Source organism: Gossypium hirsutum, chromosome A07 (assembly GCF_007990345.1).
Source record: "Gossypium hirsutum isolate 1008001.06 chromosome A07, Gossypium_hirsutum_v2.1, whole genome shotgun sequence".
NCBI lineage: Eukaryota > Viridiplantae > Streptophyta > Magnoliopsida > Malvales > Malvaceae > Gossypium > Gossypium hirsutum.
This window is the reverse complement of record NC_053430.1, coordinates 76,873,979-76,946,067: the sequence shown is the minus strand read 5'-3', so window position 1 is coordinate 76,946,067 and position 72,089 is coordinate 76,873,979.

The window sequence follows — 72,089 nt, the reverse complement described above, 5'->3', positions numbered from 1 at the left end:
CAGCCCATTACAGTATCAACATCAGTGTGGGCCTTAGCCCGCTTCAGTAACAGTAATAGAAATGCAATCAGAAATCCTACCCATCCATCCTCTACACTCCACTTCATCTAGCCCTACACTCCCTGTGGGGATAAGATCGACCCACCCATCCCTACACACCAAAGTATATAGCACCGGTTGCGGCACTAAACAGTATTTGCAACAGAGCTGCCAATACAGTACACTTCCTCCAAATATATTAAACCCACCCCCATGCAATATCTCATGTCATAAGATCATACGTGTATGCAAAAATGTCATGCTCGGTTACAATCATACATATCAAAGGGCCATATCATTCCTTTTACCTCATAGGGGTATAACAGTCATTTCATCAGTATGAGGTCTAACTATACTTGTCGACCCAATAGTAGGTCCACAGTCATCTCGGGTGACCCATGCAACCTTAACGGTCAAACAATGAAAATGGGCCCAATGTAACACCCTCTTACCCGAGACCGTCGCCGGAGTCGAGCACAAGGCGTTAACAGACTTAAATTATCACTTAAACAATTTCAAACATTTTATTTCCTTTCGTAATAAACTACCCATCTGCATCACAGTCGCTAAAAAAATCATATCTTGAGTTACGAATCTCAAAATTAAAATCAGTAAATTTTTCCTGAAACTAGACTCATATATCTATTTACTAATTTTTTTCCAGAATTTTTGGTTGGGCCAATTGGTACAATTTATTAGTTAAAGTTTCCCCTGTTTCAGTGTTCGACTGCTCTAACCTCTGTTCACTACTAATCACTTTTCTCTCTGTACAGAATTCAGATGATTATACCATTTGTTTCTCTTAAAATTAAACTTAATAAATAATCTAAACATATAAAGTATGACTCCTAATTATTTTTTGTACAATTTTTAGTGAACTTCTAAAGTTAGAACAGTGGATTCAGAAATTGCTCTAACCCTATTCCACCAAAACTCAAATTTCTCATAAAATTCAACTCATTTACCTATTTTGTTTCTTCCATATGAAAATAGACTCAATAAGATTCAATTTCATATTTTATTCATCATCTAATTCTATCTCTACAATTTTTAGTGATTTTTCAAACTCACATAATTGCTATCGTATGATACTATTTTATAGCAAATTTCACCTTTTTATGAATTTCCATGGATTAGATAGCACATTAAGTATACATAACACCAAATATGATCTTGATTAGCCATTCCAATGGCTAATCATTACCAAACATTTCCTTACCGCCAAATAGCCATATCATAAGATCATATACACAAAATGATTATAATGCTATACATGTCATACTCAAAATATACAAGCCACTATACCAAAATGGTCCACGGATAGTGTGAGCGAGCCTCTAACTGTTCCCAATTTTCGAGCTGGCTTGTCAAAACTACAAAGAATGGAAAGGAGGGAGTAAGCATAAATGCTTTGTAAGTTCACGTGTAAATATTAAGTAACATAATCATGCAATCCAACATAAAACATCATTTGTATAAATATCACCAAGACATTCATGTTACATTCGCATTTACTATCTTACCACGATTTCATCATACCAAGTTCTCAACCCGAGGGTTTAAGCGCATACCTGTCCAAATATTCTCATTCACCACACTTACCAACATGTCACCTTCGTCTTAAGTATTCTCCTTATTCACTTAAGAATCACTCGTTGAACACATCGGAATATAATTTGGATACACGAATTGTATGCACATAAGTGCCATACCCGTAGCTAGACAAACTCAATAGCCTGCGGAAATTATGTAGCCAAGCTACCATGTAACCCGCCCATAAGCGAACTCGGACTCAACTCAACGAGCTCAAGCGTTCGCATCCATAAGTGAACTCAGACTCAACTCAACGAGCTCGGAACTCAAATAACCTAGTGACATGTCACTTCTATCCTAATCTATTCCCAAGGTTCAAACGGGATTTTCCTCAATCACACATCTTTGCCGTCTTCCACGAAATGTCAGAACCGATACTTGGTAGCATTTCATATTTATCAAGTAGCTCACATAATTTGCATATTACTAAATAATAATCCAGAAAGCATAATATTTCATGATAATAATCATCATGTCATATAAATAACATTAAATTACTTAAAATGGCAATTATGTTACTACATTTACACATGAACTTACCTCGGTACAAAATGTTAGAAATCGAGCCTATTCCTCGTAAACTTTATATTTCCTTAGATCACGACTCGAATCTTGTTTCTCTTGATCTAAAATAATAAAATTAGCTTATTTAATACTCACATTTATTAAAACAGTCCTTGACTCAAACTTTGGCAAAATTACATTTTTGCCCTTAAACTTTTACATATTTACACTTTTGCCCCAAGGCTTGGAAAATAAACTTAATCCTATTTTCTTATGTTTTAAGACATGCTGATCATTTTTCCCTGTATGGCAACATCAAATTTCACTCCAACATATACTTATGAACATTAGGTATTTTTACCGATTATGTCGTTTTACTTGTTTTCACGTAAAATCGCTTAGCAAAAGTTGTTTAACACAATTTCAAGCTTCATATTCTACCATAAAAAATAAAAATAAACACATTTCACCTATGGGTACTTTTCCAAATATAAACCCTAGGTTAAATTATTGCTAGAATAAGCTTAATCAAGTTACCGGGACTCCAAAAACATAAAGAACATTAAAAACGGGGCTAAAATGGACTTACAATCGAGTTTGGAAGCTTGAAAAACCCTATCTATGTCTTCCTCATGTGAATTTCGGCCAAGGGGTTGAAGATGGACAAAAATTGGCTTTTAATTTTGTTTTTAATTCATTTTAATAACTAAATGACCAAAATGCCCTTAATTAAAAACTATGGTGTTTTATCTTCCTTTAGGTGTTTTTGTCCAAACTAGTATAATGGTCTAATTACTATCCAAGTACCTCCACTTTAAAAACCCATTACTCACAAGTACTTAGTACCTTTGTGAACTAGAACACACATTTTACAACTTTTGCAATTTAGTCCTAAATATCAAATTGGACCCTCTATCGATAAAATTTCTAAACGAAATTTTCACACAATCATGAAATCATACCATAGACCTCAAAATGATAATAAAATAATTATTTCTATCTCATAGTTTTGGTCCCGAAACCATTATTCTGATTAGGCCCTAGTTCGGGATATTACACCCAAGGCCTATAACATGGCCTATCTGGGCCCACACGCCTGTTTGGCCCACAAAGCCCAAATGTGGCCTTGGCCGTGTAAACTACACAGCCTAGCCCAATAACCTCCACACATCCGTGTAGTTTACCCATGTGGGGCCCACGAGCCCGTGGGGCCAACATGGCCCATTTCGGCCAACGTGGCCCAAAACGGCCTAAGCCCATAAAATCGCTGATGGTGGCCTCTACGGTCAAACGTCCATGTCTATGCGTTCGGGTTACCACACAAGCAATCGCACGCCCATGTGGCATTAATGATTACATTTTTCAGCTTTTTTTCGATCTATAGTTTGGGGAGTGTTTACACACCTTGTTGCGGTAAGGCGCAGAAACCCACGAGCACAAACCCTATATTCAATCAAGACACTTGGTTAGCCTTTAATCCACAAGGTTAAACACCCTCTTTAAACACTCATTTCAAAATCATATTGATACATGCCTTGATTGAACGAGTGTGGTTTAAGCCCGCTTAAAACGCTGACGAAGGTTGATACCAAACTCCCTGATGGTTATCTGCATAACAAGCAAATTTATTACTCATGTTTGCTTATACACAAGGGTTGAATCAACATACCAACCTATAGAAAATGAAACCCAAACATACGGGAAAGAAGCATTCGGCCAAAACCAAAGAATCCAAGCCAAAAAACCTCAGCTAAACATAATATCAACGAATAGTGTTACCTTCGATCGAGCGACGAGAGAAAGGTTTCGATCATTTCTGCAACACTAGCAAACTCTTTCCCTCCTCAAGAAGTACTAAAACCCAAAAGAACACCATGACCAAGAGAGAAAAAGATGAGAATCGGCATTCAGAGAAAATGGGAGAAAAGCCAAAAGAGCAGAGACAAAATAGAGACTTACCAAACAATATTTGGCCACACACCAGTGAAAAGGGAAGGGGATCTAGAGAGAGCATAGGAGACACAGAAGAGGAGAGGAGAGAAGGTATTCAGTCCAAGGACTACAATCAATTGTGGGAGGGAGAAGGTAGAATCAAAACCGAAAGTGATGAGAGGAAATGATGAAGAAATCGACCAAAGCTTAAGAGAAGGGAGAATAGAAAAGAATCGGCCCCAACCAAAAAGTGCACATCACAAAAGAGACAGTATGAAAGAATAGCAAAGGGAGTCAGCTAACAAAGCAATTGACCAAAAGGGAGTAGCACCAAAACGCAAAAACAAGAATACCCGAAAGACCTCAAGCAAAAGTCGGCCTGCCTACCCGAAAGTGCAAAGAAGCAAAAGAAAACACTTGGTAACAACCGAAATGGAGGTAAAGAAACTTACTACACTCTAAGCTAAATTCTTTTGAGTGCCTAGAGTCCCCATTCGGCACAAACACTCCCCCACTCCACATCCCATTGATTTCCTCCTAAAATCTCTCCACCACATCCTCAACCGATCACCATTAAAATCCCCCTTTTTCCTCCTAAATTTCAGCAACACAATCCCCTACACCTTTCAAACACTTCAACCGTCCAAGCATCATAGTTCTACTGGCATACAACCTCTCACACGGCAACTACCAAAATAAAACACCCCTTGTGTGCAGCAGAACTCGAACTCAAGTATCTTAGTAGCAGTAACACGCCACTATCCCCTAAACCAGCAGGCTTTTTGTGACTTGATAATCTCACAATTATTTAAGAACCCACTATCTAGAAGCAAAGGTTTTATTCAATTAAAACAAAATTTTTGCTAAAGTCAAGGTTTGAACCCAAGACTTCCCACACTTCTTAGGGAACTTAACCATTAAAGCAAGCAAGAAAATATGCAACATAACATACAAATTTAATCACCTTAAAATTTACCAGGTTAAAACAAATGAGGAAATTATTGTCGCATCGCCTCTTCAGGCTCCTACGTGGCTTCCTTTGAATTGCGATTACACCAAAGTACCTTAACCAGTAGCATAGACTTTTTCCTTAACACTTTTACATCACGCTTTAGATCTGAACTGGTTCTTCCTCGAAAGTAAGGTCCAACCTAACATCAATCTCCTCAGTCGAGACAACATGCGTAGGATTAGAGCGGTAACGCCTCAGCATGGATACATGGAACACATCGTGAATCTGGTCCAACTCTGGAGGTAACTCATGTTGATAGGCAACCAGTCCCACACGCTTCAGTATGCGGTAAGGCCCAATGAACCTAGGGCTTAGCTTGCCCTTTCGTCCAAACCTCAGTACCTTCTTCCGTGGTGAGACCTTGAGAAAGACGAAGTCCCCCACAGAATATTCAATCTCCTTATGTTTCAAAACCGCATATGACTTATGTCTATCTGAAGCCGCCTTTAGTCGATCCCGAATTAAACTAATTTATCATCGGTATCAGAAATCAATTCAGGGCCCAAAACACGCCGCTTGCCCAACTTAGTCCAACATGAAGGAGTACAACACCTATGACCATATAGTGCCTCATAAGGTGCCATCTGTATGCTAGACTGGTAGCTATTGTTATATGCAAACTCTACTAGTGGCAAATAGTCCTCCCAATTGCCTCAGAAGTCAATCACACAACTCCTTAACATGTCCTCCAGTATCTGAATCACCCTTTCTGACCGACCATCTGTCTGAGGATGGAACGCAGTACTGAAGTCTAGCCTTGTGCTCAATTCCTCATGCAGCTTCTTCCAGAACCGAGATGTGAAGCGAGGATCTCTATCAAATCTTATAGAAGCCTGTACCCCATGCAGTCTCACTATCTCCGACACATAAAGCTTAGCTAGCTTTTGCAATGAATAATCAGTGTGGACTGGTATGAAATAGGCAGATTTGGTTAATCGATCCACGATGACCCGTATAGAATCCTTCTTAGTAAGTGTTAGGGGTAGCACACTAACGAAATCCATAGTTACTCTCTTCCACTACCAAAGTGGAATTTTAACTGGCTAAAGCAACCCCAAAAGTAACTCATGTTCAGCCTTAAACTACAGGCAAGTCAAAAACTTACTCACAAATTCGGTAACTTCACACTTAAGACCTGGCCACCAATACAACTCACGAAGGTCTCGGTACATCTTATTCCCATTGGGACGCATAGCATAAGGACTACTATACGCCTCTTGTATTATCGACTGCCTCAAATCGATATCCTTCAATACACAAACTCTCCGACGAAAACAAAGTGCCCCTTCGCTATTCAATCCAAAATCTAATGTGCCACCACTCTCAATCTATTGGAAACGAGGACTAAATTACTCATCCTATAACTATTTACCCTTAATCTGTTCAATCCATGTAAGTTTAACCTGAATTTCGTCCATTAGACTACCATCATCGAATAAGCTAAGATGAGCAAACATCACCTTCAGATCAATCACAACCCTACGGCTCAGTGCGTCGGCTACCACATTATCCTTACTAGGATGGTATTCAATTGAACAGTTATAATTTTTAAGCAGGTCAATCCATCTACGCTGCCTAAGGTGTAGCTTCTTCTGAGTGAGGAGAGACTTGAGGCTCTTATGATCCGTGTAAATGATACACTTCTCACCATACAAGTAATTCCTCTAAATTTTTAGTGCAAATACCACTGCGGCTAACTCCAAGTCATGCGTTGGATAATTCACCTAATGAGTCTTAAGCTGACGAGATGCATAAGCTACCACTTTACCCTCTTGCATCAACACACATCCTAAACCAACAAGTGATGCATCGCTGTAGAGAGTGAATTCTTTCCCAGACTCTGGATGTATTAAGATAGAGGCCTCAACCAGAACTTTCTTAAGCTTCTCAAAACACTCCTGCTGCACATTAGTCCAATTAAATGGTACACCCTTACGCAACAATTTAGTCAGAGGTGCAGCAATCAACGAAAACCCCTCTACAAAATGTCTATAATACCTTGCTAGACCCAGAAAACTTCGAATCTCAGATACCGACTTAGTTTGCTTCCAATCCAGAATAGCTTCAATTTTCTGATGATCAACCCTAATCCCCTTAGCAGATACCACATGACCCAGAAAAGTTACCTCTCGTAGCCAGAATTCACACTTGCTGAATTTAGTGTACAGTTGTTTATCCCTCAGAATTCGCAGAACCACTCGCAGATATGCATCATGCTCATCTTTAGTTCTCGAATACACCAAAATGTCATCTATAAAAACCACTACGAACTGGTCCAGATAGGCTGGAACACTCAGTTCATCAGATCCATAAAAGCCACTGGTGCATTCGTCAGTCCAAATGGCATCACTAGGAACTCGTAATGACCATAACGAGTCTAAATGATGTCTTGTAAACATCAGTCTCCTTGACCCTCAATTGATGGTACCCCGATCAAAGATCAATCTTAGAGAAGACCAAGGCTCCTTGGAACTGGTCGAATAGATCGTCGATCCTCAGTAGGGGGTACTTATTCTTAATGGTCAATTTATTCAATTATCGGTAATCGATGCACATATGCATGGTTCCATCCTTCTTTTTCACAAATAAGACCGGTGCTCCCTACAGAGACACACTAGGGTGGATGAACCCTCGATCTAGCAACTATTGAATTTGAACTTTAAGCTCCACAAGCTCCATCGATGTCGTTCGATAAGGAGCGATGGACACTAGAGCTGTACCAAGAAGGAGCTCAATTCCAAACTCCACTTCATAATTTAGAGGTAACCCAAGTAGTTCATCAGGAAAAACATCTAAAAAATCCTTAACCGTTCTTATTTTTTAATAGAAGAAACCCCAGAATCAATAACACCAGCGTAGGCTAGATACGCCTCACAACCCGTACAAACTAATTTCTTGGCCCTAAGTGTTGAAATCACATTTGACATATAATTCTAAAGTTCCTCGATTACCACTACCTTATCACCCTTTACAGTTTTCAGTACCACCCGTTTAGCAGCACAATCCAACTTCACTTGGTGCTGTACTAGCCAGTCCATGCCCAATATTAAGTCGAATTCCCCAAAAGGAAGTTCCATTAAATCTACTAAAAAGATCATTCCTTGGACCTCCAAAGGTACATCCTTAAATAGTTTATTCACCCTTATAGACTACCCTAATGGACTCAACACCGCAACCTCACTCGCAGTGTTTTCAACTGTTACACCCAAAGTCTCAGACACAGTGCATGCTATATAGGAATGCATAGATCCAACATTAATCAATGCATTATAAAGTACATTATGGATAAAGAATGTACCCGTAATAACATCTAGGGCGTCTCTGTCCTCTTGATGACGTGCAGTATAAACCAGTGCCGGCTGCCTCACCTCAATATGACCAACACCTCTGTCCAGTGCTCCACGACCAAAACCTATAACATTTCTACTTCTAGCCTGATTACTGCCTTTCGGTGACTGCTGAACACCTCTCGGTAGCTGAGCAGTACCCACACCAGTAGCTTGCATCTAATCGGGCCTCCGTGGAAAATCTCTGATACGGTGCTCCATCGATCCGTACCTCAAACATGCCCCAATCCTTTTCCAGCACTTACCCCGGTGGCGTCTCCCACAATCATCACAAGGTTGCAGTCCAATATTAGTAATAGGGTGTCCAACTTTGACTAGCCCATCAACTCTAGCCTTTTTCTTAAACCTCTAAAATGAGTTTGAGGGTTTTGAATCCCTCTTGTTTCTACCCCTTTCTTTTGAACGGCTCTAGCACTCATCGCGCTTCACATCCTCGATGATCTTCGCCTTATCCACTAAAGTAGCAATTATCCACTAAAGCAGCAAAGTCTCGCTCCCTCTGCAGAGCTATCAGAATCCTTAAAATATCCCTGAGCTCGAACTGAACACAGAGCTCATATTCAGTTTCCATCATCCCACGCGCATAGCGACTTAATCGCAGAAATTTAAACTCATATTCAACTACTAATTTATCCCCTTAAGTCAAATTCAGGAACTCTCTCCTCCGAGCATCCACATAACTATCACCCACATATTTCCCTTGAAATGCAATCTTGAAAAATCCCCAAGTCAACCGGTCGGGCTAAGTACCCTCTTTAACTGTACGCCACCACTGATAGGCTTCATCTCATAAAAGTGGCACCGCACCTTTTAGTTTCTGCTCTGGGGTGCAGTCGAGGTCATCCATGATCCTCTCTGTGGCCTCAATCCAATATTTAGCCACATTAGGGGTAACTCCAGTAATACCCCTAAAAATCTCAACCCCATTAGACCTGAGTCGTTTCGTCACCGACCCATGGCCCACATTACCAATATTAGACCCAGCGACCCTTTCCAGAATTCGTAACTTAGCTTGGGACAGTGCATTATCCCCAGCTGAACGATCGTGTGACCTAGTCTCAGTCACAGGTGAAGCTGGTGCCTCCCTAGCTTCATCGTTAGACATATGGCCCGATGCCAAAGACCCAGCTCGAGCACCCACACGGCCTCCGCCGTGGCCTCTTGTACCCCTTCTACAAGTACCTCTAATACTCAATATCGATTTTTGTTTTATCTGTTTTAATAATTTTATGTATCAGATTATATTTCCAGTGTTTATTAATAAATATTTTATGAAAAATAGTATCAGTTGTTCAGAGTTTTGTTTTCGCAGATCGTAGTTTCACTACAGTTTCAGTTTACCCTAAACAGAATATTTTAGTACAGTCTACTACCTATAGTAGTCTCAGTATTCAATTTAATCAAACAGTAGTTTCAGAGAACTTACAGGATCGGGGCTGGAGACTCGGTGTACCATACATTCAGTAAAACATTTCCAAGAATTTCAAATCATTTGAATCAGTTCTTTTTCCAAAATTTTAAGTTTTAAAGAAACCCCAATCCAAAGTTGAGTTTTGCAACTTGGCTCTGATACCACTAAATGTAATACCCCAAACCCGGCCTAGATGTTATGGTCGAATCTGCGATGTCACATTGAAGTGTTTTTTTATAAACATAATTTCGTTGAAAAAATCCGTTCTATACTAAAACCTCGTTGTGATATTTTACTAAAATTTTGAATATCTTGTTCATTGTTAAAACTCAAGCTGATTTAGCAAAGTGTTAATCATATTAGATTGATATTGCACTTTAAAAACAATGTTTGTTGCGGAAGCTTTCTAAAATATGTTCCACTGCGGCCTACTACTAACAGATATGATTCAAAGTATATAAATCCCAAATCAAAATCAAAAACTTAAAGAGGCCTTATTACAAAACAAATACCCAGATTAAATTACTTATAAATTAAAAGTTTAAAACGGAACCAAAAGCAGTTGTGTGGCCACCATCGAGTCCCTCACACACCAATCTGCCTAAGGATTACCTGCGCAGAAAAGTAGAAGGGTGAGTTTATAAAAACTCAGTATGTAATCACTTAACAACAGTCAATCATACAGTAGGCAAATACAGTCTGGGCCTAAGCCCAATTTAGTAACAGTCCAGTATTAATTAGGGCCTCAGCCCATTACAGTATCAATATCAGTGTAGGCCTTAGCCCATTTTAGTAACAATAATAGAAATGCAATCAGAAATCCTACTCATCCATCCTCTACACTCCACTTCGTCCAGCCCTACACTCCATGTGGGGATAAGATCAATCCACCTATCCCTACACTCCAAAGCATATAGCACTGGTTACGGCACTAAGCAGTATTTACAGCAGAGCTGCCAGTACAGTACACTTCCTCCAAATATATTAAACCCACCCCTATGCAATATCTCATTTCATAAAATCATACGTGTATGAAAAAGTGTCATGCTCAGTTATAGTCATACATATCAAAGGGGCATATCAGTCCTTTTACCTCATAGGGGTATAAAGTCATTTCATCAGTATGGGGTTTAAGTATACTTACCGACCCAACAGTCAGTCTACAGTCATCCCGGGCGACCACTGCAACCTTAACGTCAAACAGTGAAAATAGGCCCAAGGCCTATAACACGGCCCATCTGGCCTACAAAGCCCAAATATGGCCTTGGCCGTGTAAACTACACAGCCTGGCCAAATAATCTCCACACGTCCGTGTGGTTTACCCATGTGGGGCCCACGAGCCCGTCGGGTACACACGGCCCATTTCGGCCAACGTACCCCAAAATAGCCTAAGCCCATGAAATTGCTCATGGTCGCCTCTATGATCAACCGCCCACATCTATGCATTTGGGTTACCACACAAGCGAGCGCACGCCCATGTGGCATCAAAGATTACATTTTCTGGCTTTTTGCCAATCTATAGTTTGGACAGTGTTTACACACCTTGTTGCGGTAAGGCGCAGAAACCTACGAGCACCAACCGTATATTCAATCAAGACACTCGGTTAGCCTTTAATCAACAAGGTTAAACACCCTCTTTTAGCACTCATCACAAAATCATATTGATACTTGCCTTGATTGAACGAGTGTGGCTTAAGCCCGCTTAAAACGCTGACGAAGATTGATACCAAACTCCCTGATGGTTACTTGCATAATAAGTGAATTTATTACTCATGTTTTCTTATACAAAATGGTTGAATCAATGCATACCAACCCATAGAAAATGTAACCCAAACATACGGGAAAAAAGCATTCGGCCAAAACCAAAGAATCCAAGCCAAAAAACCTCAGTTAAACACAATATCAACGAATAGTGTTACCTTCTATCGAGCGACGAGAGAGAGGTTCAGATCGTTTCTACAACACTAGCGAACTCCTTCCCTCCTCGAGAAGTACTAAAACCGAAAAGAATACCATGACCAAGAGAGAAAAAGATGAGAATCGGCATTCAGAGAAAAGGGGAGAAAAGTCAAAAGAGTAGAGACAAAATAGGGACTTACCAAAAAATATTCAGCCACACACCAGTGGAAAGGGAAGGGGATCCAGAGAGAGCAGAGAAGAGATAGAAGAGGAGAGGAGACAAGGTGTTCAGTCCAAAGACTACAATCAATTGTGGGAGGGAGAAGGTAGAATCAAAACTGAAAGTGATGAGAGGAAATGATGAAGAAATCGACCAAATCTCAAGAGAGGGGAGCATAGAAAAGTATCGGCCTCAACTAAAAAGTGCAAATTGCGAAAGAGACAGTATGAAAGAATAGCAAAGGGAGTCGGCTAACAAAGCAATTGACCAAAAGGGAGTTGCACTAAAACGCAAAAATAAGAATACCCGAAAGACCTCAAGCAAAAGTCGGCATGCCAACCAGAAAGTACAAAGAAGGAAAGGAAAACACTTGGTAACAACCGAAACAGAGGAAAAGAAACCTACTACACTCTAAGCTAAATTCTTTTGAGTGCCTAGAGTCCCTATTCGGCACAAACACTCCCCCACTCCACATCCCATTGATTTCCTCCTAAAATCTTTCCACCACATCCTCAACCGATCACCATCAAATTCCCCCCTTTTTCCTCTTAAATTTCGGCTACACAATCCCCTACACCCTTCAAACACTTCAACCGTCCAAGCATCAGTGTTCCACTGACATACAACCTCTCACACGACAACTAGCGAAATAAATCACCCCTTACATGCAGCAGGACTCAAACTCAAGTCTCTTAGTAGCAGTAACATGCCACTATCCCCTGAACTAGCAGGTTTTTTGTGACTTGATAATCCCACAATTATTTAAGAATCCACTATCTAGAAGCAAAGGTTTTATTCAATTAAAACAAGATTTTTTCTAAAGTCAATGTTTGAACCGAAGACTTCTCACACTTCTCAGGGCACTTAACCATTAAAGCAAGCAAGAAAATATGAAACATAACATACCAATTTAATCACCTAAGATTTGGGGCATTACACTTTAACAGCTTTAACTAATAGAATAGCATTTTTGTATTTTACCCGATTTGGTCCTTTTTATCAAATTGAGCAACCAAATGCTAAAATTTCTTAATGAAAATTTCACACCATCATATATTCATGCTGTAAACATTAAAATAATAATAAAATAAATATTTTGACCTCAGATTTGTGGTCCCAAAACCACAGCTCTGGTTTGACTAAAAACGGGCTGTTACATGAGGGGTGTTATACGGGCGTGTGTGGCTATTTCAAAGGGCACACGGCTTGGTTACACTGGTGTGTGGTTGGCCGTGTAACCCAAATCAGATAGTTACATGGGGTCGAACATGGGCTGGGACACGACCATGTGATCCCATTTTGAATATCCATCCAACCTGTGACACGAGCGTGTCTTTGGCCATATGAGACAAACAGCCGGGCCACACGAGCATGTGTCCCCAGTAGTTTGAAAATTTTTCTATGTATTACAAAAATTTTATGAGTTATCAGTTTAGTCCCAAACCACTCTTAATGCATGTTTTGGGCCTCGTAGGCTCGTATTAAGGACATTACAATTGATTTTGAATGATAATTACATGAAATTTAAAAATGTATGAGAATTGTATGTTTAATTGTGTTATAAGTGTGGTAATACTCTATAACCCTATTCTGGAAATGAATACGGGTGAGGGATGTTACACAACTTGTTTGTCAAAATAGCATTACAGCCTTTTATGTGTGAAATAATTTCAATATTTGTAGCGCCCCAATTTTCGGGAATTCTGTGTATGCTGGCAAAATTTAAAATTCCTGTGTTCTATCTGCTTGGCGTAGGTTTAATTATGTTAGTGGGCCTCTGAAAGGCCCAAGCTTCAGTTAAAACCTGATATTTTTAATTAATTTTAATTCCATAGGAAAGAAAGGGTTCTGGTTAACTGGGTTTTTAAGTATTAATTGGGTAAAATAAAACACAAGGAAGCAGGTGGCAAAGTGGCATGTGACGCCACTGGGAAGGATATAAAAGTGGCGTGTAGATGCTAGGGAGAACCAAGGTTCAAGTCACAATAAGAGCATATTAAGGGAATTATTTTTTATGAGTAGGAATGGTAAGTAATGGAACTCAGGTAAAAGTCTGTCAGGAGGTGTTTGAGCTGCTCAGGAGATTGAGTAAGGAGAAGATAAGGGAGAAGATTTAGGAGCTGATTAGGGAGAGCAGTATTGGCCGAATGGTGGACTCTTGAGGAGCAAGAGTTGGCCGGCCAAGAGTTTCTTTAGTGGGGCAAATTTCAGCTAGGTCAAATGCCAAGTACAAATTCGACATTTGGGGTAAGTTGTGCCGTTTTCTGACCATCCTTCCTCCTCTTCTCTTCTTTTCTTTTTCTCTCCATCTACTTTCTCCTCTTCATTTCTCCATAGCCTAATCCTTCTACCACTCTACTCTACACCACTTTCTTACTATTATTTTTAAGCCTTTCAGCCGAATATCACAAAAGCTGAAATCCCGAAAGTTCATATTATCTGTGCCGAATTCTCCTAGCAAAAACTTACTGATTTTTCTTCATCCTTTTTGATCAATTCTTTATTTTTCTTAACCCTAAACCTCTATCAACAAAGCCACTACAAAACCCCCATATTTTCTCCACTGTTACAAAAAAATCGAAAACATATAGCCATAAGGACATAGCTGAATTTTAAGATCACTAAAGGCTCAAATTTTGTTATCACTTGAGGGGTTAGATCTGCATCAGAATTGAGTAGGAGTTAATTGGAATCATTGGCCGAAGGAACCGGTGGTAAGTTTTTGAGCCTAATCTTTATTTCAGGTTTTAGAAAAAGTTGAAACCCCTAAAGGTTAGGGAGACTGTCGATTTGGGCTTGAAGCTCTAAGGGTTGTGATTACTATTTTATTTTTGATGCTAGTGTGATCTAGAGGCTGCTGATCAAAGGCTTGGACAAGTGGAACGACTGGATCTAGACATAATCGCTAATTTCGGCAAAGGTAGGATCGCTAGTGCCTAAGGTGCTATTGGCCGATTATGGTAAGGGGTTAATACGTAGTTCATTTTTGATAGCTAGATTAACGTGTTAGTGATCCAATTGTAGGCAGTTTGTGTGTGGATCTCGTCAGCATATCGTCGCAAACAGGGGTGTAACCGACACCCTCTTATAGACTAGATCGGAAAAGTCGAAAAGCTGAAATGTCAAAAAGTTGAGATTTTGAGAACTTGCGAGTGTACGAATGCTCGTGAGATTAATAGTGTGATGTATATGGTAAATTAAAGTGATAAGACTTTAGAGTGCACGATTTTGTGCATTTCGATGTTTTGGGCTTATTGGGCCAAAATCGGGATAATGGGCCAGTGGGCCCAATTCGATAAAGAAACGCGGTAAGTGTTTTTGGTCGTACGTAAATGGCTATGTTATACATGAAAACCTTAAGAATAGTTAAATTACTTGAATACCCCTATGTATGGAAAATTACTGTTATACCCCTAGGTGTAAAATTACCATTATACCCCTAGGGTTACTTTTGACTGAAAAGCATGATAATCTGATTTCGTATGATGTATGCCATGATTGTATACCTGTTGCATGGGGACATGGGTTATATTATGGAGGAAGCGTCCTGGTGGCTATGCCACAATTATCTGATCTGGTGGCTCTGCCACATATATCTGTTCTGGTGGGTCTGCCACGATTATCTGTATCTGGTGACTCTGTCACATTACTGTTCTGGCAGCCATGCTGCATATTTCTGTGGCGTGTAGCGGTTGGGTGGGTCGAGTAGTCTCCCCACATGGTGAAAGGTTGGTATGGGGGTGCATATGGTTGGATATGGGTTGGGTTTTGCATAAACATGTAATATTTGTTCTGATCTGTTATGGGCTTATGGGCTTTATTCTGAACTCTATTCTGGGCTAAGGCCAATTTATTCTATTTTCTGTGGTTTGAAACGATATAGGCTATGGTTGGGTTAGTTTCACACTGAGTTTCCCCAAACTCACCCCTTTATTTTCATCCACGCAGGTAATCCCCAACCATAGTGGGCTTAGAGCTGTGAGGGATTCGGAGTGGCCACACGTTCTGCAAATTCGATTTTTCTTCTGGTGATCTGGACATCCTTTTATTTACGCTTAAGGTTTTGGGTTTTTAAATGTAATAAGGCCGCTTAATTTTTCTTGATGGTTTTAATATATTTTGTTAAGATAGGTATTACATATATTTAACTGTTGAAATTGGATAGCTCTAGGGCATGTTTTTAAGAACAGTAATTGATTTCAAAATAACACGACAACAAGCAAAGCTTCCGCAATGAAAATATTTTCCAAAATTAATCATTTTTCCCAGAAAGGACTTAATCAAATTGGTTTCCTGAAAATATACATGACGTTGAGGTGTGGCAATGGCGGTGTGCATGTCTAGGATTGGGTCCGAAGGGAGCTTGGTACTTAAGCAGTCTGATGGACTCACCTCCTCTTTTTTCGGTTTCCTACCTGGTGCACAGCTTCCATTCACTTTAACTTATAATGAAATTATTTTTTTAAAAAACACTAAGTAAGTTTTTCTAGATCAACAATATAAAATGTTTTGAACGCTTCGATGTGGCACGTCGGATCCGTTCATAACATCTAGGTCGGGTTTGGGGTGTTACAATATTAGTGAGCTTCTTCTTCTTGGACAATAGGTCTTTCATAAATTTCCCATAGCTCAAAATTCGTACCAGAGCGTCTACTAAAGGAATGTTGATCTGCAATTGCTTCAGTGTGTCCAGGAACTACTGATACTACTTGTCATGCTCATTCTTCCTGAATCTTTATGGGAAAGGTAAAGGTAGGGATACATCTACTTGCGCCGACACTTTTGATTGCGTCAACAGTTTTGAAGGTCAGAAATTAGGCATATGGGTGACAATTTGTGGAACTTCTTTGTCTGATGCATTGACAAACTCTTTAAATTCAACCTTCTCATAAGTGATCACTCCATTTGTATCTTAAGGTGCTATAGTAGAGTCTATAAACGGTTTGCCGGTTTGTTTATGTAACAGCCTGGTTTTAGCTAAATCGAAACAGTGGTTCCAGAACCACAAATTTGAGGTTGTAAAATTATTTTAATATTATTTTATGTGTTTACAACATGTGAATAAGTATGTGAGAAAATTTCGTGAGCTAATTTTATCGTTTAATAGCTCAATTTGATAAAAAGGACATAATCGCGTTAGATGCAAAAGTAGCACGCTATAACTTAAAAGTTCCAAATGACTATGGTTTTCTAAATGAGAGGTCCTTATGTTGTTGTTATACCATTAATAGCTTGAGTTGACCATTATCGACATGTATTAGTTAATATTCATGTTTTATAATAAGGGTTAAAATTGGAAATTGATAATTAAAGTTTAAATAATTAAAAAAAAGCATTATCATCTTTATTTTCATCATCCATAATTGAATTTGAAGGAAAAGAAGAAGCTTGAATGTGTTTAGGGTTTCAGCAAGTAATTGGCTTGATTAAGGTATGATTCGAGCTCAGTTTTTGATGATTTCTACGTTTTTGTGATTGTTGCTTAGTAATCTAGCTAGCCTGTACCCTAATTTCTGAAGTTTTTGATGAAGTTGTGAGTTTCCATTAATGAGTGCTTGAGCTTTTGAATGTTTGATGATGTAAAATGAGTATTTGTTGATAGATTATCATGTTTTGTAAAGTGATTTTTAGTGAAATTGCATAAGAATGACTAATTTGTGAAAAGTGTAAATTGAGGATTGAAATGTGAAATAAATGTGAAATATGGGCTACTAGGGACCTATAGAGAATTCGTCCAAGCTTGGGTTTTGTCAAATTTTATGAATTTTGTGTATGTATGAAATAGAGACTAAATTGAATAAATGTGTAACTTTAGGGGCTAAAGTGCAAAAATACGTAAATATGTGTCTATGGATGAAATTGAATGAATTTAGGAATAAAAGAGTTAATTTTGAATGTATATAGATCAAGAACAAAAGAAATCAGATTTACATCGAGGGAAGTCAAAGTTATGGAATAGTCGATCCAGTCCGTTTATTCCAACTACGAGGCAAGTTCATATGCAAATAAATGTATTTGAATTGAATTATATATGTTTTATTATCATTGAATTGTTACGAATGTTGAACGAGCAAGGACGAGCATGAATTGACGAAGTTACGACATTTGAAAGTCTCGTACGAACCCTAGGAATAGTATAGGATATGAATGTCATGACATTAGGTTATAGTGATGTGATTACATGTAAGACCATGTCTAGGACATTAGCATTGTATTGAGATTACAAGTAAGACCATGTCTGGGACATTGGCATCGTGAATCGATTTTGTGTAAGACCCTGTCTAGGACAGTGGCATGATATGTGTTAACATGTAAGACCATATTTGGGATATGGCATTGTACGAGGTTATGTGATTTTCAAGTATCCTTAATGATTCAAACGGTTCAATGGGCAAAGTCAAGTCAAGAAAGAATATGTGAATGAGTTAAGTGATTCAAGTATGTACAAAATTCATATGAGCTTGGAGAAGAGAAGGTAATTGATGAATTGGTATGTTTGAGAAGTATAAATTGATTAATAGAAAGGTTTGTGATCTTGAATGTGTTTTTAATTTTGTTTATTCATATCTTGCTTAATTAATGATAATGATATTGATTCATAAAATGATTTATTTGTGTATGGCTTACTAAGCTTTTAAAGCTTACTTTGTGTGTTCTTTCCCATGTTTTTATAGATCATCGAAGCTAGCTCAGACTTTGGGATCATCAGGATACGTCATCGCAATATTGATCATCTCGTTGGTACTTTTGAATTTTTGTATATATGGTATATGGCATGTATAGACTAGTGTCAATTTGATATGTTTTGAGTTATGATTTTGGCCATGTGATTTGGCTTGTAAATGTTGATATGTATGGCCATTTAAGTTGGCATATTGTCGTTTCATTTAAGATGACTATATGGTTTATGTTGAAGTATAAAATAGGTGATGAGTTGATGGATAAACGCATTTAGAATTTATGTATGTTTGGTTGATTTGGGCATAGTGAAATGGTATGTTTTTGTTGTGGAATTGAGTAGTAGAAATGGTTGTGAATAGATGGCATAATATGTGCATGAATTGGTAGGTTTTTGGTTGCTCAAAGATGTATTAAAATGGTGTTATGTTGGTTGCCATGTGCTTGTGATTAGGGTGGCAAACTGGCTTTGCAAATAGCCTATTTTTGTCCACACGGGCGTGTGTCTCAACCGTGTGCGACACACAGTCATGTTACATGGCCGAGTGTCCCCTGGGGTACCCTTTGATTTAAAGTTAGTATACCCTACAGTTTTGACACGACCTAGAGACACGGGCGTGTCTACTGGCCAAGTGTGCTACACGGGCTGGCACATGGGCGTGTGATCAGCTGTGTGACCCAGGTCAGTAACCCCCTTAGATTTCACACGGCCTGGCACATAGACGTGTCCTCGGCTTTGTGGTTCAAGTTAGTATGTATGCCTTATTTTCACACGGCATGTGCCACAGGTGTGTCTGGTGGCTGTGTGAGGCACACGGCCTATTCACACGGGCGTGTGACCTATGATTTCATGAAATTTTTCTAAGTGTTTGGAAATTTTTATATGTGATCGGTTTAGTCCTGAACCACTTCTAAGCATGATTTAAGGTCTTGTAGAACCTTTTAATGGACAATGTGAATGTTTGTGAATAGTTTATAATAATGAATGCATAAATGTATGACAATGATATATTGTTCGGTAATTCCTCGTAACCCTATTTTGGTCACGGATACGAGTTAGGGGTGTTACAATTTACGACTACCAAGAGTGATAACCTTACAATGTTCTTTCCCCCTCGGACTGGGATTTTCTATGTCACTAGGTAATGAGCCTGGTGGTCGAGTATTCATATTTGAAGCAAGTTGTCCTAATTGTCCCTCCAATGCTCGAATGGAAAATGAATTCCCTTGTACTATAGCTTCCATGCAAGTAATATGCTCTTGTATTAACACATCAAGAGTTGCTAACAGGTCAGAAGTAGAAGCTTGAGTGTACAGTTGTTGTCGATGTCCTTGAACATGCTGATTCGGTATTGAAGAGTGTTGTAGCTGCATCGGATTTTGGTATAGATGTGTCTGGCCTTTTTGTGGATGCATCTAAGTGTGCTGATTAGTTCTTCCGTTGTTGATTGTAATTCCCTTATCTTGGATTATAATTGCCCTGAGTAGATGTATTCCCATATCTGAATGTCGCAGCATTTTGTCCAGCATTCTGAGTTCCCCAAAATTGATGGTTGTGTGGAGAGTTGTTGTAAGAGTTACCATAAGAATTGTTGTCGATGTTACTAATATAACAGGCATTCTCTACATGTTGTGGACAATCTTCATAGCTATGGTTGTCACTACAAATCTCACAACAAAAAGTAGGAACATCAACTTGCTGAGTAACTTGTATAGGTGCAACGCCACTAGTCCCCTGCATATTTTTAATCATGTTTGTAAGAGAGGAAACTTGAGTACTTAGTATGGTTATTGCATCCAATTCAATAACTCCTAGAGTAGTTTTTGCTTGTACAGCTCTGAAGATAGGGTATTAATAATCATTCTGAGCAATTCTCTCAAGAATTCTCATTGCATCATTATAAATACAATCCAATAGAGGTCCATTGGGTGATGCATCGACAAGATTCCTTGTATTTGAATTTAACCTATTATAAAAAATATCAATATGTGTTTCTAGTTGAATGTCGTGTATAGGACAATGTCGAAGTAAAGATTTATAACGTTCCCATGTGTTGTGAAGCTTTTCATCATCCAGCTAATGATAAGCAGTAATATCATTTCGAAGACGAGCATTCGTTGTTGGTGGGTTAAATCGCAAAACAAACTATGTTGCTAGTGAATTCCAAGAAGTAATTAATCTGACAGGTAGCCCAAAAAACCAAGTACGGGCTTTTCCCTATAAGGAATAAGGAAATAATTGCATCTTCAAGGCATCATTAGGAACGCCTTGTTGACTAAAGGAAGCACAGATCAATAAAAAGGATTTAAGATGTTCTCTCTCATCTTCATGTGACAATCCAACATATTGTCCATTAGAATTTAGCATATGAAACATTACTAGCTTGAGTTCAAAATTCCCAGCTTGGATTGCTAGCCTAACAACTCCCGGTTGTAAATCATCTAAGACAGGTACTACAAAATCTCGTATAGTACTATTTTGTATGTGAGCATCTTGCGGCAACAATGGGTTATTAACATTTTACTGTTGTATCGAGGGTATGGTTGCACTGTCCCCTGGTAGAGCCATATTTCTTTGTTCTCAAAGTCTACTCCGAATAGTCCTTTCAATTTCTAGATCAAAATAGGCAAGAAAATCCCACTTGCTTCAGGTCATAAAACACCTAAAATGAAGTTGAAGAAATAGCAACAAATAAAAACCAGTTAGTGAATACTAAATATTATATAAGGAAAATAAAGTTCAAAAACTCCTGCTCACACAAGATATCGATCGGAATGTAGCTACACGGTGTTGCTCACACAAGTTGTCAAGTAACCGTAACACATGTCGGAAACTCAACCACCGGTAGGAACCAGCAACTGAAACATGATAACCCCTAATGACATGTCATTTGTATCCTTTATATTCCTAAGGTTCAGACGGGATTTGAAAGTTGTTGAAACTTAATTGGATATTCTATAGAGTCATAATATCATAATACAACATAATAGTATTTAATTATTAAAACTTTAATTAAATGTACAAACTTACCTCAATCACAAACAAAGAATTACGATCGGCTAATCCAACACTTTTTCCTTTCCTCTATCTAAATCCATACGATGCTTTTCTTGATCTAAATAATCAAATTTAATTATTTAAACTTCATTCTATTCAATTCAATCCAAAACTCATATTTTGGAAAACTTACGCTTTTTCCCCTATAATTTTATATCCATTATAATTTAGTCCTTAATCTTATAAAATGAAATTCATGCAATTTGGTGCCAACCCACTATAGCCGAATTTTACTTAGGTCTTTAGTAGGCCCTACATTTCATTTTTTTCACAATTTCACCATGAATATTTTTCTATTTTTTAATTTAATCCCTAATTGACATATTCATCAAAAATCTCTGAACAAAAGTTGTTAAACTAACGACAAACATTCATTTTCTTCCACCAAACATCACAAAAAATACAAATGAATTCATGGTAAAACCCTAAACTTTTAACAGTTTTGCAAATTAGTCCCCAGGTTAGCTAGATTAAGCTACAACGACTCCAAAAATGTAGAAATCATTAAAAATGGGACAAAAATTCACTTACATGCACAATAAGAGAGATTGTCGAATGTTGAAGCTCAAAAATGGTGGTGTTTTCTCCTTAGAAAATTAGCAAGAAGAAGATGGGTGTTAAACGCCAAATTATACATATCTACACCCTAAATACTTAGTATATTTATGGATGTTTATTACTAGATTTGTGGATTTTGGTGCTCTTAATCCAGTTATTTCATGTTTTTTACTCAGGAGAGCACCAAGAGTCTAAAGGAGCCAAAAACAAGCTAAAAAGGGACAAAACAGACCAAATCGAGAAGACGACACGACCTAAGCCTTGCCGCACGGGCATCTCACACGGCCGTGGCCTTCGGGGGTGTCGACCAAGGTTTTCACAATTCACACGGCCTGGCCATTGAGCCCACACGGCTGTGTGTAATTCAACGGATTGAACACGGCCTGGTAATCACGTCACACGGCCATCGCACACGGGCGTGTCCCTTTTTCAAAGAGTTGTAGTTTACACGGAAAAGGGAACTTACAGAGGAAGAAAGCCAATCTAAAGCCTATATAAACACCCTAAGTGTGACTAGAAGGGGGTTTCTCTGTCCAGAACTTTTTTGGAATACAGTACCACAGCCGGGAATTACTTGAAGGAAGCCAGACGATCCATCTCAAAAGTCGGAGCTACTCCAAGACTGAAGACCTCTCTCAGAATTCCTTCAGGGGTTTTAGAGTTTTCTTTATGTTTTGTTATTTTCATACTTTTGAGATGAGCTCTTATTTTATTATGAACTAAACCCCTTAGATACCTAAGGAGGATAAAACCTATGATGGATCTTGTTATTATTATCTGAACTATATGATAAATACTTGATTTGTTCTTAATTATGTGTTCTTAATGCTTAAGTTAATATTCCGGGTATTAATTCATGATTTGAAGATGTGCTTATGTAGAGGAGGAATAGACCCTGCCTAAGAGTAGATTTTGCATAATTAAGCGGAGTTGATCGAACACCTAGAAATAGGGTTACAAGATTTTGCCAGATTAGGGTGAAACCTAATATGGGAGTCTATAGAGTGATTTACTGCTTCCCTAGGGGTTTTAATTAAGAAAGAAATTTCAATTAATTTAACTGAGGGTTAGACGTAATTAGTCTCGAAAGGGATAATAACATAGGTTAGGGAGTCTCACGGATCAAGTCAAGTGAATAAATCATCCGGTTCAGAGTCAGATAACAAGTGAAAGCTAGGTGGATTCCTCCTTGGGTGTCGTCTTTATCAATTGCTTTTCTTCAAGTCTTCTTCCAAATTTTTCTCTTTGCTTTAATTAAATCAGTTAATTAGTTTAAACAATTAGTTAATTAAAACAAACCCTTTTATTCTTAGGCTAGATAATAAAAAGATAGTTATTACTAGTACTTTTGGTTCCCTTGGGTATGATATCCCGGTCTTTCCATTACTATACTATTGTTTGATAGGTGCGCTTGCCTTTTCGTCGTGATAATAGTTAGTCTAGGTTTGATCTTCATTATAAATATTTATTACTTGTTACGAATCACATGATCAAAGGGCAAAAAGAATAATCTTTAAAACCATTAGAAAGATATCCATCTTTGTCCACTATTATTTATAATGGTCTAATTACCATTTAAGGCTACTCATACTCCAATTTCATAGCAATTTGACACCTGTTACTATAGATCTCCAATTTTGCACTTTATGTATTTTAGTCCTTTTTATCAAATTAAGCATGTATACGACACTACTAATATGCTATAGACATTAAAATATTAATAAAATAAATATTTTGACATCAAATTTGTGGTCCTAAAACCACTTTTCTAATTTCACTAAAAACGGGCTGTTATATCAATACTAGGCAAAGGTATTGATACCTAAGTCAGGGTAACGATGTCATACAAAGGGTACCAATACATGACTCCCTTGAAATGAGTTTTGTACTTTATAAAATATTTGAAACAAATTGTTATTTGTCCCTGAAGATAAAAAGGTTTGCGTATAGGTCTTAAATAGCCTATAAGTTGTTGAAAGAAATGACGAAATCTCAATTAGAGTTTGAGATGAAATCAAATTTCTTTTACTTTAAATTATATTGTTAACTTGCTTAGGAAGAATTTTTGTTAACATAATTTCTCTAAAGTTACTTTTGCAACAAATGTAATATTCTAGTGCCGAACCCATCGAGCGGGTCGGGTATAGGGGTGTTACATCTACTTTGGGTTAATTGATCACTTTTGCAGGGGGAGTTGTGGGTTGGCAATCTAAATTGTAGAAATGTGTTGCTTTATCTTCTACCTTATCTAAGTGTATTGCAACCACAGAAGCTTTAAAAGTTTTTAAAATCTCAATTTACCCCTCTTATTTTGGACCTAACACAACCCTATAAATTAGCAACTTCTAAGCCTTACTCTTCAAGATTCCAAGAAAAAAAAGCTAAGATTTGCCATAATTTATCTTCACACTAGACAATTTTGAAACACCATAAGAGGTGCTTCACATTTTTTAATGGAGTCCATGTCATCCATCAGGAATAAACTAGTATCATTGGCAAATCGTAGAGAGGATAAATAAAATCCTAGTGACAGAAACCCGCCACTTGTAACACATCCATTTCTTTAGCTTTATCGATCATCATCAAAAAAAAAAGATGGAAGATCCATTGACCAACATAGACACCAAAGCTTACTGCACACATTCCTTCATCCACACAATATCCATTTTTTACCAAAACTTATTCCATCCTATGTGAAACAAAAAGTCTCATTTCACCATCTAACAAACTTTTAAAGTTAAGGTTCAATATAAAACCTCTTACCCCTCTACTTTTCATAGAATGCATCATTAACAATTTGTCTACATTTAACAAAGGTTTTTTTTGAGTCACTAAACATATGATACAACTAGACAAAACCAATAATATTAGTAGTAGTCAAGAAAACTTATATATATAAGGTCACATAGTCATTTCTACAAAAAAAAACAATGAAGTGAACCCTTTATTAATAAAATATTTACATGTGACAACTTGTGTCTCATATAAAATTTTTCTTATATCAGTAAAAAAGACATATAAACAATCTCTACTCTCTCTCTACCCTTACAATCTAGCTCTCTCTCTCCTCCATCGTTAAGGATGAATCACTGTAACAGCCTGTTTTCAGTCAAATCGAAACAGCAGTTTCGAGACCACAAATCTAAAGTCAAAATATTTATTTTATTATTATTTTAATTTTTTCAGCATGTTAATGGAGTCATATGAAAATTTCGTTAAGAAACTTTATCGTTTGCATGCTTAATTTGTGAAAAAGGATTAAATCGCGTAAATTGCAAAAGTTGGGTTCTAATAGCTAAAGGTGTCTAATAGCTATAGAACTTTAAAGTAGAGGTCCTTATATAGTAATTAGTCCATTAATGAGTTAGTGGATGATAATGGTCTGGTATTTTGTATAATTATTAAATGCCTTAGAGGTTAATTTTGGAAATTAGTAAATAAAGGTTACTTAAAATAAAATAAAAAAAATTCATCATCTTCCATTATCTATTTTCAATCGAAAATTCAAGGGAGGAAGCCATTTTTGAATGCTTCATTTGACCATCTCCATTTCTTCATTTAGGTATGAAATTTTGATTCTTTTTTAATTATTTCTATGTTTTTTGAGTCGTAGCTTAATCTAGCTAGCCCAGGGACTAATTTGTGAAACTGCTAAAGTATTAGGGTTTTAATAATGATTAATGTGTATGTATTTTGATGTTTGATGATGGAAAATGAATGGTTGTTGTTAGATAAACAAGTTTTGTAAAGTGATTTTGGTTGAAAATGTCAAATAGGGATTAAATTGAGAAAAGTGAAATTTATGTGGTGAAATATGTGAATTAATGAAATGTATGGGCTGCTTTAAGCTTACATGAATTTTGACTAGCATGGGTATGTACCAAATTGCATGAATTTTCATTGTTATTAGCTAGGGACTAAATTGCAAATAAGTCAAAAGTATAGGGGCAAAATAGTAATTTTGAAAAATTATGAATTTGGATTGGATTGAATAAAATATGAATTAAAGTAGTTAAATTTGATGTTTTAGATCAAGAAAAACAACATTTGGAAGTAAATCGAGGAAAAGACAAAGTAGTGGATTGATCTGTCAATTGTCTTCGTACTAATTCAAGGTAAGTTCGTATGTTAATAAGCATTAAATAATTGTGTGTTAAATGCTTTAATATTGCATTCTTGATGAATACAACTTCGCAGAAATACTCAACAAAGATTTGGCATTGTATGAGATCCTGGTTGAACCTTAGGAATAGATAGGATACGAATGACATGTCATTAGGGGGTTACCATATTAGGGGTGTTGGTTCTATATGTTTTACCAGCGGCTGAGTTTTTTGCCATTTGTTGCGGTTACTCATCAGCTTGTGTGAGCAGCACTATGTAGCTACATCTTAATTGTTAGCTTGTGTAAACAAACCCAGTGATGGCTCGAGAGAAAGCATTTATATGAGATATGAGATAGAGATAGTTTCGACCATGTTTTGGCACTTAGTGTACGAGAATCCTAAGTATCCGATATTATTCCAAATGGTTCAACGGGTATACTGATGATATGAAAGAGTAAAAGATTGATATGTATTAGTACATGTATGTACGTGAATCATATTAGAATTGAATCTATGAGATTTGTGAATTCATGTCTAACCATGTGATTGAATATGTGATAGGCTTTTGGATCAAATTGAGTTGCATTATGCTATGTTTCTTTAATTAAATTGTGATTAAATGGTAAGCTGAGTTTTACGTTATACGAACTTACTAAGCTTGCTTACTCTTTTTACTTTTCCATGTTTTATAGTTATACGGAAGCTCGCTTGGTTTGGAAGTTCTTGGAGATGGCATCACACTTAAAGCTCTCATTTTGGAACTTTTGGACTTAATGTATTTTGGTTATGTAACACCCCTCACCCGTATTCAATGCCAGAATAGGGTTATGGAGCATTATCGAATTATAACACATATAACCGTACTTGTCTCAAGCATTCAATCAATTCATACAATCATCATTCAGTCTCAATCAGTTTGTCCCTTATAATAGCCTACGAGGCCTTCAACATTCATTGAGATTGGTTCAGGACTAAACCGATAACTTTTAAAATATTTGAAACACAAAGAAAATTTTTCTCAAAACAGAGGACACATGCCTGTGTGGCCAGGCTGTGTAATATCCCGAATTAGGGCTTAATCGGAATAGTGGTTTCGTGACCACAAATTCGAGGTAGAAAAAAATATTTTATTATCATTTTAAGGTCTATGGCATGATTGCATGATTGTGTGAAAATTTCGTTTAGAAATTTTATCGATAGAGGGTCCAATTTGATATTTAGGACTAAATTGAAAAAGTTGTAAAATGTGTGTTCTAGTTCACAAAGGTATTAAGTACTTGTGAGTAATGGGTTTTTCAAGTGGAGGTCCTTGGATAGTAATTAGACCATTATACTAGTTTGGACAAAAATACCTAAAGGAAGATAAAACACCATAGTTTTTAATTAAGGGCATTTTGGCCATTTAGTTATTAAAATGAATTAAAAACAAAATTAAAAGCCAATTTTTGTCCATTTTCTTCATTAGGCCGAAATTTCAAGGGTTCTCCATAGCTAGGGTTTGTTTCAAGCTTCCAAGCTCCATAGTAAGTGATTCCAAGCCCCGTTTTTAATGTTCTTTACGATTTTGAAATCCCGGTAGCTCAAATTAACTTATGCTAGCAATAATTCAACCTAGGGTTCATATTTGGAAAAATACCCATAGGTGAAATTTGTTGTAACACCCCAAACCCCGCCTAGACATTATGGCCAGATCTGACGTGTCACATGGACTTACGACTTAGTATGCATTCGTTGGTTTAAGTGATTGGGGTGGTTTTTGTAAAAACAGTGGTTGAATGAAAAGTCGGTTTATCAATCTTTAGGCTATCCATTTGTTGTGCTTGTTGAGTCTTGGAAAACGTTCATTAATTTTGAAAACCCACGCAGCCTAACACTAGCAGTTTCGACATAGTATAAATATAATTAGAAAATAAAACCATAGAGGAAAAAGAAATTTAAATAGCGGCCTTAGTACAACTTAACCCAAAATTAAATCAGAATATAAAATAATAAAAATAAACTAACTTAGAAAACCCAACTTTGCAGGTGATGTGGCTGTAACACCCCGAACCCGAAACCGTCATCGGGGTCGAACACGAGGTGTTGACTGGCTTTACCCTCTTACAAAATTTATTTTCCAGACACTGCCCAATCTGTGTACTAGTCGTTTTAAAATTCATATCTTGAGTTTCGTAACTCGAAAATCAGTTTCGTAATTTTTCCCAGAAACTAGACTCATGTGCCCATCTATGTATTTTTTTCTAGAATTTTTGGTTGGGCCAATTAGTACAGTTTATTAGTCAAAGTTCCCCAAGTTGCAGGGGTCGACTACACTGACCTTTGCCCATTACGACTGGGATATCTCCCTGCACGGGGCTTCAATACTGTTGCCGTTTGTTTCTATGGAAACTAGACTCAGAGAGGAATCTGCACATATATGGTACGACCCCTAATTATCTCTGGTTAATTTATAATGAATTTCCAAAGTTGGAGCAGGGAATCCAGAAACCGTTCTGGCCCTGTCCCACTAAAATCTGATTATCTCTTAATATACTGCCCATATGATCTTTTCGTTACTTCCTCATGAAAACAGACTCATCGAGCTTCGATTACATAATTTATTCATCAATTAATTCCACTCCTACTATTTTTAGTGATTTTTCAATCTCATGACACTGCTGCTGCCAGCATCTGTTACGAAAGTAACTAGGTCCATTTCATGCCTACCCTCGATCCAACTCAATCGAACATTCGTGCCATTTTCGCATGGCTTAAAGTTTACATGCCATAATTCAAACACAACATACTAGCTTATACATGCCAAAATGATCTTCTAAGCACACTAAGAAGAAAGTACCAAAACTAGCTATCTGGTGTGATGACTTCGTTGACGGCCCGACCCCGCAAAAATTGATGAGTCCAAGCAACCTATAATGGGTGACAAGGAAACACCGGGTGAGTTTATAACTCAGTAAGTCATAAGCAATGCTCTACTATACATCAATAACATTATCACAAGAGGAATAAAATGGAATGAGACAATTTACTCCATCCATACCGAACCATACCATAGTTCCACCAACCTACCGATTCAATTTCATATCAATTCATGCCTTCACAATTCATATACTCATCAATAGGACATTGAAGCATTTTCATAAATCAATTTATTTTCGTTACAATCAAACCACAAAACGGCCTTTCACCCATCCTACGATAAATTTTTATGTACGTGACTTCAAGTATAGTTGTCACATAGGTTCAACTTACCGAGCTCAACACCAAGTATACGCATAGCACATATTAGCCATGTCCTCAAGACACTTACCCGATCCGCTGTCCGCGATCAGCTCAATAGTGTCGCACACATAGTGTCCATAATGATTCACGAATGTATATTGAGCCCGCACACTCAGTGCTATATAATCAACTCGCACATTTAGTGCCACGTAATCAAATCGCACACTTAGTGCTACATAGTCAAACCCGCACACTTAGTGCCGCATGGTCAATTCGCACACTTAGTGCATCATATTCATTTCGCACACTTAGTGCAACAAAGTAGAATCGCACACTTAGTGCTGTACAATTTAATCCCGCGCACTTAGCACCAATCTCATGGTCATAAATGGTTATCCCGCACATTTAGTGCCGAGATCAACAACTCATTACATCTCACCTCATTTATTTCATTCAACAATTTCATCATCACATACGTACATGCATATATATATGTACATTTATTCATTCCATTCAGCATCAATACACAACATTATGACCATTGAAATAATACCAACTACATGCTTAATGACTTACCTCGTGTTGGGTAAGACGGTTCCAACTCGGCTACTCGATAACCTTTTCTTTGCCTTTGCTCGATTCACCTCCTTTAGCTCCTTGAGCTATATCAATAATTTAACTAGTTTAACCACCTTGCTAAATATTTACAATCCAATCTCACATGTATATGTATGTTAGTATATTCGGCTAATAATCTCATGCAACTACCAAAGCCGAATCAACTAAATATACTTATGTATACACACATATATCATCATCGAAATCACCTAAGCTTAGACATCGATTTTTAATTTCAAGTAAGTTGCCGAATGCAACCTTACTAATTTCTCATGGATTCAATATACCATTACCATGAAATCAACAACCAAATTCATAGACAATTTAGGAAAATCACATTACAATTCTCATATTCAAGCAAAGACCATGGCCGAATGCACATATGACCTCATAACAAAAATATTGAACCTTTGGTTGCCCAATTAGCTTAACATCCATCAAATTTTTAAATCAAGAAGCTCACCTCATCTATAATCAACTCTCAATGCCCTAAGGCATCAAAAACAACATCAAAGAAATACAACCATCCATGGCCGAATGTCCTAGCCGAATTGTTTTAACCATGAGTAACATAACAAGCATAGATCGTGTTTATGGATATACCGTGGCCGATTCAAGCTAATCACCTCCAAAATCATCAACCATTTTCGTTGCATATAACATATATAAACATGAATAAGTTTCATATAATCCCTTAACACATTAATTTCTTTCATCAACAACCTTTTCCTTGAACACTTTCTCATGACCGATTGCTCATGTTATCAACAAGATTCAAAGTTTAAACATGGGCTATTTAAAACATGCATGCATCTCAAAGACAACATCAAACATACCTTAGTCTAACCACCACCATAGCCGATTTTTCTCAAGCCTTTTTCCCCTTCCTTTCTTTCCTCTATTCGGCCAAGGATGTTCAAGAATGAACTCTTTTTTTTTTTTGTTTTCTTTCTTCAATTCACGGCAACAAGGGGGGGTGAGACCATGTACTTTTTTTTTTCTCCATCACCCTTCTTTCATTATTTAATCACCATGCTTATTATTTTATTATTCTTAACATGCATCACTAGCATAACATGTTGGAGACATGTTTCCACCTATAGCATGGCCGGCCACTACATATTAGGGAGGGGGAATTTGACATGCAAGTCCCCTTTTTCTTCCACATGCACTAATAGGTCCTCATGCATTGACCTATCACATTTTAAAATTTTCTCATATAAGTCCTATTGACTAAATTCACATGCAATCGACTAAATCGAAGCTTGAAATTTTTACACATTCATGATTACATATTCTAGACAATAAACATCACATTCAAACCTTTCGGTGACTCGGTTTAGCGGTCCCGAAACCACTTCCCGGCTAGGGTCAATTTTGGGCTGTCACAACTCTCCCTCACTTAAGAAATTTTCGTCCTCGAAAATCTTACCAGTAAATAGGTTTGGATATCGTTCCTTCATCGAGCTCTCGGGTTCCCAGGTTGCTTCCTCGATCCCGTGTTTGAGCCACAACACCTTAACCAACGGAACCCTTTTGTTTCGCAACTCTTTCACCTCACGAGCTAGGATACGTATCGGTTCTTCTTCATAACTCATATCGGCTTGAATTTCAACCTCTGATGGGCTAATTATATGCGACGGATCAGATCGATAGCGTCGAAGCATCGAAACATGAAAGACATCGTGAATCTTTTCAAGCTCAGGGGGCAAAATCAATCTATACGCAACTGGCCCCACTCGTTCGGAGATTTCGTACGGCCCAATGAATCTCGGGCTCAACTTGCCCTTACGGCCAAACCTAAGTACCTTTTTCCAAGGCGAAACTTTAAGGAACACTTTATCTCCCACCTGATATTCAATGTCCTTCCGTTTCAGATCCGCATACGATTTCTGACGATCTGTGGCTGCCTTCAAACTTTCACGGATTACTTTTACTTTCTGTTCAGCATCTTTAATCAAATCAACTCCGAAAATTTTACTTTCACCAAGCTCGGTCCAAAACAATGGTGTACGGCATTTACGACCGTACAAAGCCTCGTAAGGTGCCATCTTAATACTTGATTGAAAACTATTGTTGTAAGCGAATTCAATCAAAGGTACATACCGTTCCCATGAACCACTAAACTCAAGGATGCAGCATCTCAGCATATCCTCGAGTATCTGAATTATCCGCTCGGATTGACCATCGGTTTGGGGATGAAAAGCGGTGCTAAAATGCAGCTGGGTACCCAAAGCTTCTTGCAATTTCTTCCAAAATCGCGAGGTGAATCTCGGATCTCTATCCGACACGATAGAAATAGGTACTCCATGTAATCTCACAATCTGAGAAACATACAACTCGGCTAGTTTATCCAATGAGAAATCCGTACGCACGGGGATAAAGTGAGCCGACTTAGTCAGCCTATCAACAACAACCCAAATCGCATCCTTCTTACTTGCGGACAATGGCAGTCCGGACACAAAGTCCATTGTGACTCGGTCCCATTTCCACTCGGGTATCATGATCGGCTGAAGTAACCCTGAAGGCACTTGATGTTCCGCTTTCACTTGCTGACATATTAAACATCTCGAAACAAAGTCGGAGATGTCTCGCTTCATACCATGCCACCAAAATCGACGTTTCAAGTCGTTGTACATTTTCGTGCTCCCCGGGTGAATTGACATTCGGCTACAATGGGCTTCGTTCAGGATCATCGGAATGAGTTCCGAATTCCTTGGAACGCACAAACGACTTCTAAACCTCAAACAACCATCATCATCAATCTGAAACTCCGATTCCTTGTTTGGAACACACTCAGCTCGTTTTGCAACTAATTCATCATCGACTTTCTGAGCTTCATGAATTTGATGAGTCAATAATGGTTTGGCTTTTAATTCAGCTACTAACACATTGTCAGGTAGAACAGACAAGTGTACATTCATCGCTCGCAAAGCAAACAGTGATTTCCGGCTTAAGGCGTCCGCAACCACATTAGCCTTTCCCGGGTGGTAATCAATGACAAGCTCATAATCCTTCAACAATTCAAGCCAACGTCTTTGTCGCAGATTCAAGTCCCGTTGAGTCATCAAATATTTGAGACTTTTGTGATCCGAAAACACATGGCACTTCTCACCAAACAAATAATGTCGCCATATTTTCAATGCAAACACAATGGCGGCTAGTTCGAGATCATGGGTCGGATAATTTCTCTCGTGTGGCTTCAATTGTCTCGACGCATAGGCCACAACTCGACCTTCTTGCATCAATACACAACCCAACCCGAGTAGGGATGCGTCACTATAAACGACAAACTCTTTACCCGATTCGGGTTGCACCAAAATTGGAGCTTTAGTCAGATGAGTTTTCAGTTGATCGAAGCTTTTCTGACATTTCTCCGTCCATTCGAACTTAACATCCTTCTGAAGTAGCTTCGTCATTGGTGTGGCTATCATCGAGAAACCTTTGACAAATCGTCGGTAATAACCGGCGAGCCCTAGAAAGCTCCGGACTTCGGTAACGTTTCTCGGAGGCTTCCAGTTAAGTATGGCTGAAATTTTGCTCGGGTCAACCCGAATACCCGATGCGGATACCACATGACCCAAGAAGCTAACCTCTCTTAGCCAGAACTCACACTTACTGAACTTAGCATATAACTGCTTATCCCGCAAAATTTGCATCACTAGCCTCAGATGCTCAGCATGTTCGGCCTCATCTCTTGAATAGACCAAGATGTCATCAATAAACACAACTACGAACCGATCCAAGTACGGCCTAAAGATCCGATTCATCAAATCCATAAACACCGCAGGGGCATTAGTGAGCCCAAACGGCATCACTAAGAACTCATAGTGACCGTACCTCGTTCTGAAAGCAGTTTTGGGTACGTCCGAATCTCGAATCCGTAACTGATAATAACCCGATCTCAAATCTATCTTTGAAAACACCGATGCTCCCTTTAATTGATCGAACAGATCATCTATACGCGGTAACGGATACTTATTCTTTATCGTCACTTTATTCAGTTGACGATAGTCAATGCACAACCTCATGGTTCCGTCCTTCTTTTTCACGAACAATACTGGTGCACCCCAAGGCGAGAAACTCGGTCGAGCGAAACCTCTATCCGTCAATTCTTGCAACTGAGCTTTCAACTCTTTTAACTCAGTTAGTGCCATACGATACGGAGCGATCGAAATTGGCGTAGTTCCAGGTACAAGCTCAATTCCAAACTCTACTTCCCGAACAGGTGGCAAACCCGGTAACTCTTCAGGAAAAACATCCGGGTATTCACAAACCACCGGCACCGATTCGGGTTTCTTTTCTAACTCCTTGTCATCAAGTACATACGCGAGGTATGCTTCGCACCCTTTCCTTACATATTTCTGGGCCAACATTGCTGATATTACAGCTGGCAACCCCCTTAAGTCCGCAGACTCAACTCGGATTATTTCGTTATTTGCGCACCTCAAATCGATAGTCTTGCTTTTGCAATTCACAACCGCATCATGCGCGGTTAACCAATCCAAACCAAGAATAACATCAAACTCGTCGAACGGCAAAAGCATCAAATCAGCCGGAAAACAGGATTCTCGGATTAATAGAGGGCATCTCTTACACACTTTATCAACAAGTACGCATTGACCCAAAGGGTTTGATACTCGAATTACGAGCTCAGTAGACTCAACAGGTAGAGTCTTACTGGTTGCTAAGGTTTCGCATACATATGAATGAGTAGAACCAGGGTCAATCAATGCAATCACATTAGTATCAAAGAGAGTGAAGGTACCAGTGATGACGTCGGGGGAGGATGCCTCCTCTCGTGCGCGAATGGCATATGCTCTAGCAGGAGCACGGTTCTCGGCGCGATCGGCCGTATCAGAAGCCCCCCTCTGACTACCACCCCTGCCTCCAAAAATTCTCGGTGGTCTACCTCTAGATGTCACTCCACTAGGTCTTGCACCTTGAATCTTATTCTTCTCATCCAGCTCCGTGCAATCTCTAATGAAGTGGTCCTTCGAACCGCATCCGTAACAGGCCCTGTTAGTAGACTTGCCCCAACATTCACCTAGGTGTCGTCTTCCACATTGGGGACATTCAGGTTTCTCGTGCCGATTATTGCCCACACTAGCTACCGAAGTAGCTCGGGAGCCCATCGATGGTCTTGCCCTGATGGAAATTCCCGTAGTCGCCCTCGACTTACTAATGTCCTCCCTGAACTTCTTCACAGCTGAGAACGGAGCTTTACCCGTCGATCTTTTACGATAATCTCTAGCTTCAAATTCAGCCTTCCTCTTCTCCTTTCCAAGTTCCTCCGCCTTGCAGGCTCGTTCGACTAGTGTTACGAATTCCTTTATTTCCAGAATACCCATTAGTAGCTTTAAATCTTCGTTCAATCCTTCCTCAAATCTTTTGCACATAGCAACCTCATCAGCTACGCACTCCCGGGCATACCTACTAAGTCTTACGAATTCATGTTCGTATTCAGATACAGTCATACGGCCTTGCTTGAGTTCCAAGAACTCCTTACGCTTCTGGTCAATGAACCGTTGGCTAATAAATTTCTTCCGAAATTCCGTTTGAAAGAAGTCCCAAGTTACTCGCTCGTTCGGGACTATGGAAATCAATGTCCTCCACCAATAGTAGGCTGAGTCTCGCAACAAAGATACAGCACATTTTAGACATTCATCGGGTGTGCATGACAATTCATCGAACACCCGAATGGTGTTATCAAGCCAGAACTCGGCCCTTTCGGCATCATCAGTTACTATGGCCTTGAACTCCTCGGCCCCACGCTTCCTAATCAAGTCTACAGGTAGCTTACTCAGCCTCACAGGATCAGCGACTGACGGCCTTACAGGCTCTTGGGGTGGGTTATTCAAATTTGGGAATTGTTGGACAGCCGGGTTGGCTCGGGCATATTGCGCGACCCACTCATTCATCATGGTAAAGAAGGCTTGTTTAGCCCCCTCACCTTGATTATTCGCAGATGACTGGGGTTCAACAGGCGGCGTCCCTTGTGCAGGAGCAGCCGCTACGCTCTCAACGTCATCCGCTAGGGTTCTTTCTTCACCGGGATCCATTTACTAATCAAGACAAAAACATTTCAACCGTCAGAAGTCATCACCCTTTTAAACATTAACATTATGGCATGTATAGCTAGACTCATACGTGCTATGGAAGTCCTAGAACCGACTAAACCATAGCTCTGATACCAATAAAATGTAACACCCCGAACCCGAAACCGTCATCGGGGTCGAACACGAGGTGTTGACTGGCTTTACCCTCTTACAAAATTTATTTTCCAGACACTGCCCAATCTGTGTACTAGTCGTTTTAAAATTCATATCTTGAGTTTCGTAACTCGAAAATCAGTTTCGTAATTTTTCCCAGAAACTAGACTCATGTGCCCATCTATGTATTTTTTTCTAGAATTTTTGGTTGGGCCAATTAGTACAGTTTATTAGTCAAAGTTCCCCAAGTTGCAGGGGTCGACTACACTGACCTTTGCCCATTACGACTGGGATATCTCCCTGCACGGGGCTTCAATACTGTTGCCGTTTGTTTCTATGGAAACTAGACTCAGAGAGGAATCTGCACATATATGGTACGACCCCTAATTATCTCTGGTTAATTTATAATGAATTTCCAAAGTTGGAGCAGGGAATCCAGAAACCGTTCTGGCCCTGTCCCACTAAAATCTGATTATCTCTTAATATACTGCCCATATGATCTTTTCGTTACTTCCTCATGAAAACAGACTCATCGAGCTTCGATTACATAATTTATTCATCAATTAATTCCACTCCTACTATTTTTAGTGATTTTTCAATCTCATGACACTGCTGCTGCCAGCATCTGTTACGAAAGTAACTAGGTCCATTTCATGCCTACCCTCGATCCAACTCAATCGAACATTCGTGCCATTTTCGCATGGCTTAAAGTTTACATGCCATAATTCAAACACAACATACTAGCTTATACATGCCAAAATGATCTTCTAAGCACACTAAGAAGAAAGTACCAAAACTAGCTATCTGGTGTGATGACTTCGTTGACGGCCCGACCCCGCAAAAATTGATGAGTCCAAGCAACCTATAATGGGTGACAAGGAAACACCGGGTGAGTTTATAACTCAGTAAGTCATAAGCAATGCTCTACTATACATCAATAACATTATCACAAGAGGAATAAAATGGAATGAGACAATTTACTCCATCCATACCGAACCATACCATAGTTCCACCAACCTACCGATTCAATTTCATATCAATTCATGCCTTCACAATTCATATACTCATCAATAGGACATTGAAGCATTTTCATAAATCAATTTATTTTCGTTACAATCAAACCACAAAACGGCCTTTCACCCATCCTACGATAAATTTTTATGTACGTGACTTCAAGTATAGTTGTCACATAGGTTCAACTTACCGAGCTCAACACCAAGTATACGCATAGCACATATTAGCCATGTCCTCAAGACACTTACCCGATCCGCTGTCCGCGATCAGCTCAATAGTGTCGCACACATAGTGTCCATAATGATTCACGAATGTATATTGAGCCCGCACACTCAGTGCTATATAATCAACTCGCACATTTAGTGCCACGTAATCAAATCGCACACTTAGTGCTACATAGTCAAACCCGCACACTTAGTGCCGCATGGTCAATTCGCACACTTAGTGCATCATATTCATTTCGCACACTTAGTGCAACAAAGTAGAATCGCACACTTAGTGCTGTACAATTTAATCCCGCGCACTTAGCACCAATCTCATGGTCATAAATGGTTATCCCGCACATTTAGTGCCGAGATCAACAACTCATTACATCTCACCTCATTTATTTCATTCAACAATTTCATCATCACATACGTACATGCATATATATATGTACATTTATTCATTCCATTCAGCATCAATACACAACATTATGACCATTGAAATAATACCAACTACATGCTTAATGACTTACCTCGTGTTGGGTAAGACGGTTCCAACTCGGCTACTCGATAACCTTTTCTTTGCCTTTGCTCGATTCACCTCCTTTAGCTCCTTGAGCTATATCAATAATTTAACTAGTTTAACCACCTTGCTAAATATTTACAATCCAATCTCACATGTATATGTATGTTAGTATATTCGGCTAATAATCTCATGCAACTACCAAAGCCGAATCAACTAAATATACTTATGTATACACACATATATCATCATCGAAATCACCTAAGCTTAGACATCGATTTTTAATTTCAAGTAAGTTGCCGAATGCAACCTTACTAATTTCTCATGGATTCAATATACCATTACCATGAAATCAACAACCAAATTCATAGACAATTTAGGAAAATCACATTACAATTCTCATATTCAAGCAAAGACCATGGCCGAATGCACATATGACCTCATAACAAAAATATTGAACCTTTGGTTGCCCAATTAGCTTAACATCCATCAAATTTTTAAATCAAGAAGCTCACCTCATCTATAATCAACTCTCAATGCCCTAAGGCATCAAAAACAACATCAAAGAAATACAACCATCCATGGCCGAATGTCCTAGCCGAATTGTTTTAACCATGAGTAACATAACAAGCATAGATCGTGTTTATGGATATACCGTGGCCGATTCAAGCTAATCACCTCCAAAATCATCAACCATTTTCGTTGCATATAACATATATAAACATGAATAAGTTTCATATAATCCCTTAACACATTAATTTCTTTCATCAACAACCTTTTCCTTGAACACTTTCTCATGACCGATTGCTCATGTTATCAACAAGATTCAAAGTTTAAACATGGGCTATTTAAAACATGCATGCATCTCAAAGACAACATCAAACATACCTTAGTCTAACCACCACCATAGCCGATTTTTCTCAAGCCTTTTTCCCCTTCCTTTCTTTCCTCTATTCGGCCAAGGATGTTCAAGAATGAACTCTTTTTTTTTTTGTTTTCTTTCTTCAATTCACGGCAACAAGGGGGGGTGAGACCATGTACTTTTTTTTTTCTCCATCACCCTTCTTTCATTATTTAATCACCATGCTTATTATTTTATTATTCTTAACATGCATCACTAGCATAACATGTTGGAGACATGTTTCCACCTATAGCATGGCCGGCCACTACATATTAGGGAGGGGGAATTTGACATGCAAGTCCCCTTTTTCTTCCACATGCACTAATAGGTCCTCATGCATTGACCTATCACATTTTAAAATTTTCTCATATAAGTCCTATTGACTAAATTCACATGCAATCGACTAAATCGAAGCTTGAAATTTTTACACATTCATGATTACATATTCTAGACAATAAACATCACATTCAAACCTTTCGGTGACTCGGTTTAGCGGTCCCGAAACCACTTCCCGGCTAGGGTCAATTTTGGGCTGTCACAGTGGCCACTCTGAATCCCTCACAGCTCCAAGCCCACTATGGTTGCGGATTTCCTGCAGAGATGAAAATAAAGGGTGAGTTCGATAAACTCAGTGTGTAACATAACCCAACCATAGCCCAAAATAGATCAAACCTCAGAGTCAGACTTATCTGGGCCTTGGCCTAGTATAGAAATCAGAATAAAACCCATAAACCCATAGCAGATACAGAACAAATATATCATGAATGCAAAAATCCCAACCCAGAGCCATCCATAACACCCCCGTACCAGCCTTACACCATGTGGGGAGACTACTCGACCCACCCAACCGCTACACACCACAAAAATTGCAGCGAGGCTGCCAGATATTGTGACTAAGTCATCAGATACAAATATTGTGGCTAGGCCACCAGAACAGATATATATATGTGGCGAAGCCACCAGATTGCAGCGAGGCTGCCAGAACACTTCCTCCATCAATATAAACCCATGTCCCATGCAACAGAAATAATATGTCATGGCATACGTATACAGAAACAAAACATCATGCTTTTCAGAAAAAAATATAACCCTAGGGGTAAAATCGTAATTTTGGATGCATAAGGGTATTTCAGTAATTATTACCTATTGCTAAGGTTTCATGCTCATTCTAACGTTTACCAAGTAATCAGAAGTACTTACCTCGTCTTTTTACCAAAGTAGGCCTTTTGGCTCATTGGCCCGTTTTCGGCCCATTAAGCGCAAATATACCATTGTGCACGAAAATGCACACTTTGCACTCTAATCATCCAAAAGCACCATATTCATTAACAACTCTCTCACGAGCGCTCGCACGCTCACGAGTTCACAAAATACCACCGTTTCAGTATTTCAGCTTTTACCGATTCAGTCTAAGGGAGGGTGTCGTTTACACACTTGGTTGATGACGATTGATGACGATATCTCCCACGCGATAATCCTACGAACGATCACTAACACATTAGACTTACGAATTAAAAATAACTAACATAAATCCACGTCAACTAACCCAATCATCACACAAGTTAGTCATTTACGCACGAGAGGCAAAATAGTCATTTAACACCCTAGGGGCAAAATGGTAATTTTACCCCACAAGGGTATCTTGGTAATTCTACCCTACAGGGGTACTTCGATATTTCTACCCTACAAGGGTATTTCGGTAATTCTATCCTATAGGGCTATTTCGGTAATTCTACCCTACAGGGGTATTTCAATAATTCTACCCTACAGGGGTATTTCGGTAATTCTACAACTTATCCACTTGGGCCTACAGACCCATTGGGACTACATGGCCCATTTCAGTCCATCGCTGTAACACCCCGTACCCGAGACCGTTGCCGGAGTCGAACACGAGGTGCTAACCGACTTAATTCATTTACTTTTACAGTCCATTTTAAAATTTTCCAAGCAGTTGGCTAACTGTGTCACTGTCACCTTAAAAATCATATCTTGAGTTCTAAAACTCGAAAATCAGTTTCGTAATTTTTCCCTGAAACTAGACTCATATTTCCATCTACATATTTTTTCTATAATTTTTGGTTGGGCCAATTAGTACAGTTTATTAGTTAAAGTCTCCCCTGTTACAGGGTGCGACTACACTGACCTTCATGCATTACGATTTGGATATCTCCCTGTACAGGGCTTCAATACTGATGCAGTTTCTTTCTATAGAAACTAGACTCAAAGAGGAATCTATACATATATGACATGACTTCTAAATGTCTCTTGTTAATTTATAATGAATTTCCAAAGTCAGATCAGGGGATCCAGAAACTGTTCTGACCCTGTCTCACGAAAACTTTAGCATCTCATAATATACTGTTCATATGAATGTTTCGTTACTTTCCTATGAAAATATATTCATCAAGGTTCGATTACATAATTTATTCACTATTTAATTCCATTCCGACTATTTTTAGTGATTTTTCACATCCACATCACTGCTGCTGCCAGCATCTATTTTTAAGGTAAACTTTACCTATTTCATGATCCTTCATGGATCAACTAGAGTTTGTCATACATATATCAAAAGTGATCATGAATAACCATTCCCATGGCTAACCGTTGCCAACATTTCCATACCTCTCGACGGACAACATACAAAACGACTATAATGTAACACCCCGAACCTGAGGCCGTCGCCGGAGTCGAACACGAGGTGCTAACAGACTTCAAACCACTTAAAAAAAATTTCCCAGACAAGCTGCCAATCTGCGTACTAGTCACTTTAAAAATCATATCTTGAGTTCTGAAACTCGAAATCCAGTTCCGTAAATTTTCCCTAAAACTAGACTCATATTCCCATCTACATTTTTTTTTATAGAATTTTTGGTTGGGCCAATTAGTACAGTTTATTAGTCAAAGTCTCCCATGTTACAGGGATCGACTACACTGACCTTTGCGCATTACGACTTGGATATCTCCCTGTACAGGGCTTCATTACTGATGTCGTTTGTTTCTATAGAAACTAGACTCGAAGGGGAATCCATGCACATATGGCATGACTTCTAATTATCTCTGGTTAATTTATAACGAATTTCTAAATTCGGAACAGGGAATCCAGAAATTGCTCTGGCCCTGTTTCACAAGAGTTTAATTATCTCCTAACATACAGCTCATATAGTCGTTTCGTTTATTCTATATGAAAATAGACTCATCAAGCTTCGATTACATAATTTATTCATTAATTAATTCCACTCCTACTATTTTTAGTGATTTTCCAATCTCACATCACTGCTGCTGCCAGCATCTGTTACTAAAGCAACTATGCCTATTTCGTGATTTCTCCTTGATCTAACTAGTAATTCATCATACATATCACAAATCATGATCATGACTAGCCATGCCAAGGGCTAATCATTGTCAAACATCTCCCTACTACACTATTCCCATATCATGAATTTTGACACCAAAAATAATCAACCATGACATATGGCATAATAATCGAATTTCCAAGACTTACGACCTAACATTATAGAACCAAACCCATCCGAACATTTATGCCATTTTCGCATGGCTAAAAGTTTACATACCAAATTTCAACAAAACATATTAGCCTATACATGCCGAAATGTTCTCCTAGACCGACTAAAAAGAATATACCAAAAGTTGCTAGCCGGTGTGATGACTTCGAAGACGGCCCGATCACGCAAAAAGAGACGAGTCCAAGAAACCTAAAATAGGTGACAAGGAAACACCGAGTGAGTATATAACTCAGTAAGTCATAAGCAATGCACTACCATCCATTAATAACATTATCACAAGAGGAAACAAAATGGAACGAGGCTAGTTACTCCATCCATACCGAACCATACCATAGTTCCTTAGACCTATCGGTTCAATCTCATACCAAGTCATGCATTCACATTCCATATACTAATCAATAGGATATTTGAGGCATTTTCATACATCATTGTATTTTCGTTACAATCATACAACTAAACGACCTTTCACCTATTCCACGATAAATCTTATGTACGTGACTTCAGTTATAATTGTCACATAGGTTCAAACTTACCAAGCTCAACTCCAAATATAAACATAGCGCCTATTAGCCATGAACTCAAGGTACTTACTCGATCCGCTGTCCGTGATCAACTTAATAATGTCGCACACTTAGTGTCCATAGTGATTCAAAAGTATATATTAAGTCCGCACACTCAGTGCTATATAATCAACTCGCACACTTAGTGCTACATAATCAAACTTGCACAGTTAGTGCTATATAATCAAACTCGCACACTTAGTGCTATATAATCAAACTCGCACACTTAGTGCTATATAATCAAACTCGCACACTTAGTGCTATACAATTTAAACCCGTACACTTAGTGCCAATCTCATGATCATAAATGTTTATACCCGCACACTTAGTGCCGAGATCAACGACTCAATATATCTCACCTCTTTTCTTTTCATTCAACACTTTCATCACCACATGCATACATGTATATATATATTTATCATTCCATTCAGTATCATTACATAGACGTTATGACCATTTAAATTAATACAAACTATATGCTTAATGACTTACTTTGTGTTGGGTAAGACGGTTCCAACTCGGCTACTCGATGATCTTTTCTTTGCCTTTGCTTGATTCTCCTCCTTTAACTCCTTGAGCTTAATCAATAAATCAACTAGTTTAACCATCTTGCTAAACATTCATAATTCAATTACACATGCATATGTATGTTTGTATATTCGGCAACCATCCTCACTAATTACCCATTTAGTCGATTATACACATAATTAAAGGTAACATCACGAATGGGCATACTTATGTATATATATATATATATATACTTCGGAATGGGCATCACAATTAGATTTAACACCACCTTCATACTCAATTAGATGGCCGAATGTATGTATATATGTACAATGTCAACTATAACATCATTTAAACACCTAATTTCATCTCATGAACACTTGATCGAATTTTCCTAATCTAGCATATTTTCACATCTATTTGTAACATCATGTAAATCCACATATAACTACATTTCTTAAGTTCCACATCTTAATGCCCATTATGGCCATTCCCATAGTCTAAATCTAGCAATCGGCAACACCCACCTTTCCACTATGTTAGCCGAATACTCATTCTCTTCTTAGTCCTAAATTCGGCACCTCCAACAAAATAGCTTAACAATTTCAACTTTCATGCTAACATAACAAGCAACTTAACACATCCATATAACTAGCATGCTAATAGCATCAAGGTATCAACTAAAATTTTTTAAGCTCCTTAGCCGAATCCTAACTCTCCAACAACCCCAAATCCAACCATGGGATAGATAGAATTTAGACTCATCACCCAAAGGTTGTGTAAACTTCCAAAAATATCATTGAACATACCTTGATCTAAAGGACCACCTTGGCCGAATCTTGCTTCCTCTTCTTCCTCTAGTTACGACAATTGCAAAAGAAAGAAAACATGAACACTCCTTCTTCCCTCCTTATTAAGCATTCAAACTCCCTCATTTTCATGCCACAATATCAAACACTCCTCCTAGATACAAGCAATGGCCGAACTTCTTCAAAATCTTTCTCCCTTTCTTTTTCTTGGTTTTTCGGCTAGGAGATGGCAAGTATGAACACCCCTTTTTTTTGTTCACTTTCCTATTATTATTCCCATCATTTGTTAACCAAAAAAAACATATTAAATTAGAATGAGTGGAGCATTATCACTCCTTGGCCGGCCACCATGTATTTTATGGGTAATTTGACATGCAAAGCCATGCTTCCTCTCCCTATTATTAATTACTCCTTATAATTCATCTATCATCTTTTCTAACTTCGTCAACTAGGTCCTTTTCGAATTAATTCACAATCCTAAAGCTAATATTAAGCATTTAATTTCTCATATATTCGCTATCACACAAAAATTTATGTAATTAAAACACAAAAATAAATTTTTGGCTCGGTAATGTGGTCTCGAAACCACATTCCGACCAGGGTCTAATTTGGGTTGTCACAACTCTCCCCCACATAAGAAATTTTCGTCCCCGAAAATCTTACCGGTAAATAATTTTGGATATCGATCCTTCATAGAGTCCTCAAGTTCCCAAGTGGCTTCTTCAATTCCGTGTTTATGCCACAGTACCTTCACTAATGAGATTTTCCTGTTTCGTAGTTCTTTTACTTCACGTGCTAAAATACGAACTGGTTCTTCTTCGTAACTCAAATTAGATTGAATCTCGATCTCCGATGGAGGAATTACGTGCGATGGATCGGACCTATATCGTCGAAGCATCGAGACATGAAAAACGTTGTGAATCTTTTCGAGCTCAGGGGGCAAAATTAATCGGTATGCAACGGGTCCAACTCGTTCGGATACTTCGTACGGACCGATGAACCTCGGACTCAATTTGCCCTTACGACCAAATCTAAGCACCTTCTTCCAGGGTGAAACTTTGAGAAATACTTTGTCTCCAACCTGATATTCAATGTCTTTTCTTTTCAAATCCGCATACGACTTTTGACGATCCGAAGCGGTTCTCAAACTTTCGCGAATTACTCGGACTTTCTGCTCGGCATCCTTAATCAAATCAACCCCAAGGATCTTACTTTCACTAAGTTCAGTCCAAAATAATGGGGTACGGCATTTACGACCGTATAAAGCCTCGTAAGGTGCCATCTTAATGCTTGACTGAAAACTATTGTTGTAAGCGAATTTGATCAAAGGCAGATATCTTTCCCATGAACCACAAAACTCTAAAACACAACATCTCAACATATCCTCGAGTATTTGAATTATCCGCTCAGATTGGCCATCGGTTTGTGGATGAAAAGCGGTGCTAAAATGCAGCTTGGTACCCAAAGCTTCTTGCAATTTCTTCCAAAATCGCGAGGTGAATCTCGGATCTCTATCTGACACGATAGAAATAGGTACCCCGTGTAATCTCACAATCTGAGAAACATACAATTCGGCTAGTCTATCCAATGAAAAATCCGTACGCACGGGGATAAAGTGAGCCGACTTAGTCAGTCTATCAACAACAACCCAAATCGCATCCTTCTTACTTGCTGACAATGGCAGTCCGGACACAAAGTCCATTGTGACTCGATCCCATTTCCACTCGGGTATCATGATCGGCTGAAGTAATCCTGAAGGCACTTGATGTTCTGCTTTCACTTGTTGACATATTAAACATCTCGAAACAAAGTCGGAGATGTCTCGTTTCATACCATGCCACCAAAATCGACGTTTCAAATCGTTGTACATTTTCGTACTCCCCGGGTGAATTGACATTCGGCTACAATGGGCTTCGTTCAGAATCATCGAAATGAGTTCTGAATTTCTTGGAACACACAACCGACTTCTGAACCTCAAACAATCGTCATCATCAATTTGAAATTCGGATTCCATATTCGGAATACATTCAGCCCGTTTTGCAACCAATTCATCGTCGACTTTCTGAGCTTCACGAATTTGACGAATCAATAATGGTTTGGCCTTTAATTCAGCTACTAACACATTGTCGGGTAGAACAGACAAGTGCACATTCATCGCTCGTAAAGCAAACAGTGATTTCCGGCTTAAGGCATCCGCAACCACATTAGCCTTTCCCGGGTGGTAATCAATGACAAGCTCATAATCTTTCAACAACTCAAGCCAACGTCTTTGTCGCAGATTTAAGTCTCTTTGAGTCATCAAATATTTGAGACTTTTGTGATCCGAAAATACATGGAACTTTTCCCCAAACAAGTAATGCCGCCATATTTTTAGGGCGAACACTATGGCCGCCAATTCAAGATCATGGGTCGGATAGTTTCTTTCGTGCGGCTTTAATTGTCTCGACGCGTAAGCCACAATTCGACCTTCTTGCGTCAACACACAACCTAGCCCGAGTAAGGATGCATCACTGTAAATGACAAACTCTTTGCCGGACTCCGGTTGTACTAGCACTGGAGCTTCGGTTAAACAGGTCTTTAGTTGATCGAAACTCTTCTGACAGTTCTCTGTCCACTCAAACTCAACATCTTTTTGGAGTAGTTTCGTCAACGGTGCAGCTATCATCGAGAAACCTTTTACAAATCGTCGGTAATAACCGGCGAGCCCCAGGAAGCTCCGAACTTCGGTAATATTTCTTGGAGGCTTCCAGTTAAGTATGGCTGAAATTTTGCTCGGGTCAACTCGAATACCCGATGCGGATACCACATGACCCAAGAAGCTAACCTCTCTTAACCAGAACTCACACTTACTGAACTTAGCATATAACTTCTTATCCCGCAAAATTTGCAACACTAATCTCAGGTGCTCAGCATGTTCGGTCTCATCTCCTGAATAGACTAAGATGTCATCAATGAACACAACTACGAACCGGTCCAAATACTGTCTGAAGATACGATTCATCAAATCCATAAATACCGCAGGGGCATTAGTGAGCCCGAACAGCATCACTAAGAACTCGTAGTGACCGTACCTCGTTCTGAAAGCAGTTTTGGGTACGTCCGAATCTCGAATCCGCAACTGATAATAACCCGATCTCAAATCTATCTTTGAAAACACTGAGGCTCCCTTTAGTTGATCAAACAAATCATCAATACGCGGTAATGGATATTTATTCTTTATCGTCACTTTTTTCAGTTGACGATAGTCAATGCACAACCTCATGGTTCCGTCCTTCTTTTTCACGAACAATACTGGTGCACCCCAAGGTGAGAAACTTGGTCGAGCGAAACCTCTATCCGTCAACTCTTGCAATTGAGCTTTCAATTCCTTTAACTCGGTTGGTGCCATACCAATAAAATTGTAACACCCCGTACCCGAGACCGTTGGCTAAACCTGGCTCTGATAACAATAAAATTGTAACACCCCATACCCGAGACCGTTGCCGGAGTCGGACACGAGGGGTTCACAGACTAAATTCGCTTACTATCGCAGTCCATTTTAAAATTTTCCAGGCAGTTGGCTAACTGCGACACTGTCACCTTAAAAATCATATCCTGAGTTTCACAACTCGAAAATCAGTTTCGTAATTTTTCCCTGAAACTAGACTCATATGCCCATCTACATATTTTTTTCTAGAATTTTTGGTCAAGCCAATTAGTACAGTTTATTAGTCAAAGTCTCCCATGTTACAGGGATCGACTACACTGACCTTTGCGCATTACGACTTGGATATCTCCCTGCACAGAGCTTCAATACTGATGCCGTTTCTTTCTATAGAAACTAGACTCAGAGAGGAATCTATACATATATGGCATGACTCCTAATTATCTCTGGTTAATTTATAATTAATTTCCAAAGCCGGAACAGGGAATCCAGAAACCGTTCTGGCCCTGTCTCACGAGAACCTGAATATCTCTTAACATACTGTCCATATGATTGTTTCGTTACTTTCCTATGAAAATAGATTCATCAAGGTTCGTTTACATAATTTATTCATTATTTAATCCCAATCCTACTATTTTTAGTGATTTTCCAAATCTACATCACTGCTGCTGCCAGCATCTGCCTTTAAGGTAGACTTTACCTATTTCATAGTTTCCATGATTCAACTAGCCCTTTTAGCATAAATAGCACAAATTATGATAGTGATTAACCATTCCATACCAAATGATTATAACATTATGCTCAAACATATATAAGCCATTTTCACATGGCTATATACATTAACCAAAATATTCTTCCACCACTAGTCTATTTTATACATGCCATACGATAATCCAAAACATAGCAGTACCAAACAGTGGATAGTGATAGTGTGACTAGTTGCTGACAATCCCCGAGCCTGTAGCTTCGCAATGAGATCTATAAAATAGAGGAAACAGAGTAAACGGAGTAAGCATTACAATGCTTAGTAAGTTTTAAGCAGTGTCAACAGATAACAATCAAATTATAACATAGTTGTTCGTATTTTTATTTCACTCTTCCTTCGGGCATACCATCCCTTTTACCGAATATGCACATCTCATCATATACAATAGGCAGATAAACTTTCACATAAAAGTGAGCTCATGTGACATAGATATATCGTATGATTTCACATAACCCCTCACTCTGATCCGATGTCACATAATCATAGGAATAGTCTCATAGATTGCTCTCGTATGCGTCACATAACTACCTTATGATTTAGCGCAAATCAAGCTCACATATAAACTTGGAGTACATACCAGTTTAACCTTTCGCATTGAATATATTTATAAGCAATTCTTATTACGAAGTCTTACCCGGACATAATCTCCACACGAAGTTATCGGGTCTTACCCGGACAAAATCCCCACACGTAGTCATCGGGTCTTTAGAGCTCGGATATAGTACGAGCACGAAGCTTACGGACATTAATCAGTGATAATATTCTCGCATAAAGCCTGCGGGGTTTTAACCCGGATATAGTACTGACACAAATGCCCTTCGGGACTTATCACATTTATACACTTTCACATCCATCACGTTGGCCACTCGGCCCTATCACATATATACACTTTCACATTCATCACATTGGCCATTCGGCCTTATCACATATATACACTTTCACATTCATCACATCGGCTATTAGGCCTTATCACATATATACACTTTCACATTCATCACATCGGCCATTAGGCCTTCTCACATATATACACTTTCACATTCATCACATCGGCCATTAGGCCTTATCACATATATATACACTTTCACATTCATCACATCGGCCATTAGGCCTTATCTCATATATGCATGTTCACATCCATCACATAGAATCCTAAATCAAAATATAGATTTTCATGTATTCACATCACAATTATCCAAATATACTTCACATACCACATATACTTTCACGTATACACACTGTCTTGGCTGAATCTACATCTATCATTTTCCAATATCACAATTTAGAATTCACGTATGGGTTTAATCAATAGCTTATGAGCAACTAAAACAAGTTATCAAGGTTTACAACACAATCTCAAATTCAGCACAAGCTATTTTTCCTGAGCAATAGTCACTAAATTATTTATAACTGGAGCTACAAAACTCCAAATCACTTTCCGTTAATTTTTCCTGAATATAGACTCGTATATCTTCCATCCATAAAATTTCCAGAATTTTAGGTTTGGCCAATCAATACCAGATTTTTCTTAAAGTTTCCCCTGTTTCACTGTTTGACTAATCTGACCACTCTTCACTACGAATAAAATTTCTCATATTACAGAATTCAAAATGTGTTGTATTTGATTTCATTTGAAACTAGACTCATTAAGGAGTCTAAGCATATAAATTTTATCTTATAACCATTTTTGTATAATTTACAATGATTTTCTAAAAACCGAACAGGGGATTTCGGAGTCATTCTGACACCGTCTCACACAACTTTAAATATCTCATTATCGGAAATTCCTTTGCTTACACGGTTTCTTTTATAAGAAACTAGACTCATTAAGCTTTAATTTCATGTCTCATTCAGCCTCTAATTCAAGTCCATAAATTTATGGTGATTTTCTAAAGCCACGTTACTGCTGCTGTCCGAAGCAGACTATTTCAAATTACCCTTAAATTCCCAAGCTCAAACACTTAAGAACTTACCATTTGAGCTTAGAACATATCATGGCCACATCATATCTTATTAAATCAACTCATCATGTCCTATTATAATTGAATTTACTCAACGTTTAAACACTTAAAACTTACCTCGGATATTTTGAATAGTTGCGGATAGACTACTCGATTGCTTTTTCTTTTCCTTTATCTGATTTTGACCCTCTTAGCCCTTGAGCTTGATTCAAACAAATAGATCTTATTTAATAACTTATCGAATTAGCTATTCGATTAAATACATGTATATTATACAATTAAGTGCGAATGATTTTATTAACTAGTTATTCAAGCATTATACACATGCTTTACTCATGCCCCATCGAACATAATACTAGCTTAATACCTTGCATATTAGGATTTCATAGACATCATTTAGTTTCACATAATACACATATTGTCCCAAATCGACACAAGAGTCAAACGCATCACTCAAAATGCCGAAATCCAATTAAGTCTACCATTATAGCATTATCATATTTATGTACTTGGTAAGTTGGGTTTGAACACGTTTGGCACTAGGTGTCCAACCAAATATTCCTTGAACACTAAACTCAATTTATAATCTTTCCTAATTAAAACATTTAACACCGACTAGACATGTTTACAAGCCTAGGCTGAATATTATTTTAGACATTCGAGAAATCATTCTCAAGTCAACTAAATTCTGTATATCACACTCAAATATTCACACTAGTTTATTTTAACATTATAGCTGAAACCCTTAATTGACTAACACAACCTCTTAATTCAATATAAACACGCATACATATATATACAGCCTAAATCCCTTTCTTAACTCGTGATTCACTAACTTGGGAGTTATTTTCTAACAAATTTTAACTTACTCTAATACCGAATGCTACTCAAGCTTTAAGCTCATGTCCTTTCATTATTAAGTAAATGTTATAACATAACTAACATCCCTTTTTCAATTTGAACATCAACACATAAAGAAATTAAACACAAAGATTCATAGCCGAAACCTATACATAACATCATTCAAGGTTTAATCCCCTAAATTCATGTACAAAGCCGAACCTATTGAGAGATGTATATAAAACAATATCTAGTTAGTACATTCAAGCACCTACGGCATTCCCTTCAATTTAATACTAAGACAAACCAAAAGATTTATTCATGTAAATTCAAAAATTTCAAGTTCATCTCTTTCACATATAAATACCAAAAATTTAGTATTTACTAGCTTAAACTCTATTAAACCTTAAAACATCAATCTATCCCCTACCATTTTCCCCCATGGCCGAATGCTCAAGACACCATAAAACTAAAAATTTTGTCATGGACTATGTAATGAACTTAATATCTAACTCAAAATATGCTAAAAAAATCCATAAGCTAACATGAATTTCTCACCTTATTCATGACTTAGAATCACCGAATGGTTGCTCCCTCTCTCCCTCTTAGAATCGGCCAAGAAGAAACAAGAATAAAGACTTGTTTCTTTCACCCCTTTCCTTCTTTTCTTTACTTTATTTCTAACCTTTTATTTTATTCCATCCTCCATACTAATATGGCACCTAGTTAATTAAAGTTAATATAAAATTCACACTTGATTATACAATTTGTAGCATGGCCGGCCACTACCTATAGTTTGGCTAATTTGACATGCAAGGACAAGCACTTTCCCACATATACTAATAGGCCACTTTAGCACTTGCATAGCATATTTCTAAATTGTCTCACATAAGTCCCTACTAATAATTTTCACATACACTGACCAAATTGAAGTATGAAACTATCACACAAGCATTTACTCACATCATAAACACAGAATATAACCTTTAATTATTTATAAGACTCGGTTTCGTGGTCCCGAAACCACTTTCCGACTAAGGTCACTTTAGGGGTGTCACAACTCTCCCCCCCTTTAGGGATTTTCGTCCTCGAAAATTTCTACCGATGCATAGTTTAGGATAACGTCCTCTTATTGAATTATATCCATATAAACATTAGCTCATCGATAGCAATTGTAATTCATTACTGATTTCGCATCGATCCATAAAATCATTTTCTTATCTTAAAACAAATACATAAACATTTCTACAAGTATGCACATATATCTCATTTTCTTGATTTCATAAGCAATAATCACTTAACTTAATTCACAAATGCATTTCAAACACATATTGAGCACATATTAACATGTATAATTCACATCATCAACCCACATATTTGTAACCCACATTTTCATTCATGAATAAGCTGTAACCTAACCGAAAGTACACATATACTCAAACATCCCAATAATTATCCTTTATAACTTTATCACATCTCAATATTCAACTAAATTCATTTCCAAAAGAAAAGTCAACTTCCACGTACCTGAACATTTAGTTCATTTAGCACATTCAATCATAGTTAACGTTACCCGTATACAGTCGAATAGGCATAAAGCCTAATATAATACACTGGCATGAGATTTATTCTAGCGCATAACTCGTATATCCAAAATTATCACCATTCATCAAAAATTCTTTCAAACTTTCGAATGTCGAAACTTAATCAAAATAATTTCTTGAACAAGATTAACAAAATAGTGTCCATTCAGCAATAGCACATATAGCTCTTACAATGCCATATCCTAGATATGGTCTTACATATTCTCACATATCGAGCCGATGCCATGTCCCAGACATGGTCTTACACACTATCTCAAATCAATGCCTTCGTCCCAAACGAGGTCTTACATGAACTCCACTTCACACACTTAGTGCCCACTGACCGATCTCGCACTCATAGTGCTCGGTTAAAGGAATTCGCACACACACAGTGCCTCTAATCATTCACATACATAGTGCTCTTATTCATTCGTTAATACACATTGATATGACTTAACCAAGTCTATAAACATCATGTATGTACACTTTTAAACATATCATCTCATTTAAATTTGAATTCGTATAGTAATGAGCACTTAAACTTTGCTCAATTTACCGGCACGAAGCCTACTAGGCACGAAGGCCCGAATACACGTCACCAGCATGATTACTCTTCGGGACCTAGCCCGGATATAACACCAGCACGAATGCTCTTTGGGGTTTAGCACGGATATATCACTAGCACGAATGCTCTTCGGAACTTAGCCCGGATACATCACTAGCACGAATGCTCCTCGAGACTTAGCCCGGATTTAGTAACTTGCACCAATGCCTTCGGATCTTAGTCCGGATATGGTCACTTAGCACAAAGCCTTCGGGACTTAGCCCGGACATCATTCGAATAACCATGCACATTTAACAATAAATCATGACACATTCGTATTTCATTTTCATTAGCAAAACTCAAACACAAGACACTTATCATTCTTGCAATTTCGGCTCAATAGCCACACACAAAGAGCATGATTTTGATTTGCTTAAAGCATGATCTAATCAAATCATAATTTAAGCTCTATTACTCAAGAACTTACCCCTTTCCGCTGTCCGAAATCGACTTGGTAAGGTCGCACCCTTAATATAAATAATTGATAGAAAATATATATATATATAGTGGGTTCGCACACATAGTGCTTAATAATCAACCACGCACACTTAGTGCCATGTACTTTAAACTCGCACACTTAGTGCCATGCATTTCAAGCCCGCACACTTAGTGCCAATCTCACAACCGTGAACACTTATTGCCCGCACACTTAGTGCCAATCTCACAACCGTGAACACTTATTGCCCGCACACTTAGTGCCAATCTCACAACCGTGAACACTTATTGCCCGCACATTTAGTGCCAATCTCACAACCGTGAACACTTATTGCCCGCACACTTAGTGCTGAAAACCAACCACTCTATACGCTTCACTGCCTTTTTACATTCGACAATTTCGTCTCTACATACATATACACATATAGCAATACACATTAGTATATCAGTTACATTACTTGAATACAAACACAACATGCTTATCGACCATTCAACTTCCAGTTCCATAGCCACATACAAAAATCACATATATAGTCATAACACTCCTTCAAAATTGCATCACTTATACCCTTATAATTCAATCCAAATCGAAATTCAAATACGAGTACATGATACGTACCTGATCAACTTAATAATTTAGGCATATCTAAATGAAGTTATATTGCAAATTCTCATAGTCAGAAGCTTGCTACAGCTCGATCGGGATCAAGATTCATTACAATACAGGAAACACATTTTAATAGCCAAAAATCATCACACTATCATTTTATCACTTTATGGCATGTATAAATAGACTCACGCGTGCTACGTTAGTCCTAGAATCGACTAAACCTGGCTCTGATACCAATAAAATTGTAACACCCCGTACCCGAGACCGTTGCCGGAGTCGGACACGAGGGGTTCACAGACTAAATTCGCTTACTATCGCAGTCCATTTTAAAATTTTCCAGGCAGTTGGCTAACTGCGACACTGTCACCTTAAAAATCATATCTTTAGTTTCACAACTCGAAAATCAGTTTCGTAATTTTTCCCTGAAACGAGACTCATATGCCCATCTACATATTTTTTTCTAGAATTTTTGGTTGGGCCAATTAGTACAGTTTATTAGTCAAATTCTCCCATGTTACAGGGATCGACTACACTGACCTTTGCGCATTACGACTTGGATATCTCCCTCCACAGAGCTTCAATACTGATGCCGTTTCTTTCTATAGAAACTAGACTCAGAGAGGAATCTATACATATATGGCATGACTCCTAATTATCTCTGGTTAATTTATAATGAATTTCCAAAGTCAGCATAGGGAATCAAGAAACCGTTCTGGCCCTGTCTCACGAGAACCTGAATATCTCTTAACATACTGTCCATATGATTGTTTCGTTACTTTACTATGAAAATAGATTCATCAAGGTTCGTTTACATAATTTATTCATTATTTAATCTCAACCCTACTATTTTTAGTGATTTTCCAAATCTACATCACTGCTGCTGCCAGCATCTGCCTTTAAGGTAGACTTTACCTATTTCATAGTTTCCATGATTCAACTAGCCCTTTTAGCATAAATAGCACAAATTATGATAGTGATTAACCATTCCATACCAAATGATTATAACATTATGCTCAAACATATATAAGCCATTTTCGCATGGCTATATACATTAACCAAAATATTCTTCCACCACTAGTCTATTTTATACATGCCATAAGATAATCCAAAACATAGCAGTACCAAACAGTGGATAGTGACAGTGTGACTAGTTGCTGACAATCCCCGAGCCTGTAGCTTCGCAATGAGATCTATAAAACAGAGGAAACAGAGTAAACGGAGTAAGCATTACAATACTTAGTAAGTTTTAAGCAGTGTCAACAGATAACAATCAAATTATAACATAATTGTTCGTATTTTTATTTCACTCTTCCTTCGGGCATACCATCCCTTTTACCGAATATGCACATCTCATCATATACAATAGGCAGATAAACTTTCACATAAAAGTGAGCTCATGTGACATAGATATATCGTATGATTTCACATAACCTCTCACTCTGATCCGATGTCACATAATCATAGGAATAGTCTCATAGATTGCTCTCGTATGCGTCACATAACTACCTTATGATTTAGTGCAAATCAAGCTCACATATAAACATGGAGTACATACCTGTTTAACCTTTCGCATTGAATATATTTATAAGCAATTCTTATTACGAAGTCTTACCCGGACATAATCTCCACACGAAGTTATCGGGTCTTACCCGGACAAAATCCCCACACGTAGTCATCGGGTCTTTAGAGCTCGGATATAGTACGAGCATGAAGCTTACGGACATTAATCAGTGATAATATTCTTGCATAAAGCCTGCGGGGTTTTAACCCGGATATAGTACTGACACAAATGCCCTTCGGGACTTATCACATTTATACACTTTCACATCCATCACGTTGGCCACTCGACCCTATCACATATATACACTTTCACATTCATCACATTGGCCATTCGGCCTTATCACATATATACACTTTCACATTCATCACATCGGCTATTAGGCCTTATCACATATATACACTTTCACATTCATCACATCGGCCATTAGGCCTTATCACATATATATACACTTTCACATTCATCACACCGGCCATTAGGCCTTATCTCATATATGCATGTTCACATCCATCACATAGAATCCTAAATCAAAATATAGATTTTCCTGTATTCACATCACAATTATCCAAATATACTTCACATACCACATATACTTTCACGTATACACACTGTCTTGGCTGAATCTACATCTATCATTTTCCAATATCACAATTTAGAATTCACGTATGGGTTTAATCAATAGCTTATGAGCAACTAAAACAAGTTATCAAGGTTTACAACACAATCTCAAATTCAGCACAAGCTGTTTTTCCTGAGCAATAGTCACTAAATTATTTATAACTGGAGCTACAAAACTCCAAATCACTTTCCGTTAATTTTTCCTGAATATAGACTCGTATATCTTCCATCCATAAAATTTCAAGAATTTTAGGTTTGGCCAATCAATACCAGATTTTTCTTAAATTTTCTCCTGTTTCACTGTTTGACTAATCTGACCACTCTTCACTACAAATAAAATTTCTCATTTTACAGAATTCAAAATGTGTTGTATTTGATTTCATTTGAAACTAGACTCATTAAGGAGTCTAAGCATATAAATTTTATCTTATAACCATTTTTGTACAATTTATAATGATTTTCTAAAAACCAAACAGGGGATTTCGGAGTCATTCTGACACCGTCTCACACAACTTTAAATATCTTATTATCGGAAATTCCTTTGCTTACACGGTTTCTTTTATAAGAAACTAGACTCATTAAGCTTTAATTTCATGTCTCATTCAGCCTCTAATTCAAGTCCATAAATTTATGGTGATTTTCTAAAGCCACGTTACTGCTGCTGTCCGAAGCAGACTATTTCAAATTACCCTTAAATTCCCAAGCTCAAACACTTAAGAACTTACCATTTGAGCTTAGAACATATCATGGCCACATCATATCTTATTAAATCAACTCATCATGTCCTATTATAATTGAATTTACTCAACGTTTAAACACTTAAAACTTACCTCGGATATTTTGAATAGTTGCGGATAGACTACTCGATTGCTTTTTCTTTTCCTTTATCTGATTTTGACCCTCTTAGCCCTTGAGCTTGATTCAAACAAATAGATCTTATTTAATAACTTATCGAATTAGCTATTCGATTAAATACATGTATATTATACAATTAAGTGCGAATGATTTTATTAACTAGTTATTCAAGCATTATACACATGCTTTACTCATGCCCCATCGAACATAATACTAGCTTAATACCTTGCATATTAGGATTTCATAGACATCATTTAGTTTCACATAATACACATATTGTCCCAAATCGACACAAGAGTCAAACGCATCACTCAAAATGCCGAAATCCAATTAAGTCTACCATTATAGCATTATCATATTTATGTACTTGGTAAGTTGGGTTTGAACACGTTTGGCACTAGGTGTCCAACCAAATATTCCTTGAACACTAAACTCAATTTATAATCTTTCCTAATTAAAACATTTAACACCGACTAGACATGTTTACAAGCCTAGGCTGAATATTATTTTAGACGTTCGAGAAATCATTTCTCAAGTCAACTAAATTTTGTATATCACACTCAAATATTCACACTAGTTTATTTTAACATTATAGCTGAAACCCTTAATTGACTAACACAACCTCTTAATTCAATATAAACACGCATACATATATATACAACCTAAATCCCTTTCTTAACTCGTGATTCACTAACTTGGGAGTTATTTTCTAACAAATTTTAACTTACTCTAATACCGAATGCTACTCAAGCTTTAAGCTCATGTCCTTTCATTATTAAGTAAATGTTATAACATAACTAACATCCCTTTTTCAATTTGAACATCAACACATAAAGAAATTAAACACAAAGATTCATAGCCGAAACCTATACATAACATCATTCAAGGTTTAATCCCCTAAAGTCATGCACAAAGCCGAACCTATTGAGAGATGTATATAAAACAATATCTAGTTAGTACATTCAAGCACCTACGGCATTCCCTTCAATTTAATACTAAGACAAACCAAAAGATTTATTCATGTAAATTCAAAAATTTCAAGTTCATCTCTTTCACATATAAATACCAAAATTTAGTATTTACTTGCTTAAACTCTATTAAACCTTAAAACATCAATCTATCTCCTACCATTTTCCCCCATGGCCGAATGCTCAAGACACCATAAAACTAAAAATTTTGTCATGGGCTATGTAATGAACTTAATATCTAACTCAAAATATGCTAAAAAAATCCATAAGCTAACATGAATTTCTCACCTTATTCATGACTTAGAATCACCGAATGGTTGCTCCCTCTCTCCCTCTTAGAATCGGCCAAGAAGAAACAAGAATAAAGACTTGTTTCTTTCACCCCTTTCCTTCTTTTCTTTACTTTATTTCTAACCTTTTATTTTATTCCATCCTCTATACTAATATGGCACCTAGTTAATTAAAGTTAATATAAAATTCACACTTGATTATACAATTTGTAGCATGGCCGGCCACTACCTATAGTTTGGCTAATTTGACATGCAAGGACAAGCACTTTCCCACATATACTAATAGGCCACTTTAGCACTTGCATAGCATATTTCTAAATTGTCTCACATAAGTCCCTACTAATAATTTTCACATACACTGACCAAATTGAAGTATGAAACTATCACACAAGCATTTACTCACATCATAAACACAGAATATAACCTTTAATTATTTATAAGACTCGGTTTCGTGGTCCCGAAACCACTTTCCGACTAAGGTCACTTTAGGGGTGTCACAGGGACTTAACCCGGATTTAGTAACTCGCACCAATGCCTTCGGGCTTAGCCCGGAATTAGTAACTCGCACAAATGCCTTCGGATCTTAGTCCGGATATGGTCACTTAGCACAAAGCCTTCGGGACTTAGCCCGGACATCATTCGAATAACCATGCACATTTAACAATAAATCATGACACATTCGTATTTCATTTTCATTAGCAAAACTCAAACACAAGACACTTATCACTCTTGCAATTTCGGCTCAATAGCCACACACAAAGAGCATGATTTTGATTTGCTTAAAACATGATCTAATCAAATCATAATTTAAGCTCTATTACTCAAGAACTTACCTCGGATGTTGTCGAACGATTTCGATGGCTATTCGACCACTTTTTCCTGTTTATAAAATTAAAATTTCGAAGACTACCACGGATTTAACTTAAGTTTGGGCCTTCTAAAGGCCCACTAACCTACTAAAATATATATTTTAACCAACCAGGATACACAAATTTTAAAAATCACAGAAACATAGAAAACCCAAAAATTAGGGCGTTACAACTCTACCCTCCTTAAAGAAATTTCGTCCTCAAAATTTTACCTAAATCAAACAGATGAGGATATTGTTGACGCATCGCCACTTCTGGCTCCCAAGTAGCTTCCTCTCTGCCATGATGACGACACAGCACCTTTACTAGCAGAACTGATTTCCTCCTCAAAATCTTAACATCTCGATCCAAAATCTACACAGGCTCTTCCTCAAAAGTCAAGTCTGTTTGGACCTCGATCTCTGCAACCGGCACAACATGAGTAGGGTCAGAACGATACCGCCTTAATATGGAGACGTGAAAGACATCATGAATCCTATCCAATTCTGGAGGTAGCTCCAACTAATAAGCCACTAGACCCACTCGCTTAAGAATCCGATAAGGCCTAATGAACCGCGGACTTAACTTGTCTTTCCTCCCAAACCTTAATATTTTCTTCCAATGCGAAACCTTCAAGAAGACCATATCACCCACAGAGTACTCAATTTCCTTGCACTTCAAATCCGCATATGACTTCTGTCTATCAGATGCTTCCTTAAACCGGTCTCTAATCAACTTGACCTTATCCTCAGTATCTGCCACCAACTCAGGTCCAAGAACCTGTCGTTCAACCAACTCGGTCCAACAACTAGGTGTACGACATCTTCGCCCATACAGTGCCTCATAAGGATCCATTCGGATACTTGTCTGATAACTGTTGTTGTATGCAAACTCTGCCAACGGTAAGTAATCCTCCCAACTGCCTCGAAAGTCAATAACGCATCTCCTCAACATGTCTTCCAGAATCTGAATAACCCTTTCCGACTGACCATCAATCTGAGGATGAAAAGATGTACTAAAGTTCAACCGCGTACCCAACGCCTCATGCAACTTTTACCAAAACCGAGATGTGACTCTAGGATCTCGATCAGAAATAATCGACACTAGCACTCTGTGAAGTCACACTATTTCCGCCACATACAATTTGGCTAACTTCTGAAGTGAATAATCAGTGTGGATAGGTATGAAATGAGCAGATTTGGTCAACCTATCCACAATTACCCAAATCGAGTCCTTCTTCGACGGTGTTAAGGGTAACCCACTCACAAAATCCATGGTTACCCTCTCCTACTTCCAAAGTGGTACTTTCACTGGCTGCAAAAGTCCGAAAGGTAATTGATGTTCAGCTTTCACTTGTTGACAAGTCAGACATTTTCCCACAACTTCCGTTACCTCTCGCTTCAATCTAGGCCACCAATACAACTCCTTTAAGTCGCGATACATTTTACTCCCTCCAGGATGCATAACACACAGACCTCCATGAGCTTCTTTCAGAATTGCTTGCCTCAAGTCAGAGTCCTTCGGAATACAAACTCTACCTCGGTAACACAGAACTCCCTCACTGTTGAGTCTGAACTCAGAAGTATCCCCATTCTTAACTTGCCAGAATCGAGAAACCAGGGACTCATCCCTTAACTGATTTTCCTTAATCTCATCCACCCAGATCGGCCTAACTTGTAGTTCTGCTAACAGACTACCATCGTCATACAGACTCAAACGAGCAAACATGGCTCCCAGATCAGATACAGTTCTACGACTTAGGGCATCAGCCACCACAGTAGCTTTGCCTGAGTGATACTCAATCGCACAGTCATAATCCTTAAGCAACTCTATCCATCTCTGCTGCCTAAGGTTTAGCTCTTTCTAAGTCAGCAAGTACTTAAGACTCTTTATGATCTGTGTATATAATACACCTTTCTCCGTACAGGTAATGTCTCCAAATCTTAAGCACAAAGATTACCGCTGCCAACTCCAGATCATGAGTAGGACAGTTAACTTCATGTGTTTAAGCTGTCGCGATGCATAAGCAACCACTTTACCCTCTTGCATCAGCCCACAGCCAAACCCTACATGTGATGCATCACTGCATATGGTAAAATCTTTTCCAAACTTCGGCTGAATCAGTACAGGTGCCTCGGTCAGAACTTTCTTCAGCTTCTCAAAAGATTCCTGTTGTTTCTCAGTCCAAACAAACGGTACTCCCTTCTTTATAAGCTTTGTCAAAGGCGCTGCCATCACAGAAAATCCTTCCACAAACCTTTTATAGTACCCAGCTAAACCCAAAAAACTTCGAATTTCTGACACTGACCTCGGTGGCTTCCATTCCAGAATCACTTCAATCTTTCGAGGGTCTACCTTGATCCCTTCAGCAGAGACAACATGTCCTAAGAAAGTTACCTCAACCAGAACTCACACTTACTGAATTTCGCATAAAGCTCCTTCTCCCTCAGCACTTGCAGCACAATACGAAGGTGCTCATCATGCTTCTCCTCAGTTTCAGAATAAACCAGAATATCGTCGATAAAGATGACCACGATCGATCCAAGTATGGCTGGAACACTCGATTCATCAGATCCATAAATGCCGCAGGTGCGTTCGTCATCCCAAATGGTATAACCAAGAACTCATAGTGACCATACCGAGTTCTGAATGCTGTCTTATGAATATCCACCTCCTTAGCCCTCAACTGATGATACCCAGATCGAAGGTCAATCTTAAAAAATACTGAAGCTCCTCTAAGTTGGTCGAATAAATCATCGATTCTCGATAGTGGGTACTTGTTCTTAATCGTTAGTTTGTCAACTTCCGATAAACGATGCACATCCGCATTGACCCATGTTTCTTCTTTACGAACAACACTGCTGCTCCCCACGGAGACACACTTGGTCTAATGAAGCCTCTATCCAATAACTCTTGAATTTGGGCTTTCAGCTCCACCAACTCCTTCGGTGCCATCCTATAAGGTACAATGGACATCGGTGCCGTTCCAGGCAACAAGTTGATTCCAAACTCAACCTCTCGGTTCAGGGGCAAACCCGGAAGTTCCTTTGGAAAAACATCTTAAAAATCCTTGACGGTTCTAATTTTATCCACTGTCAGATCCTCAGTTTTCGATTGGCTTACAAATGCCAAATAAGCCTCACATCCCTTTCGAATCCACTTCTCGACTTTCAATGCCGACACCACATTAGACAGATAATCCCTACGCTCGCCTATCACCAAAACCTCCTCATCCTTTGTGGTCTTTAACATTATTCGCTTAGCAGCACAATCCAGAGTAGCCCTATGCTTAACAAGCCAATCCATTCATAAAATGAGATCTAATTCTCCGAAGGGTAGCTCCATCAGATCCCAGAGAAAACTTTTCCTTGAGTTTCTATAGAGATGTACATCTCTATACAGTTTATCTACCCTAACCAAGTGACCCAAAGGACTTAGTACAGATACCCCACTCACGGTCTCCTCAGAGCGCACACCCAGTGACCCAGATATAGCACATGCAACATATGAATGGGTAGATCCAACATCTATCAACGCAGTGTATGGCATACTGGAAATAAAAAACGTACTAGTTATGACGTCAGGTGCATCACCCTCCTCTCGACAATGAGCTGCATACACCAACGCCGGCTGATGAGCCCCAGCAAATCCAGCACCCCTGCCAGGTGCTCCTCTTCCTCGACCATTTCCATTACCACCACCGCCTTGCCCATGCCCTCTCAGAACCTGTGGTCCACCCCTCACTGGTTGAGCGACCCTCTGCTCTAAAACTTGAACCTGATATGGTTCCTAGGGACAATCCTTAACCCTATACTCCATAGAACCGCATCGGAAACAAGCACCAGAATGTACGACACTCACCCATATGCATCTTCCCACAATTCCTACAACCCTGTGGTCTAACAGCATTCATCGATACTGCTCGAACTGGCTCCATTACCCTTGCTCTCTTAACATTCCTGTTCATACCACCTGAAAGTCCTGAATCTCTCCTAAAATGGTTCTGATCTTTCTCACGATTCTGTCTTTCTGTATGCTTCACTTCCTCAGCTATCCTAGCTTTCTCCACTAAAGCAACGAAGTTACGCTCCCTCTGCGGAGCAATCAGCACCCTAAGTTCATCTCTCAGACCATCCTCAAAGCGTACGCAACGCTCATACTCTATAGCGACAATCCCAGAAGCATATCGGCTCAGTCTCAGAAACTCAGACTCATACTCAGCCACTGACTTACTCCTTTGGAACAGGTTTAGAAATTCTTTTCGGTGAGCGTCCACGTAACTAGCCCCAACATACTTTCCTTTGAAGGTTGTCTTAAACAGCTCCCAAGTCACACTGTCGGTAGGAGTTCCATCTCTCATCGTGAGCCACCACTGAAAAGCCTCATCTCTGAGTAACGATATGGCTCCCTTCAGCTTCTGCTCCACAGAGCAGTCCAGATCATCCATAATTCGCTCTGTGGCTTCTAACCAATACTCAGCCACATTCAGAGCTACACCAGATATGCCCCTAAATATCTCTGCTCCATTGGCCCAGAGTCGCTCAGAAATAGACCCCCAAATTCCATTCCTGTACTTGCCCCAGTAACCCTTTCCAAAACTCGGAGCATTGCCTGGGACAGAGCATCGTCCCTGGCACCTCGATCATGAGACTTTAACTCTGTTGTCGGTGGTACCGATGCATCTGCTACCGGCACATGTCCTAAAGATGAAGATTCAGCCTGAGCATTACCTCGGCCACGTCCAGGGCCTCTTCCACGAGCTGCTCGTGTACTCATTTCGTATTATTTGATTAAGTATTTTATGAATCAGTTTAATAATTCAGTGTTTATTACAGATGTCTTATGAATAACAATAATTCAGAGTTTGAGTTTGTTTCCTTTTGCGGTAGCCTAGCTACAGTCTCAGTCTACTTATCAGAGTTTCTATAGTTCCAGTGTTACCCTAACTAAAGTACCATGATAAGGTTTTGTACGAGCATAAAACAGATATTTCAGAAACAATCAGAAAGGCTCAGAAAACTTATAGACTTGGGCCGGAGATTCGGTGTGCCACTTTCTAAAAAAAAACCTAATTTTAGAAAACCAATTTTAATCTTTAAAATCATCTATTTGTAAAGAGAAAATATTGGAAGCATTCTCGAAAACAATCTATAATCAAGTTCCAAAAAAATGATTTTCGAAAACATTTATTCAGTGTTTCTTTACAAACTCCCGTTTTTAGACCCGTTTCACAGCCACGTTGTTGTAACTTGGCTCTGATACCACTAAATGTAACACCCCAAACTCGGCCTAGACGTTATGGCCAGATCTAACGTGTCACATGGACTTACAACTTAGTATGCATTCGTTGGTTTAAGTGATTGGGTGGTCTTTGTAAAAACATCGGTTGAATGAAAAGCTAGTTTATCAATCTTTAGGCTATCCATTTGTTGTGCTTGTTGAGTCTTGGAAAACGTTCATTAATTTTGAAAACCCGCGCAGCCTAACACTAGCAGTTTCGACATAGTATAAATATAATCAGAAAATAAAATCATAGCGAAAAAAGAAATTTAAATAGCGGTCTTATTACAACTTAAAACCCAAAATTAAATCAGAATATAAAATAATAAAAATAAACTAACTTAGAAAAACCAACTTTGCAAGTGATGTGGCCACTCCGAATCCCTCACAGCTCCAAGCCCACTATGGTTGAGGATTTCCTGCAAAGATGAAAATAAAGGGTGAGTTCGGTAAACTCAGTGTGTAACATAACCCAACCATAGCCCAAAACAGATCAAACCTCAGAGTCAGACTTATCTGGGCCTTGGCCTAGTACATAAATCAGAATGAAACCCATAGACCCATAGTAGATAGAGAACAAATATATCATGAATGCAAAAATCCCAACCCAGAGCCATCCATAACACCCCCGTACCAGCCTTACACATGTGGGGAGACTACTCAACCCACCCAACCGCTACACACTACAGAAATTGCAGCGAGGCTACCAGAGATTGTGACTAAGTCATCATATACAAATATTGTGGCTAGGCCACCAGAACAGATATATATATATGTGGCGAAGCCACTAGATTGTAGCGAGGCTGCCAGAACGCTTCCTCCATCAATATAAACCCATGTCCCATGCAACAGAAATAATATGTCATGGCATACGTATATAGAAACAAAACATCATGCTTTTCACAAAAAAAATATAATCCTAGGGGAAAAATCGTAATTTTGCATGCATAAGGGTATTTCAGTAATTATTACCTATTGCTAAGGTTTCATGCTTATTCTAATGTTTACCAAGTAATCAGAAGTACTTACCTCGTCCTTTTACCAAAATGGGCCCGTTGGCCTATTGGCCCGTTTTCGGCCCATTAAGCCCAAAAATACCGTTGTGCACGAAAATGCACACTCTGCACTCTAATCATCCAAATGCATCATATTCATTAACAACTGTCTCACGAGCGCTCCCACACTTGCGAGTTCACAAAATACCAACATTTCGGTATTTTGGCTTTTACCGATTCAGTCTAATGGTTGGTGTCATTTACACACCTGGTTGATGACGATTGATGACGATATCTCCCACGCGATAATCCTACAATTGATCACTAACACATTAGACTTACGAATTAACGATAACTAACATAAATCCACGTCAACTAACCCAAGGGGCAAAATAGTCATTTAACACCTTAGGGGCAAAATGGTAATTTTGCCCCACAAGGGTATCTCAGTAATTCTGTCCTATAGGGGTATTTTGGTATTTCTACCCTACAAGGGTATTTCAGTAATTCTATCGTACAGGGGTATTTCGGTAATTCTACCCTACAGGGGTATTTCAATAATTCTACCCGATAGGGGTATTTCGGTAATTCTACAACTTATCCACTTGGGCCTACGGACCCATTGGGACCACATGGCTCATTTCAGCCCATCGCGGCCCGAAATAGCCGTCCTACTGCTAGGGTAATGAGAGATACACACCTGTTAGGAGACTGCAGATAATCCGTGCTCCAAACACTCTTAGCTGACGCCCAACCCAAACAGGCACGCCACAAAGCAAAAGGGATCAGCCAAGAAGGGTATGCCTACTCTCCTCATGGTTTGCTCTATTTAAAGCCAGCTCTCAATCTACTCTTATGTTAGCTTCCCGATGTGGGATCCCTCCATCACCAGATTTTAAAACCAACACCAACTCTTACCGTCCCAACATAGCAAAATAATCAACCTTTGCGTGCCAAGGGATTCGAACCAAAGTCCTCTCACATGCCAACTCACGCCACCACCACTAGGCCATCAACTCATTTGTGTCATAAATCCAACACATTAAACTTTAAAGCGCACCTACTTGATTCCAGATTTATTGAAAAGAAAAACCAAAATATATTGCAAGGGCCAAGACTTGAACCTTGGACCCCTTGCTTCCTCTATGGCATCACTTCCTTGTCCCCTAAGTGGCGCCACCTTGCCATTACACCACACTCCTTTTTGTGTCGTCTTTTACCCCTTTACTCTTAAAAGCCCAAATGCCAATTGCATCACTTGTTCATAAAATTAAAATTATGAAGACTACCATGGATTTAACTTAAGTTTGGGCCTTCTAAAGGCCCACTAACCTACTAAAATATATATTTTAACCAACCAGAACACACACAAATTTTAAAAATCACAGAAACACAGAAAACCCAAAAGTTGGGGCATTACATTTGTGTATTTTTGTGTTTTATGATATAATATGAGGTTTTAAATTATGTTAGACAGCTTGTGCTGCTCGGTTTTAAGTGAAAACGAGTAAAAGGGCTTAATTGGTAAAAATACCTAGTAGTCATAAGTACATGTTAGAGTGAGAATTTGATGTTGTCATAGAAGGGAAAAATGATCATCATGTCATAAAACATAAGAATAAGGGATGAAGTTTAATTCCCGAGCCTAGGGGTAAAAGTTTAATTATGCAAAAGTTTAGAGGCAAAAATATAATTTTGCCATAGTTCGTATTAAAGACAGTTTTGATGAATGTATGTATTAAATAAGATTAATTTGGCATTATAGATCAAGAGAAACGAGATTTAAGTCGCAATCGAGGGAAAAACAAAGTTTACGAGGAATAGGCTCTATTGCTAATATTTTGTATCGAGGTAAGTTCATGTGTAAATAAGGTAACATAATTTTTATTTTAAGTGATTTAATGTTATTTATATGACATGATACTTATTATCATGAAATATGATGTTTTGTAAATTATTATTTGGTGATATGCAAATTATGTGAACAACTTGATAAGTATGAGATGTTAGCAAGTATCGATTTCTATATTCCGAAAAAGGTGATCGACATGTGTAATTGAAAAGAATCCTGTTTGAACCTTGGGAATATATTAGGGTACATGTGACATGTCACTAGGATGGTTGAGTTCCGAACTCGTTGAGTTGAGTCCGAGTTCGTGAGATGTAACTAGGTATCCGAGCTCGTTGAGTTGAGTCCGAGTTCACTTATGGGCGGGTTACATGATAGCTTGGCTACATAAGTTCCGCAGGCTATTGAGTTTGTCTAGCTGCGCATATGACACTTACGTTCATGAAATCCGCGTATTCAAATTATATTCCGATGTGTTCAACGGGTGAATCTTAAGTGAATGAGAAGAATGCCTAAAACGAAGGTGACATATTGGTAAGTGTCGTGAATGATAAAATTTGATAGGTATGTGCTTAAATCCTCGGGTTGAGAACTTGGTATGATGAAATCGTAGAAAGATATTAAATGCAAATGAAACATGAATGTCTTGGTGTTGTTTATGCAAATGATGTTTTATGTGGAATTTCATGATTATGTTACTTACTGTTTGCATGTGAACTTACTAAGCATTTATGCTTACCCCCTCCTTTTCATTCATTGCAATTGTTTACAAGCCGGCTTGAGAATCAGGATAGGTCGAAGATTCGTTCACACTATCCGAAGGCCTAAATTGGTAAAATGGCTTGTGTATTTTGAATGTGGCATGTATGGAAAAATACTCACTTTGTATAAATGATCATATGATATGGTTATGGTTTGGTAAGAAAAGAGTTTGTAAATGATTAGCTATTGGAATGGCTAATCAAGTCTATATATGATAACATGTATGCTTTATGTCTTAACTAACCATGAAAATCCTTGGAATGGTAAAATTGGCCATAAAACAGAGTCATACAGCAGCAGTGATGTAAATTTGAAAAATCACTAATAATAGTAGAAATGGAATTAAATGATGAATAAGTTACGAAATTGAATTTTTATGAGTCTATTTTCATATGGATGGAACATAACAGGTATATGAGTTATATTTTGTGAGATATTTAAGTTTTGGTGGAACAGGGTCAGAGTGATCTCTGTATCCCCTATTCTGATTTATAAATTCACTATAAATTGTAAAAAAACAATTAGGAGTCGTATTTTACATGTATTAAATCCTTATTGAGTCTAGTTTTATAAGAAATAAACGGAATAATCAGTGAAATTCTTTATAGGGAGATATATGATTCGTAATACACAGAGGTCAGAGTAGGCGAACCCTGAAATAGGGAATTATTTAACTAATAAACTGTAGTAATTGGCTTGACCAAAAATTCTAGAAAAAATTAATTAAATATATATATTAGTCTAGTTTCAGGGAAAATTTACGGATCTTAATTTCAAGTTTTGGAACTCGAGATATGAATTTTTAAGCGACTGTGATGCAGTTGGCCAGCTTGTCTGGAGATTTTAAAAATAAATTGTTTGAGCTGTTAAATTGATGAATTAAGCTTAGTAACACCTCAAGCTCGACTCTGGTGATGGTCTCGGGCGTGAGGGCATTACATTTAGTGGTGTCAGAGTAGGTTTAGTCGGTTCTCAGACTAACGTGTTGTATGTAGGGTTTTGCTATACATGCCATGCTATATATATTGTGATAGTGTGACAACTTCTGACCTTTTAAATGATTTTTTTATAGTAAATGGATCCTGATCCAGCTGTGGCTGATGATGTAGAGAGTAATGCACCAGCTCTGTCTGAAGGGGCAGTGCCAACTGAAAATCCACCTCCTACTGCTGGTCAAGAAGGAGGAGAAGGGGCTCGGGAAGCCTTTCTCCAAATGATGAGTGCCTGGTATACTGAGTTCACTCGTACGAACCCGAATGCACAACCTCCCCCACCTCCCCCGATTCCTCAACATGTACCCCCGATGCCTCAAGGTGTAGATCTGATGAAATTTCACAGAACTCCAGTTAACAGAATCCGTAAGCAAGGGGCCGAAGAATTCAGGGCAAATATTGATGATGATGCTGAGAAAGCAGAGTTTTGGCTTGAGAATTCTATTCGAGTATTTGATGAATTGTCTTGTACACTTGAGGAATGCTTAATATGTGCTATATCATTGTTGAGGGATTCAACCTATCATTGGTGGAAGACATTGATTTCAGTAGTACCGAAAGAGAAAGTAACTTGGGAGTTCTTTCAAGAAGAATTTTGGAAGAAATACATCAGTGAAAGATTTGTTGATCAAAAGCGCAAAGAGTTTCTTGAATTGAAGTAGGGGAACATGACAGTTACTGAACAAGAAAGAGAACTCATCAGGTTGAGTAAGTATGCTAGAGAATATATTCCTACAGAAGCTAAAATGTGCAGACAATTTGAAGACGGACTCAATGAAGACATCAAAGTATTTGTTGGGATTCTTGAATTAAAAGAAATGGTAGTACTGGTTGATCGAGCTTGCAAGGCTGAAGAACTACTTAAAGAGAAGAAAAAAGTAGAGGCTGAGACTAGAAATTGGAAGAAAAGACCGACGAGCAGTTCATTCTCACAGCAATCCAAAAAATCTAGAAATATGAATCATCGTTCACAGATTTCGGCTGTACAATCATATGGAAATTTTAAGAAGCAAAATGTGGGTCTTAAATCTCAAACTACTTCTGCGGCTAGTGTGGGAAATACGAGATTTGTTAAGCCCGAGTGCCACGGTATGGCAGAAATCATTTTGGCCCATGTAGAGCGAATGAATGTTTTCGGTGTGGTTCTCCGGATCATTTTATTAGAGACTGCCCAGAGAGAGTCGAGAAAGAAAAATTTCAGAGTGTAAAAGTTAGTGGTGCAGACTCGAGGGGAAGATATTAAAGAAAAGCTGGAAATGAAGCAAGCAGAAGAATGTAGCCAGAGATTCAGCAGCTAAATCAGAAGCAAGGGCTCCAGCTAGAACTTATGCTATAAAAGCACGTAAAGATGCTTCATCAACCGACGTGATTACTGGTACATTTTCTCTTTATGATGTTAATCTTATTGCTTTGATTGATCCCAGTTCCACTCATTCATATGTGTGCATGAAATTGGTGTCTAGTATGAATATACCTATTGAGAACACAGAACTTATGATTAGAGTGTTGAATCTGTTAGGCAAATGTGTGATAGTTGATAAAGTATGCAAGAAATGCCTTTTAATGATTCGGGGTCATTACTTTCCGGCCAACTTGATGTTGTTGCCATTTGATGAATTTGATGTTATTTTGGGAATGGATTGGTTGACATTGCATGATGCTATAGTAAATTGCAAAGAAAAGGTTATAGAATTAAAGTGTGAAATTAGTGAAATTCTGCGGGTTGAACCAGATAAATCAGAGGCATTATCTAGTATGATTTCTTCGATGTCGGCTCAGAGATATTTGAGAAAGGGTTATGAAGCTTATTTGGCATATGTAATTAATACAAAAGAAGCTGAAAAGAAAGTTGAATCAGTGTCGATTGTGTGTGAATTTGTGGACGTATTTCCAGAAGAATTGTCGGGTTTGCCTCCAGTTAAGGAAGTAGAATTTGGTATTGGTTTGATACCGGGAACAGCTCCGATCTCGATTGTTCTGTATAGAATGGCACCAGCAGAGTTGAAAGAATTAAAGTTGCAGTTGCAAGAGTTGACTGATAAAGGCTTTGTGAGACCGAGTTTTTCACCTTGGGGTGCTCCCGTATTATTTGTGAAAAAGAAGGATGGTTCTATGAGATTGTGTGTTAACTATCAGCAATTAAACAAGGTGACAATCAAAAACAAGTATCCATTGCCAAGAATTGATGATTTGTTTGATCAGCTAAAAGGAGCGACATGGTTTTCAAAGATTGACTTGAGATCTGGGTACTACCAGCTGCGAGTAAAAAAGTCAAATATGCCTAAAACTGCTTTTAGAACAAGGTACGGTCATTATGAATTTTTAGTTATGCCATTTGCGTTAACAAATGCTCCTGCTATGTTTATGGATTTGATGAATCGCATATTTCGGCCATACTTGGACAAAT